This window comes from Actinia tenebrosa, unplaced genomic scaffold (genome assembly GCF_029948245.1).
Source record: "Actinia tenebrosa isolate PJP-AT-01 unplaced genomic scaffold, QUT_ActTen_1.0 PGA_scaffold11__36_contigs__length_13525064, whole genome shotgun sequence".
In the NCBI taxonomy this organism is placed as follows: Eukaryota; Metazoa; Cnidaria; class Anthozoa; order Actiniaria; family Actiniidae; genus Actinia; species Actinia tenebrosa.
In genome coordinates this window covers 11892171-11954798 of record NW_028292571.1, presented here as the reverse complement: position 1 = coordinate 11954798, position 62628 = coordinate 11892171, and the positions used below count along the sequence as shown (strand labels likewise).

The following is a 62628-nucleotide window of genomic DNA, read 5'->3' as shown; positions in this document are numbered from 1 at the left end:
TCCTTACAATGAGAATTCTCAATAACCTGTTTTTTGAAGAGTTTATCAATTTCTGTGGCAATAATTTGTTCTTCACCCTTGGAAGTAGTATAGGGGATGGGGGTTCCAGCGCAACGACCAACGGAGGATTACCCGTCTAAAGTGAATTCCTCGATTCGTACCGCGATTACCCGCATCCCGTGTTTATGTAGTTAAATATGTTAGTCTATATATGGAGTGCGAAGATTGTAAAGAGTTTGCTTATGATTTCTGTGTAAAGTGCTTGAAACCCAAGTTTGTACCTACTAAGCCAAATAAGTATATTTGTTGTGGTAAGAAAATGCAAATAGAAGACGACACGTCAGCACAGTGTTACGAATGGGGTAAGAATATTCGTAATGCCGTACCAAATGCTACCAGAGAGCAATATTACGCTAATGGAGGTCGTAAGAAAACACCTTATAAGAGAATAAAATACTTTAGGGACTGGATGAGTCATATCCAAGGTTTACATCCGGTATATTTAAGCGACGAAGTAAGGAAGAAAATCATAGACCATTTAGAAGAACCAACCCCACAAAGTCTACGGAAAACGCTGAAAAAATTAAAGCTAGGGAAATATTACAAAGCTATTCCCTATCTTTTGTCTGGAATTACCGGTAAGTCTATTCCTGAGGTTTCTGATATGACAAGAGCCGAGTGGATGTTTTGTCGGCTGGATAAGGATATTCCTTATTACCCTGACGTAATTTACGAAATATTTTACAAAATAGACCCCAACCACCCCCTGTTAGGATGGATTCCGAGAAAATAAAAATGCAAAACTGGCGTTTATTTTGCCAGAAACCCCACTGGGGAATGCATCGCGCAGAACACCAAGCTATCCCCAGTGGGGTTTTTTGCATTTTGGGCTTACGGGGCTTATTTCATCCCGCGCCAGAGGCCCTCTAGTACATACACATATATCTTTCTTACGACCCACCAGAGGGTGAACTCCGGACAGCGTCCCGAGACACCCCCTGACTTTTCCAACTTTTCCTCGCGAAACCCCCCATCGCGGGGTTGAATCGCACTTTCTACCCCTCCCCCCACGGTTGCTGTGAGTGGGGGAGGCTTTTTTTTCACTCACAGCAACCGGTCCAAATGCGTCTACAGCGAGGCTCGAACTCGGGACTTTAGGCCTCCCCAGCTCCAAAGTCCACGATCACAAGCGAACGCCAGACACATCTGGACGCTTATGTATGTGAAAATTATTATATTTAATTTGCATATGAACCAGACAGCCGGCGTTCGATATGTAAATAGAACCCTGTCACAATATTTACTGAGCAAGCTTTCTTTGAAGCTCTTCTTTTGCCTCCTGGTAGATCTTTTTGCGAGATTCCTCGGAAAGATCTTTTACGACTGTTTTTTTATTCCTTATGTCCGACTTTAATTTCTCGTATTTGTCTTCTTCGGCCAGAATAAGCGAAAATTCTACATCATCTATCTTTCTGTCACGCAAAGCCTTTGAAACAAGGTCGGTAATAGTATTTACTTTAGCCCTTGACAGAGCTATTGTCGTGTCATGCTTGGATATTTTGCTTGACAACTGTTTCATAATGCCCGTAGCAACAGCCGAAATAATACCACAGGCTGCCCCAACGCCGGCCAAAAGAACTCCAACGATTATTCCTGGCCCAGTAAGCGAAGTAGCAACGCCGGAGCCCGTTAACACAACGGATATGGATCCTGAAGTTATCGCAATCTTATGTAGCGTACTCCGGGCTCTGACGTATTTCTTCCTAACTTTTTCGTAGTGTTTTGCTTGTCCTTCCAAGTAAGCCAGGATTAAATTTGCTTTGTTAAGTCTGAAGTTTTCGGCATTCATTTCGTTAGGTCCCTCCCTAGGTAAATCAGGATAAAGTGGAGGTGCTGATGGTATAACATCCATTATATATACTAATGTACGACGCTTTTGGGAATGATATTGAGGAGCAGCCACATCACGACAACCGGGATTACTGGAATTGGAGAGCATTTAGGAAGATGTTTCCACATGCAGACCCCAGTAAGTTCGAAAGGAGACCTGATGGGATTTACTTTAAAGGCTCCAGAATGTACAGCAATGCGGACTTACAGCCAACGCTGGTGGGGCAAATAGACAATCAGCTGCAGCATCCCACGCCAGCACCTGTGCAGCATCCCACACCTAAGCCTACGCATGTTGAGCCCGGTTGGTCAAAGGAATTATTGCTGGGTACCAGTACTTATCCGATACCCGCGGTTCCATTTGATGAGCATCCAAGCTTGGACCTAACGTTGAACATGCGGATCTCTAACAAGCATTCCTTTCCGTTAAAGGTGCGGGATATCTTCAAAGACGTACCCATCGTTCATACCACTGCAAAAGAATCTCATGAATGGTTAAGTGGTCCTAACATGCGTTATTGGCCGCAGCAACTAAACTTTGCGGTTTGGTGCGCCAACAGCGGCTGTGGTGTAAGTGCGAACTTGATGAAGAATTCGATATTCATGTTTCATTTTCACTTCACGGTTAGAAGAATACTGCATGAGATGGGTGTTATTGCGCTGCCGGGAGATGCCACGTTTTATCCAAGAGATAATAAATACAACGTTCCCGCGTATGATAGGCTTTGTAAGGAGTTTGGTGTTGTAGGGAAGGATTTCAGGTGTACCGCGGGTGCTAACAATGGTTTGGGGCACATTTGGGCTTATTGGGGGATTGGCGGGCATGTGCTAAGTGATAAGGAAGTCCACGCGTTGAATTTACAATGGACCATGGCTTCCCACCCAGAAACCCACTATCATTTGAAGAATGAGTGGTGGTGGTTGGAGGGTCCAGTTAAAGATACCAAGCAAGTTCGCGATGGACCTTTGTTCAAAGACGAGGGTGGTAAGCATGCCGGGGCTAATCCACTGATTATCAAGATTACCAACGACGAGCAAACGAAGCAATACTTTAATTTCATACCCCCAGAAGGTAAAGGACTAACTAAGGCCGGCCTTGCCCGTTTGAACCGCAGCATAGAAGCTTACGTGTATTCCAGTCTTGGGGCTCAGGTAAACACCCGATCTAGCATAGTGGGGAATACCGGCGCCGCAGAAGAGACGCGAGCCGAAGCCTTGATCTTATTCGAAAGTTCAATCTTGGAGGGTGACATTAGCAAGGGCGTACAGCGTTACCAACTAGCCATACAAAATTCCAAAGCAAGGTTGGACTATGCAGTAGCCCCGGGTTGTTGGTTAATGCCCAGTAATTTATCTATAAATACTGGTTCTGTAGTAGGATACAACAACAAACTTCAACGAGCTACTAAGGATATGAAGTTTGGGGTAAATGACGTGAACTCTGACACCATCAGGAGGCACTTAGTTGAACAGCCTAAAAAAGTGCACCAACCACCTAAAAAAGAACCATACCGAGCGCCTAAAAAAGAACCATACCGAGCGCCTATAAAGGAGGAGGAATATGACCATAACCTACTAAAGGCCGGCTTAGCAGCTGCAAGCATTGGTCTGAGCTATTATATATGGCGATGAATAACCCCTACGTAGCTGGAGTAGATTGCGTTTATACGACTTACACAGGCGAGAAAAAATACACCCAGGCATCTTGGGTCGACGTTGAGGGCATGTCCGTGGATCTGAACTACTCAGGAAAGAAGTTAATCCTTTGCAGTATTTGCATTGGCACGACCGGCCATGCCAACGTGGGCTTTAGGTTCCTGGATGAGAATGGCATACTGCAGCCTATGCGCGCGAAGACGAACAACAGGGAGCCTGCGCATTTCTCCGTAGAGCCGCCACCGAATAGCCCTGAGAATCTTACGACTTGGACTTTTCATATGGTCACTAACTGTCATGGGAAGGTAAAGCTACAAATAAGAGTAGACGACTCAGGGAGCGTTTGCGTGAATAGCATAGAAAATCAAAGAGATACGGCTTATAACCATTTAACCATTAGCACTTTGACAGTGCTTAGTCTTTAAATATATGAATCCACATCAGAGGGAAACCCACCATGTTTATTACTTAACAGATAAGACTCTTGAGCATCGCGGCTGGCGTGATATTGGAATGTGGGTTGAAGTTGGAGGTCTTGCACTGATCATTTGTAGCATTAACTTTTCCCCAGCGTATCAATCTAATATAGGACTTAGATTAATAGATGAGAATAATGAGCCTTTGGCGCCCTTTAGGATATCGGCTAATAATCGAGAGCCTTCTCATTTCTCGGCGCAACCATATCGATATAGTTCCGAGGCGTTTTACGTGTTGACGTTTCAAATGGTGGTTAATTGTGGGTACGCTAAGCTACAACTTTTCCCAGATAGTAGGCTTAGCACCCGCACGGTTTTCATAAATAGTTTACCTAACGACCCCAATGAAACTTGGCATCATAAAACCATTTCTACTATAAAAGCCATACCACTAGTTCCGCATTATAAAGGCGGTGCGAATACTATCTTTACTTATCCCCAGTCGAGGACGCCTCGGACACCCGACGACGATAAGCCCGACATAACATACAAGGATAAGATTAACCCTTCATCTTCTTCAGGAGTACCACTCCAATAGCTACGACTAATATCCAAATGTTATTCCCCACAAACTTTAGCAGTTCTCCGCCGGCCCTAAGTGCCAAGGAAACAACCGAACCCAGCAGCCCAGGAAGACCGGCTGCCATCTTTTTTCCCAAGTCCGTTAGTCCATTGCCTAATTTCTTTACGCCCGCGCCTGTAGCCTTAAGCGTGGATAGGATAACTCCTACTACGCTCGAAATAGCAACCGCAAATGCCAGCGGAATACCATACTTCACCAGAGCTCTTTTTATTTTTTCCTTGGTGGTAAGCCCCAGCTCTTTTTCCAGGTTGTCCTTTTGCGCCTGTAATTCCGCAAGGCGTACCTCGAGGGCCTCTACTTCCCTTTGGGCTGCCTCCCTTTCTTCTTCGGGGCGCGCCTGGTCATTGATTACTTCTTGCTGCCGCTCTATTTGCCCCTCCAGGTCTTCGATGGCCTGATCTCTTTGCCGGATTTGTTCCTCCTTAGTATTGATTTCAGCCATTAACCGCCGCCTTTCCACCAAAGAGCCAGCTATGGTAGTTTGTAGGTCCTTAGCGTCGTCTCTTGTTAAGTCCAACTCCTGCAGGGCAAGGTTAAGAGCCCTTTGGGTTTGGTTTCTTTCGCGACGAATTTTGGTTCTTTGTTCTACCAGCTCCCTTATTTCTTGATCTTTGAATTCGACCTCCCTCCTATGCGCGTCGGCGAGCCGCTGGTTTTGCTTCATGTATTCTTCCTCCCTTTCTTCCAGCGTTTCCCGCAGCGCTTCCGTTGAGGTGCCAGAGCTTTGAGCTTCTTCTAAGTCCCTTTGTGCTTTATCTCTTTCGCGCAGGGTTTTATCCAACTGGTTTCTCATTTCTTTCATTCTTTCATCTTGATGGGCGGACTTCTTCTCAGCATCAGCGAGTAGTTGACCTTGCTTTGCGTACTCTGCGTCTCTTTTTTCTAATTCCCTTTGCAGCTCCTCGGCACGCTTTTCAATTTCAACCCTTTCGGTTAGGGCTCTCAACCTTTCTAGCATGCTTCTAGTAGCCTGCTGAAAGCCTTTTAATCTTAAGACGTCGCCCCTAACGTCACCATTCTCATCAAAGAGGGGTTGCGGTTTCGTCCAGCGGTCTTTGTCGGGAAATCTCAGGTCTTGGACGCTTATTAGGACTTTGTTTCCGCGTTCTGTGAGCCTTACCTCGTCAGCATCAAGGTGGGTGTAGCGCAGCTCTAGCTCCTGCTTTGCTCACTCTACGGTTTCCCGCGCGGCTGCTTCCGGCTCGTCTATGTTTTGAAGCTCCAAGTACTCGGGGATGGGTTCGTTAGGCTTTTTAGATGACCGCATGTCTCTTAAGGTGGCTTTGGCGCGTTCCCATCTGCTACCATACTTGTTTTCTAAGGCTGCGTCGTAGACTAGGGGGTCGGTTTCCGCGCCTTTAGTCCATGCGTCGAATTCGTCGTCGTTAATGTCGACTTGACCTTCTTCGGTAAGGGGGTCAAAATCCGTTCCTTCTACTTCCATTATATATGATAAGCTCAAAACTAAATCCCAACGCATTACCTAAGCAGGTTGGCGGGTTGAAAGCAGAACGCACCTTTCACCGGGTCACCTTTACGCCTTCTAGCGCTAAACCTGGAGAAACGCTGTACGTAGGCGTGCCCCGCCTAACGGATAACCTAGTGTTGGTTCCTGGCACCCTGGCGCTAAGGTTTGACCTAGCGGTGCAGCCAAGCACCAAGGACAAGCGCTATACCGTCAATAATGTGGGTAGGAACCTCGTCTCTAAGATGAGAATCAAGTTCGCAGGGGAATCCCTCTTGGATTTGAATAGGTACGATTTGTACACCACGTATAAGGATCTGTGGCTAACAGCCTTTGACCGTGCACAAAAGATAGAGCAGGGAATTGGAAGCGTTATTCTTCGTAAGCTTCGCAGCGATACTAACCCCGCGCCTACGGACTCCAGTGGAGCAACCGCAGTAGCAGACGCAACAAGGGTAAAGACCGCCTATGGTAGCAAGTACGTTATCCCTTCGGATTTCGAAGTAATTACGAGTCATGGTGTGTACTACCCCAGGCAGTTATCCGAGTTACAGTTTGAAGTAACCTTGGCGGACACTACGAACGTCATAGGAGGAATGGACAGCGCAATTAGCGGGGCTGTTGATCCTTATTCTATCACCAACTTAGAGCTGCAGTATGAGACCGTGTACAGCGAAGAGCTGGCCCGTAGCGCTGGCATGGAATATAGCGCCGGAAAGGCATTCCTTTACGACCACGTAGTGATGTATAAGACGTTCAGCTTCCTGGATAAGACGGATGAGGTTATTAACCAAAGTATTAACCTCCCCCGAAGAAGTCTCACGGGGTTGATGTTGGTGTTTGCCAAACCCTACGAGGCTGGTAAGCGCGACTCCGAAGCCTTTCACAACCCTAACATTACTAACGTAGGGGTCAACATAAACGGCGTTCCAAACAAGGTCTACTCGCAGGGAATAAAGCCCGCAGACGTGTACAGGGAGGCAATGCGCAAGTTTGGCGACCAAATTAGCCCCGAGGAATTCTTTAAGGATAAGTATGCGCTGTGGATTGACATGCGCACCATTAACGACGAAGACCTACATGGTCAGGGTTTACGTCTAGTAAATACGCAGGATGGCATAACATTGGAGATCGAACGCACCAAAAACACCAGTGCGAGCGACGGTGATAAGATAAACTGCTACGTCTTCGTCGTGTCTGACGCGCAACTGAGCGTAGAAATGAATCAGCTAAAGAGCGTTGCGTATTAAAATATCCCTTACGTATAATATGCTTCGCGTATTTCAAAACAACGACACCAAACTGCAATGCATAGTGCAAGGCGACAAACTGTACTTCAAAGCAAAGGAAGTGGCTTTAGCGTTGGGCTATGAGCGCCCCAGAGATGCAATTAAGGATCACGTCTCTGATAAATACAAGAAAAGGTTGGATGAGCTAAGGGGGGCTCCAAATCACCGCTCCCTTGCTAACGCACAGCCACATTCCGTGTTCATTTCCGAACCTGGTTTGTATCAGCTAATATTTAGCTCCAGGCTGCCAAAAGCCGTGGAGTTTCGGGATTGGGTCTTTGAGGAAGTTCTTCCGACTTTAAGAAAGACGGGTAAGTATGAAATAGAAAGGCGGTTTGACGGTCCAAACAAGTTGGTATTCAAAATAGAAAATGAATTCGACCTACATAAAAAGGTGGTGGACTACATCCGCAGGTTTTACCCCCAAATGCTCGTGACCCCTGGTCTAGGCGAACTGCAGGATTCGGGCGGCAAACGTATAAAGTGCTGGCAGAAAGGATATCAACGCGGTCAACCCGACCTGCTCATCCTGAATGCACACCTACGTTACCGTGGATTCTGCGTGGAGCTGAAGACCCCTAAAGGCAACGGGGTATTATCTGAGGACCAACGCCGCCTCTTACAAAGGTACGAAGAAAACGGTTATAAGGTAATGATTAGCAGCGACTACGACGTCATTTGCAGGGAGATCGCGGAGTATGCACGAGGAATTCGCCTACCCTGCCGCGGGTGTTGCAAGCGCTTTAAAAGCGCGCAGACTCTGGGAACGCATTTGAGAATATTCCATAGGTATAATGGATAAGGATAAATTTAACGAGTTAAAGTTCATACAAACGCACTGGCGCGATTTAACCGTGGGGGAGATTTACGAGATAAAGAATTACGTGGTCTTCGAAGACATCGACCGCCTGCGCTTGGTCTTAAAGAATAAAAAAAGAACATACACCCTTTGGGCGCCCGATAGGATAAGGTACGCCATCGAAGGGCAGGACGTTACCCATGTTATGAGTCATGGTAAAAAGGATGGCAGGTGGGTATTTGACGTAGTCAAGTATGAGCCTGAGAGTCCTCTGCATAATTGAACTTCATACCTCAGTTCACTAGTACGTCTGCTAAAGTCCGCTGCGCCTTTGGGTCGGCCGAGCACCAATGCCCCACAAAGGATTCTTCAAGGAATGCACTGCCACAATGAAGGCAGGCGTATTTTTTACGCGGTTTAGGTTTGGGTGTCGCAATGCAATCTGCAGGTGGTTCGCACGTAATACAGTCCATATATTGAAAGGGCGATCAGGAATCCTCCCAGAAATGCCACGAAGTAGGCCAGCATATACTTAGGGCTCTGCAGGGCGCTTTAAAAGGGGTCCTTATTTTTATTGTTGATTTGTTGAGGTATTGTTGATCCCTAACAAACGGCAAGAAAAATAAGATCAGGATTTGAGACTCTTTGCACAAACCCTGCTTTACTATTAAAGGCCCCAAGAAATGCTATTGCGTATCATATATTTCAAAGAGTGTCTCAGAATGTTGACGTTTAGGTTAAATCTTTGTTAAGACACCCCGGAAACTATTTCAAAGAGTGTCTCAGAATGTTGACGTTTAGGTTAAATCTTTGTTAAGGCAGTTGAAGATATGTTCCTCTTCTCTAACACAACCACAACGATCGCACTCCTGCCTCCAATACTCCCTTTTAGTCCACGGAACGCCTTCGGCGCGTTCAAAAGAGGGGAAAGTACGGACTATCTTCTTATGGTAATCTATGCGATTCCTTAAGTAATCCTCTTTATGCGGGCAGCGACTCATCAAATCCGCACATTGGTAGCAATCCACGCCTTCCAAGTCGTAAGCGCGGGAGAGAAACCTATAATTCACTTCATGCGTTCTCCGGTGCGTCTGTAAACGTTGACGACTACTAAGTATCTTATTACAGAAACTACACTGTCTGGTTCGATTACAGACGCCCCTTTTCAGATGCTGCTGCATTTCGAAGGGGTTGCGGAATTCCTTATTACAGTCCTTACAAAGCCCACGAATGCGTTTATCCTGATGTTGTTGCATCTTTTGAACGGTGCTGAATTCCTTACCGCAATCCTTACAAGCGCGGCTAAGGGGTTTCTTCGTACAAACGCCGCGACGAACGTGGTATTGAAGTCTTTGTTTGGTGCTGAACACCTTCTTACACAACAAGCAGTCCATATATACTTAACAATATCTTAGCCTCCATTTAACATCCTTAACAAAGATTTAACCTAAACGTCAACATTCTGAGACACTCTTTGAAATAGTTTCCAGGCATCCTTAACAAAGATTTAACCTTATTGTCAACATTCTACAGGGGATATCGCATGAAGTCCTTAACGGACTCCTTAGCCCACGTTGCCATCGTTATAAGCGCACCAAACCTTTCTGCGCGCTTCAGACCACACATTTCATCGTACAACTCCTGCACGCGCTCTTTTAACCGGTCTATCTCTTCCCTTTGCATTTCTATGGTGTCTCTTTTATCTTTTGCGTCGGCGACAATTCTTTGCACTGCTTCCACTGGCTCCATATATATCAGGGAACAAGTTCCCTTCGAGAAAAGGCAACTAGTGAAAATCCCTGTGATTTTCTAAAATATAATGAACCCAGATCACATGCCCTGTAACGCTCTAATAGTAGGACCCACCGGCTGCGGAAAGACCCAATTCGTGGTAGAGCAGCTATTAGGACCCTTTAGATACCGTTTCGACTACATAGTGCTGCTCTGCCCCACCTACGTGAATAACCGCACCTGGACGGGCATAGGAGTGAACGATGACGACTTCTTCGTAGATATCTTAGACCCTAACGAGTTATCCAGCCATCTTAAGTTTTGGCACAAGCAATTCCCTAAGGATACGCAGACACTCCTCATATTGGATGACATCGCTTGCGGGGACGACGTAAAAAGACGCACCTCCGAATTAGTGAAGCTCGCCTTTAGCGGCAGACATGACAATATCAGCGTTTGGTTGCTCTCCCAGCAGCTTACCAGCGTCTCTAAGCCTTTTAGGGAAAACATAGGTTCACTTGTCGTATTTTATACTCCGAGCAAGTCTGATCTGGAAACCATCTTAAGCGACTATGGAGGCGAGATAAGCAAGGAACAGTTACACGAATACATGCGGCACCTAAAAACGCACCAACATTCCAAGATGATCTTCTCTTTGAGGTTTCCGTATTCCATAAAGATATATGGATATTGAGCAGCTCTTAGATGAAGTCCCCACACAGTTAGATGAAAGTAACCTCAAGGAACAACTCAACATCCTTGTGTCTTCGGGGAAGTGCAAGGAAATGATTGGTAAGGAACTTACCCATGAGCAAGTTAATAAGTTGTCAGAAGAGGAGGTTAAGAAGTTCCATAAGAGGTACGAGGCCGCCCTTGCAAGTAAGACCACCGACGCCGTCGCAGACTCCGCCATCCGACTTGCCACCAAACTCCTTGGACTTGCGCTGCCCATAGACGACGTGGAGCAACTACGGAAGGACATTAGCGAGGACTATGTCATCGCCCAAGAACTTAAGATAACCTGCGGGTGGTTGTCTTTGAAGTGCGGTAAGTTAATGGCAGTCGCCTCTGCGGCTTTGCACGTAGCTCAGCACGTTGACTTGAAGGAACTTACGATGTCTTGGAAGGACTTCAAAAAGGACAGAGAAGTCGAAAAGGTCTTCCAGGCAGCACTTGCTGAGGTACCTGATCAAGTCGCCTCAAGTACTTAGTTAAGTCATTCGCGGGAATTGCCCAGGTCGCCTCAAGTACTTAGTCAAGTCGTCCTTAAGTCATTCTCAAGTACTTATCAAGTCCTTCAAGTCCTTAGATATAAATGAGTGAACCAGAGTCGAAGGTAGAGCAGCCCCAAGAGGAGCAGAAGATTACCAAGGCTAAATCTCCAGGCAGAGTTGCTGCCGGAAAGAAGCTCGCGGAGATGAATAAAAAGAACAAAGCCAAAAAAGAAGAAAAGGTGGAGGAAAAAGAAGAGGAATCCTTCATTAATCCTGGGTACGTCATTGGCGCGTTAGGAGTTGCTATAGCAGCAGGCAGCCTTTACTTACAATGGCGGGCTACGAAGCCAAAAGTAGAACCCGTGCATGTACCGCCAACATATCACGCGCCCGTGCACGCACCTGTGGAACCAGCTGTTAGAAAAAGTAAGATCCCTGAAATGGAGTAATAACCTTCTCGCTCTGTAATATAATGTCAACCGCGTTATTGAAAACTGTTGAAGAAGCAGCTATTATTACTTCCATCGTTGCGGGTATTGGTTGGGTAGGTAAGAAAGTGCTCAAAGAAGACTTTACTGAAGACCCAAGCAAGAGCTTCGCTAACTTTGCCAAGATGACCGCTGCCGTAGGCGGAGCTATCATGGTAAAGGATTACCTACGGAAGGAAAAGTACCTGCCGACGACGTAAGCTTTGCTTGCGTCTAATATAAATGGCTAGCGTGGTCGCAGGTGGAGTTATTGCAGCTTTAGCATTCACTGGAGCTAATTATGGTGGTCAGTATTTGGATAGATTAGTTAGAGGTGATCGCAGCGGAGATTTAGCCGCCGAAAGGAAGAGACACGACTTAGCGCTGGAGAAATATCAGCGAGACGTGGCGGCTTGGAATGAAAAAAGACAAGCTTACAGGGATTGGTTGGATAAGAACTACCAAGACAAAATGCAGGCGGATAAAAACTTCGAAAACACAGACTACGCCTTTAAACTTTATGCGCAAGCACACCCCGCGGCATCGACGGGGTTGAGAAAGCCTCAGTTTAAGGATTACTATCAGCCTTCTAAGAAACAAAAAGACAATGAGTTGGTCTTTGTAGGAATCGCAGGGCTGGCAGGAGGCGTAGCTTTGGCGTATCTGCTCTAACGAAGGAAACTGTGTTTCCTGAAATATATGATCGTCTTTTTGGAAAGCGACAAGAATAACTTTACCACTTATCTGAATCCCCCCATCAAAGCCCATAACGTTCGGTTGGTTAGTTGCTCTTTGTACAATTCTTGGTATAATTTAGTCAATGCCTTGGTCACTGAGCATAAAGGCGGCGGCAATTATCAAGGCGTAATGCTACCCGATGGACATTATACGCCAATCACCCTTGCTAAGGAGCTCGCCAAGCGCGGTTATACTCTCACCACGGGATTGCCGCACGAAATGACCCTCAAACATAATATGCCAAACTATTCAGTAACTTTTGGAAAGTCTGACCCATTGGGGTCGTTATTATGTGCCTCAGGCAAAACAATTACCGACACAGCCATACCCGTGAAATGGAAAGTCGCATCCTCTTATGAAGTCTATTGCGACTTGGTCCATAGCTACAACAATGGAGAAAAGTCTTCTCTTATGTCCAAGTTTCTGCCCAAAGGTAATCCATTTGACCCAGTAGAATACACTCCCATTTCTTTGAGCTATGATTTGTCTAATTTGGTAGAAAGCATAAACATCACCATTAAAGTGGACGGAGAGACGGTGGATTTCAACGGGCGAAAGATCAATCTTGTCTTGGAATTCATATAATGGGTCGAACAGAGGACAAACTCAAGAGGATTTACTATGGGCCTGAAGGCTATTGGAAAGGAGCGTCGGCCATCAAGAAACTCGCGACCGCGGCCAGGGTATCAGAAGAAACGGCTAAGAACTGGCTAAGAAAACAAACCCTCTGGCAGGTTTATCTTTCCGTGCCCAAGTACATTCCCAGGCCCAGCTTCACCGTAAATGCCCCCAACGAGGTTCATCAGACGGATTTGCTTTTCTTACCGCACGAGAAGGTGAGAAAAAAGACCTATAGGTACGCTTTGACCGTAGTCGATATCGCAAGCAGATACAAGGACGCCGAACCCATAACCAGCAAGGATTCTGGGGAAGTCGCAGAAGCCCTAGGTAGGATTTATAAGCGCGTTTTGAAATGGCCTAAGCTGCTGCAAGTGGATGCGGGGACAGAGTTCATGGGCGTGGTTACTAAGACCCTGAAAGACCACGACACTAAGATTAGGAGACCTGAAGCTGAGTACCACAGGGGTCAGAGCATCGTCGAAAGATTCAATAAGACCTTGGCCGAGCGTCTCTTTGGGTACCAGTATTGGAAAGAGCTGGAAGATCCCTCCAAACGCAACAGGGAATGGACTCAGAGGCTTCCCCAGGTCGTCGCGGCTTTGAACAACGAGGCGGCCAGGGCTACGGGAATAAAACCCAGGGATGCCATAAAAAAGAAACACGTGGAACACAAGTCCTTCGTCAGAAGTTCGAGGGCGGTCTTCCCCCAGGAAAAAAGATTAGGCGATGTCACGGTTCGATATCTCTATGAGCCGGGTGAATTAGAAGGAGGATCCAAAAGAGCTACGGATCCTAATTGGTCTTTGGAAACTTACCAGATCCGAAGTGCGATAGCTAAGAAGGGTCAGCCCATCTTGTATTATCTTCATGATGGTCCCACTCGTGGGTTCGTCAAAGAAGAACTGCTTATCGTGTGATGTCCGAATGCTATCGTATGGATACCATCATCACACATCCATCGCTTACCATCAAATGCAGACAGTGACACCTTCTCCTGTGTAACGTTGTGTATTTGATGTCCGTAGCTGCGCAGGCTGTTCATTTTATGTCGCTGTTCCTTACGCGTACGCAGGACCTTTAAGTAGGAATCGTGGGTTATGTCCTTCTTAACCACGTATTTTTTTACGCCTTTAGCTTTCTTTTCTACACCGTCCAGCTTTAGCACGCTGTACATCTTTGGTTTCCGCCCCACGTATTCCACGATGGGTTTTCCTTTCATCTCATCTTTCATTTTACCGATTACTTTCTTGTTTTTAGGGGAGTAAAGAAAGTGGTCGCGTGGGTAATCGCTGGTGTCGTATTCATCGATGTCGGGAACACAGTCTTCGTAAATGTCTTCCGTCTGCACCTCTAGTATCAAGGAATCGGTGTCGGTGTATAACAGGCGGCACTTATCACCGTATTTCGGTTTTAGCTTGTCGTAGTAAAACTCATACATGAGCAGCTTTGATAGGTCTAACACTGTAAACCCCGTGTATACGGGTTTATTCAGGAATAGATTCGCTTTCTTCATGTGAATCACGTAGAAGTTTAACATTTCTACGTATCTAACGAATCCAGGCTGTGACACGTATGCTTCTGCTTCCTCTCTGGTGCTGGCTATCTTTATGCTTACGCGCTTGCGGATGTTCTCCATTGTCTTACCAAATACGCTATTGTTCATTAGTTTAAACAGGTTCTTTTCGAAGTCATTCTTTGCCTGCGTACGCTTTTGTGTGTTAAAGTCAATGTAGGAGCGCATCCATGGTTCCTGCGTGAACTTCAAAACGCGATGGATCTTCTTCACGCGTAAGCCGTGGCGCACATAGAACTGCAGGTTGCGGTAATGCACCACGTACTTTCGCTTGTCCATCAGGTTCATCGTTAGCTTCCTGTACGGTTTGTAGCCAGGGCACATTTCCCTCTGCAGCGGACTCAGCTGCTTAAATGGTATTTCTATTGCTTCTGGTGCTAATGGGAACTCATCGTGCGCGTCGTGCAAGTGCTCTGGGTATTCCAAATCAACCTCCAGCACGTAACCTTTGTCGTCTTCTTTACCTACGTTTAGGTAAAACTCTATGGGCTTTATGTTGTCCCATTCGAAGTCGCGTACAGGTAAGTACTGCGACATTGCCCAACCGTAGAGGTTGTTTGCGTCTAAGTAGAAGATGTATGTGGTTGGTTTCTCCGGGTTGTACTCCACCGTGGGATTGTTCGCTTTTGCGTATCGTCTGCTGGGTCCGCAAACACCGCCGCGGATACCGTCTTCCATAAAGCGGTACATGTCGTATTCCGTTAGGAGATCCAGTTGCGCGTTTGTCTTCTTTAGCAGCGCACTCCAACTAAGCCCAGGAGCCGTGTAGAAGTTCGCTGGATCCAACCCGTAGTATTCCATTGCCATCTTTCGAAAGCTTTGGAAAACATCTGCGAGCAGCACTACGTCTGAACGTAGGTAGATGTCGTGGTATTCTCCCATATTCTCACAGGAGTACTTTTCCCACACATCTAACGCATGCTGGTACTCCTCGTCCTTTATACCGGACTCGTTTAGGGTGCTGTAGAATCTCTCTTTGGGTGGTAGGGGTTCTTCGAATCGCTCCCAGGAATCCATGTATTCGTATGGGTAGACTCCTTTCCTTTCCGCGCCGCATTGACTGGAAATGGGGAACTCCGTGTTGTATTTAACCAAGTTTGCTAAGGAGTCCGCCATGAACTGCTGCGAGTCTAAGAACTTCAGCTTGCCCACAGTTACGGACATGTACCTTTCTTTGTTGTTGGGTATGCACTTTACTTCGGAGCCGTCTGTTCCTTGTAAAAGTAAGTGACTGTCGTAACCCCTTAAATTGTGAAAGAATACGGGTATTTCCATTTCTGGGTCTACTTTGAAGTTTATATTGCATTTCCAATGAGCCGCTCCTCTGTATTTACCCGTGATGTGGCAGTGATCTCTAACCTTATCCACATAGAAATCCTCAATGAATGCTTTATGACAATGAATGCAGTGGGTGGAAGGCTTGTTGGGCTTTTCCCCCTTCCTTGCATACCTGCCACATTTGAAATGAGCTTCTCCTAGATACTTTCCATCTTCGTCCCACGCTTTCTTGGCCCGTCTTCCAAACTGGAGAAGCGTATGTTGGCAAATGTGGCATTTCTTTGCCTTGGTAAAAGCCTCCTGGTTCTCTTTGGTAAATACCATCTTCTTTGGGCGTCTTAATTGTTCTCTTATCTCTTCCTCCTCTTCTCGCAATGCTTCTAGAAACTCATTAGCTGCGTTCTTACCTCGGTAAATTACAGGAGGGTCGGCCTTACCATCTGATCTGACTACTATGTAACCAAAGGAGCAGATCTCGTGTAATCCCACCTTATTCGTGGCACCACTTTTCTGCTCTTCCTTAGTTATCAACGCTTCAAAGTCTGCATATATCACGTAAGGCACCTGCATCTGCTTTTGATGGTCTGAGTACGCTAGGTTCTTATCTGTGGGCATCTGGATCCGTTGCGCCACTTCTTCGACTCCGCGACATATTTCGTCGTGATCCTTTAGAGCTTTAACGCTGGTAAACGATAATAAGCAGCAATCGCAGAAGTATTTCTTACCTTTGTGCTTGGTGTGTCTGTAAAACAGTCTGCTAATATGTTTAACCCACGAATAATGTCCGCCGTGGTAGAAAAGGTGTATTCGTTCTCCTTTACTCTTTGACAACACTAGTGGTACTATCGTTTGGTCTCTGACTCCATAAACGTTAATGGCTAGGTCATTTTCCTGCTCGAATATCGGTATGTCTGTCAGCTGCATTGGGAACTCCACGCCGTCCCACTCCAAATCGTCTGTTGGGTACTTGCTTGGCCTACATGGATCCTTATCTACTGGATACAGTGCGGATCGTATTGCCCACATAAAGCAGCGGTTGTCGTCATTCTTTACGTTAACGATTGCCTTCTTCCTTTCTACCCACACCGGCAGGGGCACGTAACTTCCTCCTCGTATTGGCACGTACCTTGCCATGCTAACCTCCATACCTTCTACCTCCTCCACTGTCCAACCTGATCCTTCTTTCGTGTAGTTAGACAGCGACTCCATTATTGCTTCTAAGGCTTCGCTGAGTGACCTATCCAGATTCGTGGACTCTAATATAACCAGTGACTTTGATCGCAACATTGCTGTCGTCGTTACCTCATCTTTTGATAAACTTACTTCTACCATTATACTCGCTTTCAGGGCTCCTAATTCTTCTATACCTTTTCGAAGCGTTCTCTTGACCTTCCTTTCTGACTGACGCCAAAACTGTCTAACGTCAATCTCACCGTTGCCGGGTATTGACACCGTTTCGAAATTGCTTTGGGATTCCATCTATATAATAGGAAATATCTTATACCTAATTCCAGACCCTTTTCAGATCGTCGTAGTCATACTCACAATCCTGACAATGCCAAAACAATTTAACCTTAGTCTCAAACTTCTTACCACATCCACAATCATAGCTGCTCATACATTTCGTCTTCATCTTCAAATGCTTCTTCAAGTCCACTTCTTTCTTAAAAGTCCTCTTACAATCTTCGCACTCCATATATAGACTAACATATTTAACTACATAAACACGGGATGCGGGTAATCGCGGTACGAATCGAGGAATTCACTTTAGACGGGTAATCCTCCGTTGGTCGTTGCGCTGGAACCCCCATCCCCTATACTACTCTTGGAAAACTGAACAAAAGGTGTTGCAGTTTGACAGGGAATAGTGTCAAAGGCTATATGATAGCCAGTAATGATCTCAAGGATGTTAATATCAGAGGTGATTTGCCTCCAATTATCAACAAATTTAGTTATGTTGCCTGCCTTAAAATTTGTGGCACTTACCAGCTCATCAGAGCTAATTGGGTGTGATTTCAGGTTTATTTGGATTATTGTTGTGGTGTTTTGGAGCCCTTCTGAGCTTCTTTCCTCCTCCAAGGTCTGTAACCTTGGCCTCTGAAGTTTTTTGAACCCCTCTGAGAGTATTTGTAGGATCCACCACTGTTGTTGTTCTGTTGCCCTTTGGTCTGGAATTTAGCTCCAATTTTATTTTCATCTCCTATATCTTTGAGCTGTTTCTGGAGATCATCACCAAAGAGCATATCTGAGAAAGGGACCTGAGGAGAGCATAGGACTGCATAGTCTTTTCCTATGTCTGTTTTCATTAGTTGTTTTCGCTGCATGTTTATTTCATAATTGACATGAGTTAATAGTGATAAAGCCTCAAGGCCCATTTTCTTCATGTCCTGCAGCTGTTCTTTGTCCACACGTCCTGTCATGGACAGGTTAGTCATGCGTGCGACTGGTATTATCCCCTTTACTAAGGCCTGTTGTATCTTATACATCTGAAGATCTCTCTTCTTGGTATACTCACCAAGTTTACGCCAGATGCCTTGGTTCACCCGTGTAGGTTTAACATTCTGGCAGTTTTCCGGCCTCTCTTGACGGTCAATTTTGTCTTTCAGGCCCTTGTCAGGTATACGATGCCTGAACATTTTATCGACTAGTTTGGCTAGCTGTTTGTTTTGAAGCTTAGCCCCGACAAGGTCGTCCGACTCATACTCTTTTTGTAGCTCTGAGAGCGTGTCGTCGAGTGAGTCATCTGAATCGTTTTCGCCATCTGACAACCCTGGCTTCAAGAGCTCATTAAGGAGCTCATTTGTGTCGCTGTCATCCCCTGTAATTTCTGAGGATGATTTGCCTTCGCTCGTGGAGCGATGGCCGTCATGGCGAGATTTTTTGGCGGGAAGATTCTCGGCATCTGTAGATTGTCGTTTAGCCGGACCTTTCCCTTTTCCCTTCACGGAAGGGGCCTCTTCTTTCTGTGTAAGATGTTTAGTTAAGTTTAGAATGGCTGATGTTAGTAGTTTTATCTCAGAACTACTGCCCTCTGTGGTATTTTGGTGGCTGGACTTCGAGGAGGTCCTTTCTTGTATACTCGTGTGGGCCACAGGATTCTTAGGCTCGTTCAGGTCGTCCCCTTCCACGTCAGATTCTAGATCCACATCTTCTGGAGGTTTCGGAAGTGTTGATTTGGCCGTATTGTCCATCTTTGTAGAGTAAAATTCCAATAATTGGTATTAAACTCAACGTGAGTTCTCATTTACCGACTGTTCGCTCGGACGTCAAACTCGCACTGAGCTCGGATACTCAATGCTTGCTATCTCACGTGACCTTCGATTGTATGCAAATGCGAGGTAGAATTGGCATTTGCACTATGATGTTTTTAAATATTTTTCAGCTTTTTAAAGTGAAATTCTAGGCCTTTATAAAATAACATCTCTCAACAACACAAATTTAAGTTCATTTGTATAATCATACTAGCTCGAACAGCTTATAAACAGTTAGAAAACTCATTAATAATTCATGAAGAAAACACAATAGAAATCATGACCATGAAGGTGATTTTATATCGGATAAAGATTCGTCTTCATTTGCATAAACTTTAACTTGGATTTTCTCTATCCAACTTGGTTCAATTCGTAAAGAATTCGGTACAATATGAGAACATACATCTGGAGTTTTCTAAGCCGTTTAATAAACTCGCAGATCGTGTTTTATCGGGTCTAAAACCACTCGGCTACGCCTCGTGTTTTATACCCGATAAAACACTCCTGCTCGTTTATTAAACAGTACTTAAAACACTCAATATATTAATAATTCATAAGCTTATGGTCAAATTGCAGCCACCATACACGTCACGTGCATGAACCTTTATACCCGATAAAGTCCTCTTCATTAGTATTCAAGTGATTTTATATAAAGACACATGTGTCTTCATATAAAGACGCATGTGATCTTTATATAAAGACCACTCGAATACTATGAGGATGACTTCATCAGGGATGAAGTATACATCCAAGTTTAGATGAAGAGATAGAGCTTCATCAAGGTCATAGTCAACCCTAATGATCTTTGACTAACGTGCCTGTCTTTGCCTTGGCATGCAATATCCAACGTGTGGGAGCTTCTATTGAATCTGGTAGCGCATGCCCGTGACGTCAAATCTCTATCGAAGTATAAAAATCCATGTTCGTGACGTGTATGGTGGCTCCAGTTGAACCAAAATCTTATAAATTGTTCATGAGTGTTTTAAGCAGTTCAAAAAACTCGTAGATCGTGTTGTATCAGGTATAAAAAGCGGAGCTCCCAATACGGAAGTCACAGGGAGCCCAATTTAAATGAAACTGAAAGATAAAAATAAAATCGGGTGAAAAAATCTTCAATTATTTTTTATTCGAGATCAAGATAATTTCTCCCATTTTTCTCTCACACTTAGGAATTTTTTATACAACTCCTTCCCCCCCAGGGTCTAGTTTTGTTCTTGGAATATTCTTCGACGAAGTTCCATTGCCGACATTTTTATACTTTGAATTTCTGTTTAATATTACTTAAGGTAGTATCGGATCTTCAAAATTCTTCTATGAATTTCTTTTTTAAATTCTGTCATTTGAAGTTCATTGTTAGGGTATTCGAATATTGAAAAAAGAGAAGGGGGTTACCGCATTGGTTATCGAGACAAGGCTTCAAAAAGGAGGGATTTTTCAGTTTTCCGCGCGTTTTTGGCGCTCACTGCTTAAATACAAAAAGAATTTTTTCTAACGCAACAAAAAAATATTTTTTTGTAAAACAAATTTGGTTCGTCTGTATGATACTCTTTTAGAGCACTGAGAGGAATACTCTGTTTCATACTCTGATCAAAACACGCGGGATGTTGAGAGAACACGAGAGGAGCGTAGGAAACCAGCTTCTCGATCTTTCAGCCTCTCAATCATAGCGCGCGTAGTATCCCAATTATTTTATAAATGGAAATCAATGTATTTCCTTGTCTTTTTGTCAAAAATATACATGTGATATTGTAGAATAATTTACTAGGCTGCATTTGGGCAATCATGGAGTCTACAGGCCGATTATCTCGGAAACAATACCTATTTTCCTTTTCTTACTTATCAGCATTACTTTTCACTTTAAGAAATCTTAAAAATAGTTCAAATTTCTTATTAAAAAAGTGTCACAAAAAAATGGCTTTCTTAATATAATAAAAGCAAAGGAGAACGAATTAAAAACAAGAAAAAGTACTAGACATGCTAATAGGGCAAGGGAGAAAAACTCACCCGACATCTTTGAGCTTTTATGCGTAATGATATCCATCTCGAGGTATTCCTTCGTAGAATTTTGTCTTGCACGTCTCTTTCTTAACTTCTTCTTTTCTTTCTGTGTTAAGCTGAAATTTTGCCTCAAATTCCTTTGTCTTTCACGTTAATTTTCTCTATGTTCTTCCGTGAAGTTTTGCCTCAAATTCCTTGGTCTTTCACGTTCATTTTCGCTATGTTCATGCGTCAAGTTTTGCCTCAAATTCCTTTGTCTTTCACTCTCATTTTCTCTTTGTTCGTACGTGAAGTTTTGCCTCAAATTCCTTTGTCTTTCACGCTCATTTTCTCTTTGTTCATACGTGAAGTTTTACCTCAAATGCCTTTGTCTTTCACGTTCATTTTCTCTTTGTTCATCCGTCAAGTTTTGCCTTATATTTCTTTTTCTTTCACGATCATGTTCTCCTTGTTCGTAATCGAAGTCCCACCTGGATTGGCGTTTTCTCTCTCTCTGCTTGCCGCTTTTCTTCGGTGAGATTCCTTCGTCTTTGCCTTTCTTTTTCACGCCTCCAGAGCTTTTCCTCTTCCGAAAAAACTCTTTTACTTCTGGCCTTTCTTTTGGCTTCATTCTCCTCTGAGCTTTCTTTCTACATATCGATTTCGGAAAGGAGTTCCATCGTAAATAGAGTAAATATAAATATAAATATAAGCTTGAATAAAAAATTGTGTTGTTATAATTCGGTATTTCTATACGCAATAACAGGTGCACATCGTAAAAAAAAATTTTAACAGAAGTTTAATAGCCGGATTGTATGTACAAAGACATGTCATGTACAAATATATTTACGTGTGTACCTTTATGTGTACCCGGATGTTGCAACGCGTCGACATTCCCGCCAAAATAAAAAGATAACCTAACCAGCCAATCGGGATTCTTGTGAACACGCCGTATGTATGTATGTATAAAAAATCAACTCGATGGTTAACCGTTTTTTCTTAAGTATGGTGCTCCGCTATTATTATCAGGAGAACAAGCAAATTAACGCAAAAAGAATGAATTAAAGCAGCCAATCGGCTGTTTCAACTCAATAAAAAATGGACATTAGGTTTCAGGCTTCGGAATGTGCAGAAAAACGCGGCCAAACTATTTTAAATCGAGGCTGTAGTTTCTGTCATCGAGGGTTTGAGAGTCGGAAGTTCGTAGATCCTTAAAATTAAAAAATGATTTTCCCCCTCAAGATCTTTAAATACGACAAAGTCATTTAGCAGGATTGGTAGGATGCTTGTAAAATTGAGTGCTCCCAAGTTTGGAAGTAGATTTTTCCCCAAATAAAACTTGACTTCGTTGAGTTCTTAATCTGGACAACGTACGAGCAAAATGGCGGTTATGGTCCACATGGTTCAGAAGGTTGAGATGTTCAGCGTAATTGCTTCAGGAATGGAAGTTTTCCAAGTCTCAGGTGAGTCCAAAACGCAAAGATATGCTGTCAATGTAATTAAATATGAGAAATATTATTTATGTCCATTTTTTTATCGAGACATTTTCGATTTTTTTAAATAAGCGTATTGAATTCGAAGCTAATAATAAGCTTAAGCTTAATTTTAATATGGTCAGTGAAACTGAACTTATTTAGCTAACGATCAATCCTGAATCACCTTTTAATAGCTTCGAATACAGTAAACGATTGAGGTCTTGATTTTTAACGCAGTTTAGTGCTGTTCATACAGCTGTAAATTGTAGATAATATTATGCCAAGCTTGTGATCTACAGATGATGTATTACATCATGTATGTAAAATAAGATAAACAAAGTAGTTCATTGCACATTTCCCAAATTATGTTTTCGGACACAAAAACGATTATTTGGGATTTTTTGGATTGGTGGCAATATGATTTTCTAATTAAATTTTCATGACTCTATTTATAAAAAAAGTCATCTACAGTAGTGTCTACTAGTGTCTATGTGCGTGCCACTTAATTGATAAGCTTACTCACATTTCCAAAGTGAAGCATTGCCAAGTTTCATTCTTCTTTTTTCTTTCTTCTTTTGATTTCTGGAATTAGATCTCCATTAACAGGGTTGCATCTTCTGTTATGCTCTTCTATCATACATTTCAGCTTTTCTTCTTTGTTCCTAATGCATGAATATGTTCTGGAAAGTTCTTTAAATTCGTGATGAATGGATTCTGCACCTTGTTCCCCAAGTAGTCTAAGACCTGTGTTGAATCTTCTTACCCATTCAAGGGCATGATCTTCGAAAAAATGCATTTTGGATAGGACTGATGCATGCGGAAAAAATGCTCTATACAGCTTCATGAACAATTACACATTTTGTTCTGTAAAAACATAAATTAAATTTAAGAATGAATTTTTTACATCTTATTTTTATTCCAACATATAAGTTCAAGTTTAAGATATAATTGCCTAACTCAGCTATTTCATTTTCTTCAAGCTTTCGTGAGCTATTTAGAGTTCTGTGTACTTTGCCAAAGGTTTGAAGAACTTGTCCGAACTTGTCAGAAATTAGATCAGCTTCTGTCACATCTTTTTTCAGCAATTGACTGCATACCAGGATAGGTATTTATTTCAGTTGATCTATACTAGTAACCTGAAATTAAGAGTTTGAGTTAGTGTATTTTCTTAATACTGTCATTCTGAATTTAGTTTCAATTTTACTGGTTCAGATTTTAGCTGGTTTTTTTTCTAAACTAACAATGAACTACACAATTTGATAGGGCCACTAGATTTACACAGAGTAATTTTCATCCAGGCCATTTCTAGATCAAATCATAATTTTTTATGAGTTGATTTTTATTACTTTTTATTACTGTTAATTACCTTCAGACATTTATTTGTGTGATTTCCATTGAAACTACCTCCATGGTAGGCTTGTCTTTCAGCCCCTATTTTCTTGAGTACTCTTGCTAGTTCTTGCGCACAGGGACCATCCTCATTGGGTATTACTGGAACAGAGACCAAGGCCATACGTAGTGTCTGAAATGTGTTTCACAATATACTTTATGCAAATTGACCTCTAATTAAAAGAATATCAGTAGTATACTATGGATTGAAATAATAAGAGTTTTGTTTTACATTGAAGTTTTCAAAGTATGAGAGAATACCATTTTGGCCTCATATTACAGATAATTTTATCTACTCACTAAGTCATTAGCTTGACTGCGTAGGCTATCTGCCCTGTCTAACAGAAATTCCACCTCTTCTTCATTGTTGAATCGCATTGCATTATAGGATGCCATTGATTCCAACTCTTGTGCTTCTTCCAAAAGGTTGGACTCTTGGTTTTTTAAATTTTGATGGACTTTGATTCCTTCAATATAGTTTTGGAATTCATGATTTCCAATCTGTGTTGTTTTGGATGAGTGGATGAGTGTTTTACCATGAAATTAATTTTGTACCCTGCGAGCAGAGTCTCCTTTTAACTCCTCTACGGGCGGAGAAGGAAAGGAGACTCTGCAGAAATCGTGTACAATTTTTTTTGAGCATGCGCAGCGGTTGCTAAGAAACTAACTCGTTCACAAGCTCACTCGTTTTATAAATGGTTTCCGGTTCCTGTCCGAACACGATTACTGCTTAAAACATGTTTTTAGAGTCATGACCTCAGTGAAAGATGATCTCATGTTCTTCTTTCACTGCTTCAATTTCATCAAGCTTAGCAGTTTGAAGAACTATTTTTTCACAAGCGGAAATTTGGTCGCTCATCAGTGCCTGGAGCGGAGTAATTGCCACCAAAAGAGGATTTTTAGGGTATCGACTAGTGTTTGGATCGATTTCTTGAAGATGTTTGATCATCGGAGTTACAAGCTGGAAAATAAGTGACTTTGCATGACCTGTCGGCAGCGAAACAAACGGGTCTTTGGCATCCATAAAACTTTCTAGCGATTTCCTTTGATGAGTAATTGGTTGAAATTGATTTTTGTTTTGATAAAACGTGATATAGATCGCTTTCGAAATTACGAAACGGGCTCAATTTTGGTCATCGGCCATATTATTTAATACAGACTCGCTCATCAAAACCAGTTTAAACCAGTATGAAACCTGAAATTATGCATCTCATTATCCAGATTCTTGGATAACGGCACTACAAAAGAAATACACGATTTCTGCAGAGTCTCCTTTCCTTCTCTCGCCCGTATAGGAGTTAAAAGGAGACTCTGCTCGCAGGGTATTAATTTTGATGAATGATTGTTGAATCTCACCTCTCCATCTCTAATTTCATTTGCAATGTGGATGTCTAAAGTATGAAGTTCTTGCACAAGTAGGTCATAGAGTCTATTAAAAATTCCAATGCTGATATGAAGTCCAGGCAAGGAAACCTTAAAAAGACATTCATCAAATCCCATTGATTAAAATTAATTGTTTTTCGAGTGCTCATATGGATTGGTTGTTCTTTATCTCTGCTGGTGCAGTATTTAAACCTTAGCATTAGTTTTTCTCCTCATCTATTTAGGTTAAATACCTATTTTCATTACAAACAACAGTGTTCAAAACTTCATATAATTTTATATTTGAATTTTTGCTATTAGTTGCTATGGAAACTGTTTTAAAATTAGTCTGCCTACCTGTTCGATTGGGATATCAAATAGAGGTGGTCGGATTGCATTGTTAAACATTTTAGCCTTCTTGATATTTGACCCTGCCTCTATGAACCTTTTGTTGTCCTCTTTCAGAGTTTCTATAGTTCTGCTTGGTTTCTTTCCTCTCTCATCAAGTGACTCTTGCATTTCAGTTTGAGTTATCAAACACCACAAACAACAGTATTTGCTTACAATATTATAATGCATGTGTTTTACATTGTTAACAATAATCAAATGCTAATTATTTATACTTTTATATATAGATTGCCTATTCATGTAACTACTGGAAATTCTTCATTGGTTTCCTTTTTTGGCACTTGCATTATGGTAAGTAATGTACAACTGGTAATAATTGATTTTCCCTAATTTTATACTCACCACTGGCACCAGATATTCCAAAGACTGTGCATAGGAAAGCGTAATCTCCATAAAAAAAACAATTTAAAGGACAAGTCTCTGTAAAGCCAAAAAATTGATTTTCATTGTAAAATTATAAATTGGTCAAAGATACGCACAACATTTTCTTAATTTATTTACTAGCAGAAAAGAAAACTTATTAACGGGGGAGGGGGGAGGGTTGGTACATGGACTGGGTCATGATAGGGGATCAGAGCCCCAATAACCCTCACCCTATCTAAGACGCAGTGATATCTTAGAACTCCATACCCTATTCAAGACAGATTGAGACTCAAGCAGAAATTCTATACCTTTAGGTAAAAATTTATTACCCTATCTAAGACACACTAAAGTGAAAAATTATGATCCTTGCCAGGACAATAGTCCCTATTCAAGACAATTTAAAATTAAACATATAAATGTATATATAAAGTTAAATGTATATCAAAGACAAGAAGCTCAATTACCATATCCATATAGCAAATACATAGGGCTTATTTACCTCCATGTCTCTTGCTGTAAACTGGTCACATCATCCTGGTACTGTTTCAAAGAAATTTTCAAGATTGTGAATAGAGTCTGGAGCTTCAAACATTGAAAAAACCACTGTATTTTTGATGGAATTTGGGCTAGCAACATTAGCCAGTTCAAAGGCCATCTTAACACTTCCTCCTCCTTTGTCACCTCCTACTTTTACCCAGATTTCATCACTTGGCACTAGCCCATCATGCCAGGTCAGGCTGTTGTGTCTAGGTTGCAAAAAATGTTTTGAAGAGGTACATTAACTATATTTACAAAATGTGTTTTACCTTGTGGCTGGTACGTTGACTTTTTGGTGTTAAAATTAGTTGCCATAGTCAATGTGTTTATTTTCCTTTTGACTACCTATCAATAATATTATAGTACAACTACTTACTTGCTGTGCTCTTCAAGATAACCAAGAACAAGGCCATGTAAATTTTGAATCATAGCACACTCAGTCATCCGTATCTCCGTCCCCCCACCTGATTTGGTAAAAAGAAATGGCATTCCCTCACAGTAAACATCCTTAATTTTTTGTTTTTTCGATAACACTCTTTGCTCCTTCTCACTAGCCATTTGTACACCCCAGCTGTCTAATCACCTAAAAGAGTTTCAAGAATAGTCAGGATTAATTGAAAAGTTTTAGCCAACATGTTATACCTAAGAAAAATTAGTTTCATACATGTAGGATATTCAAACCTTCTAATGTGCCGCATTTTATTCCAGGGAATCCCAAGCTCAGTTTTAATGGCCAACCCCTGTCCTGGTGGCACTGACAGCTTCACTCCAGACAACTTGATTAACTCTTCTCTATAAGATCTTTTCATTATTTGAATATCACAGATATGTTGAGCCTTCATGTCCTCGTCAGACCCACCACTGATGTTTTTTCGAACATTGTAAAGCACCAGTGCTCTCCGTTGTAAAGTTTTTTTTGCTGGCAGTAGAACTGCCAACACGGGCTTGCTTGGCAACTGAGAGTTGAAGGGGCTGTTAACAGGATTGAGTTATATATTATTTGTGGTATGTTGATGGTGGATATATTTTCATATGAGCATTAATTTGGATTTTGTCATCCAAGTTAGACATCATTGCACAATATTGAATATTGAATCATAACTATCATGAATATTGAACATGTATATAGGATGTAAATAGTTATTTTTCTAGGGTGTGATATTAGTGAAACAAAACCAAAGGCGTATTGTCTAATTGCTAGTGGATATTACTGGAGTAGGACATTGAGAACTGAAGCAAATACCTCTTAAGTGCCTTTCTTTGGTTCATGCATGAGTGAATCCTTAGTTATTAAGTAGCAGATAACTAATATTTTTAAGCGCTACGTAGCTAGTTATTCTTTTACGCATATATGGCCTGCCCTCTATTGAACTGGGCTTTCTAATTTGGCCTCGATTATTTTTAAAAATCATATTCTGATGCCATATTTTTTCAGTAATTATTAATAAAATAAGTAGCAAAGAACTTTGTAATGGGAACAACATTATGCCCAAATGAGGAAGATGTAAGCTGGGGGTACTCCCATGTAAAAAGGGCGGGATGATCATTGAAAAAATAAATTTAAACCCTAAAAGATACTTTACAGTTAGGGCGTGGTCCTGGTTTAATTTTAGCCCTAAAAATACCACTTTGAAACAGGAGATAAATCATATACAACAAAAATCATGAGCCCTAAAATAGGGAATGACTTATGATCTCAATTTCAATCCTCTCAGCCCTTTGTTATGTGGGAGTAATTACCCCCGGAGATTTAAGGTACTTACAGTGCCCCCTGTTTTTAAAATTATCTGTGATGAAGTAGAGTTGTTCATTTTTCTTTTCATCAAGTGAGTTGCCAGAATTTCCTCGGAAGATGATAGAGGAACACTACAAGGGGTTTTCAATACTTCTGATACCGTGGTACTACATGGTTGAGCCAGGTACTTTTTTACAGCTTTCCTCGTGTTTTTCAAGACAGTCAAGACGTACAGGGGTTTTACAAGAAGAACAAGACACCAGAAGGGAGCACAAAAGGTTTAAAACTAAACGGGGAACTTTAGAAAGGGTCTCAACACTGACAGGGTTTTTACAAAGGGGGCAACTTGAGGAGTTTCCAGTGTTATATATCCATTCGGCTGTACATTCATAGCAGAAGTGATGTTCACAAGGGCATTCTAAAGGCCTGTCAAGAACTTCTTTACAGACGGAACAGACAAGTTCTTCTGGTGGTAAGACAAATCGCTCAAGAGCTGGCATTTTACTAGTAGTGGCAACGGGAATTATTTCCTTCGGTATAGCGTTTGTTATTTCTTCTAAAGAGTCGAAAGAGGTTTTAGTAATTTGTTTTTTCTTGGCCGGGCGTCCCCTTGATTTCATATTTTTTCTTTTTCTTCCTCCATTCTGAAATGTCTTAAATACTTTGCAGATATCACATGAGTTATCTTGATGAGGAAACCACTTAAATATAAATACATCTTTGGAGACTTTCAAGTTGTGATGTACTTCCCGTTTGAAACACTTAATGTAACATTTATTGCACATTTTAGTCGGATAAATGTCTGAAATATCATTTTCGACGTCCACACCGAACGTAACTAAAACTTTCTCTGCGAACTTATGGCATTCTCTGAAATATTGTTTTACTTTGCTTCCGCAGGTTTTCGTGATGGTACTTCTGCGAACCTGTGAATCCACATATTTACGATACCAAATATAAGATGAAAAAAAATGGACATTAAATAATTTGAAAAGAAACACAAAGTAAAAGAAGTATAGGTAAGAATTGTTGCTTACCTGGTCCTGTAAAAACTTCCATTAAGCTCCCATTAGACTTCAAAAATCACTTAATTTATTGTCTTTAAAAGGACGACTACGATCGTACTTCGTAGTTACAAAGATTTGAAAATGATATTTTTTCGTGAAAACAAAATTTCAAAATACAAAATCGAGAAAGAAGGCTTGCAGGTACCTCTGAAATATATTTGCTTTCAAAAATAGTTTGTGTTTAGTGAAAAAATAAAGGTTTTTTTCTCATGGCGAACAATTTTAAATTCGGCGCCATTTTGGTTGCTAGCGAAAGACGTGCATAGCAACATGGATTGGTCGAGTAGTGGCCTGAAACCTAATGTCCACAACGAAACAGCCGTGCGCGCGAATGAGAATCAAAACAAAGGGTTGAAAAGAAAGGAGAGGAAAAGCTATAAAGAATTGAATCTGCGTTCCTTAAGCCTTGTGCGAACACAAAATGAAAATAAATTATTATTATTGTTATTATTCCTTTATTGCACAGCAAAATAAGAATATTACAACTCTATTGCTGGTATACATTAACCTTCAGCTCGAGATTCTACCCAGCTCCTGAGAGCTGAAGTACTCTTCTTAAGATGTGTGCCGTGCCTAAAAGTACAGATTTCTGTAGGTCTAACAAGCTTATACTATCAAGTTCTAGTCTCTAAACATGATCCTTAATAAAAACAGCGAAATGTGATTCAGAACAAAGGGTTGAAAATAAAGGAAAGAAAAAATATAAAGAATTGAAACTGCGTTCTTTAAGCATGTGCAACCGCGAAAGTAATTTTATCAGACTTACATATTACATTTTTTTTTTTATTTTTTATTTTTTTTTAGCAAATAGACATCAGTTTCTTATGTGTCTGTCCTCTTATTGACGATAAATTGCGTCATCACTTTGACAATGCGATAAAATTATAAAGACATCTTATTTTTTAGCAATCAAAACGACCAACGGAAAGAGCGCGCGCATGTTGAGGTCAGCTTTATCTGTCTGTCCTTTTAATGTTGATAAAAAATAACCAATCAGCGCGCGAGAAATGTGTAAGTTATTGTAAAATAAAACATTTATTGACTGCAGACGGGTCATATTACCTTAGGGTAGGCCTGTGCAGAATATTAACCACTAGTCTTATCCGACTGACTTTAATTCTACGAACATTTCAAGACTTCTTGAACATCTTCGATTCTGGAATACAATGGGCGTCTCTTTGGCACTGAAGAGTTCTCTACTGGCCACTAGGGCCTGGACACGAGTTAGATACCGCTGACCGGCTCAGTAGGAGCGGCCATCTTGTTTACGTTAAGATTACGTTTTAGGACAGAACTATAATACAAGACTATTCAGCACCAGTATATCTTTATTTATGTAAGTTTTCCATTTATTATATGTGTAATCGTTTACTTCACATTTATCTATACATGATTTACTTTAAGTGCTATTATTTAGCTTAGATTTTATATATTTGTATCTTAGGACTCTATCATCGTTGTAGAATAAAATACTATCAGACATCGAGAAGCATCTCTTTCTTCATGATAGAGTCATGGTTGTAGTTGAATGTTCTGTTCCTAGCTGCACCTTTAAGACACAGGATGTCACAGACGCCGTCGCCGTTGCACTACTAAATAACCATGGGCTAGCACACAGAGACACTGCCACAACGCTCCAGGCCCCAGCGTCAAGAGGACCGAAACTAGATCGGCCGAAAGTAGACATCGGCATTTCAATAGAGGAATGGAACGTATTCGTCCGCCGTTGGGAAGTATTTCGCTCTGGCTCTGGCATAGACGATGCTTCAGCCCCATCTCAGCTCTTTCAGTGTGCTGGACCTGCATTGGGAGATAGCATCCTAAAGGCCAACCACAAGGCAACATCGGAATCCCTCGGAAATCTTCTCTCTGCTATGCGCTCACTGGCCGTCATCCCGGTTGCCACGTGCGTTATACGCACCGAGTTGCTGCAATTACATCAGGAACGCGACGAGGCATTCCGTGCCTTCACAGCTCGGGCGCGAGGAAAGGCCGAAACCTGTGCCTACAGCACACGGTGCGAGTGCGGCAAAACCGTTAACTATACAGACCACATCCTCCGAGACGTCTTACTCAACGGCATTTACGACCCCGACATACGTCGCGAGGTACTCGGGACCAAAGACATCCTGCAGAAAGCGGTGAACGACGTTATTGCCTTGGTGGAAAACAAAGAAATGGCCCGAAATGCACTCCCACCATCAACCCTCTCTGGCATGTCATCATTCCAGCAACAACGAAGAACACAACCCTCTGCGGCCCCATCACATCCAGATCAAGCCAAAGAGGCAACTTGCCCCGACTGTAAGAGTCCCTTCAAAACCTTTACAGAAGGAGCGCGAGGATGGAACACCAAGCCCCATCAAGTGTGCATAAACTGCTACAGGGCCCGAAGACGAAAGCAACGCCAAAAACCCGCCAACATCCAGGCACTAGAATCTGAGCCTATCGCCCAAATCACAACAGTCAGCGTACACAGCACCCACAACAGTCATCGGCGCCGAAGAAGACAGCACTCTCAACGCTATAAACGGGACCTGACCATAACACATAGTACAATCCATAGGCCCCCATCAACGAGACTAGAGCATCACATATTCTCCAAGGGCGAATGGAGAAGAGCTCGTTTCAGAGAACACCCCAGAGTGTCCGTCACCATCACCGTTGACGGACCAAACAACCGATCTCACAACCACTGCTTTAACAAGGAGGCAAAAATATCTGCAATCGCAGATACTGGCGCACAATCAGACCTCTGGTCCCTAGAGGAGTTCACTGCCTGTGGATTTTCCCGTGATGACTTGCGACCAGTCAGTCTTGGCCTCTCAGCCGCCAACCGCTCCCCTATCGCCATTGAGGGTGCGTTCTTTGCCACACTAACAGCAGCCTCACGAGACGGTGCCAAAACAACCTGCCGCTCGATGGTGTATGTAAGCAGCTCCGTGCGAGACATGTACCTGTCCTACGAGTCACTGCTCAACCTCGACCTACTGGGCGAGCACTTCCCTACCAGAGAGAACACAAAGACACCCCTCAACGGCACACACGTCCACGACAGCGTCCATAAACAACAACAACCCTCATCCATCAACGCCAGTAGGTTTATCAACGATGGCTGTACTACGCCACCCAATGCCAACGACACAACGTGTTCATGCCCTCTGCGCACAGCCCCACCACAACGCCCCAACGAGCTACCATTTCCGTGCACCCCGGAAAACAATGAAAGAATGAAAGCCTGGCTCCTCGAACAATACGCATCTTCAACCTTCAACACTTGCCCTCATCGAGCATTGCCCTGCATGGCAGGACCTCCAGTTGAGATACATGTGGATCCAGAGGCCACACCAAAGGCATGTCACAAACCAGCCAGCATACCTGTCCATTGGCAGCAGAAAGTCTACGAGGACCTCCTCCGCGACGAGGCACTCGGTGTTGTCGAGCGAGTGCCGTATGGGGAACCGGTGACCTGGTGCCACCGCATGGTGGTCACTCGGAAGCACGACGGTTCACCCCGCAGGACTGTGGACCTATCACCCCTTAACAAGTTCTGCCAACGCGAAACCTTCGCCACTGAGTCACCCTTCCACCTGGCGCGACGCATCCCCAAGAACACGTGGAAGACGGTCACGGATGCCTGGAACGGTTATCACAGCGTCCCACTGCGAGAATCAGATCGCCATCTCACCACGTTTATCACACCATTTGGACGCTGGCGATACACCAGGGCGCCGCAAGGCTTCCTGTCCTCAGGAGACGGATACAATCGCCGTTTCAGTGCCATCCTCTCGGAGTTTGAACGAAAGGAACGTTGCGTAGATGACACCATACACCACGACACCGATCTGGAACAACATTGGTGGAGAACGATTGACTTCCTGACCAGAGTCGGCCAGTCCGGCATCGTCCTCAACCCAGATAAGTTTCAATTTGCAGGGAAAAGTGTCAGCTTTGCGGGATTCCAGATATCGGACGCAACAATCGAACCGCTCCCCAAGTACCTGGATGCCATCCGCGACTTCCCCTCCCCAGAATCAACGACAGACATCAGGAGCTGGTTTGGCCTCGTCAACCAGGTGGCGAACTACGCACAGTTGCGAGACACAATGGCCGTATTCAAACCTTTTCTCAGCCCTCGATGTAAGTTCACATGGTCCCAAGACCTGGAGGCAGCATTCCAACAGTCCAAAGAAGTCATCGTAGAAGCCATCCGGGAAGGTGTTGAAAACTTTGACATGCAACGGCGCACCTGCCTACGGCCTGATTGGTCCAACCGCGGGATCGGTTACTTCCTGCTTCAGCAACATTGCAACTGCCCCTCCGGTATACCAGACTGCTGCCCAGGGGGATGGAAAATCACGCTAGCAGGTTCAAGATTCCTTTCATCAGCAGAGCAGCGTTACGCAGCCGTCGAAGGTGAGGCACTTGCTGTCGCTTGGGGCCTCGAACAAACACGATATTTTACGCAAGGATGTGACAACCTTGTGATAGTAACCGACCATAAGCCACTAGTAAAAATCTTCGGTGACCGCACACTAGACGAAATATCGAACTCCCGCCTGTTCCGACTAAAGCAGCGCGCCCTACCGTGGCGCTTCGAGATTGTCCACAGACCCGGGAAAACCAACCACGCCGCTGACGCCACTTCAAGACACCCCTCACCATCGAGCTCCGAGAACCACTACTCACTCGGTAAACCAAGCGAACCTGACCTAGCAGAATCAGCGCTGATGTCTACAATCCGCGAAGACGCTCAAGGCCTCAGTGCAATATCGTGGTCCCTCCTAGCACAGGAAACAGCTAAAGATGAATCCCTCTGCCACGCTCTCCGTCTCCTCGAGCAAAACGGCAATATAGACAGCAAAGACCCTACCTTAACCAATCTCTCCCCAATCAGCGAATCCATCTATATCCAAGAAGGTGTCCTGCTGTACAACGACCGCGTCATTGTTCCCTCCTCCCTACGCCAAGAAAACCCGTTGACCCAGGCACCTCCATACATACGCCCTACACGTGACAGAAGGACACCACGGCGCTATGAACCCGAGACAGGCACCTGGGTTAGAAACTGAGTCCAGTAATTCTGACTGCCCAGTCAGGGATTCCAGGACTGGGGGGGATGAAGAGTTCTCTACTGGCCACTAGGGCCTGGACACGAGTTAGATACCGCTGACCGGCTCAGTAGGAGCGGCCATCTTGTTTACGTTAAGATTACGTTTTAGGACAGAACTATAATACAAGACTATTCAGCACCAGTATATCTTTATTTATGTAAGTTTTCCATTTATTATATGTGTAATCGTTTACTTCACATTTATCTATACATGATTTACTTTAAGTGCTATTATTTAGCTTAGATTTTATATATTTGTATCTTAGGACTCTATCATCGTTGTAGAATAAAATACTATCAGACATCGAGAAGCATCTCTTTCTTCAGGCACGTTCAAGAATGTTGTCTTTGACTAGGATTTTGTGTTTTGTCTGCGTTGCATTGCAGTGTAACGCGGTTTCATTTGACATAAATAATATCGTGACAACAACAGCTGGACCGATCCGCGGAAAATTCGAATCCCTTTCAACTGGAAAACAAGCCTGGAAATTCCTTGGTATACCTTTCGCTAAAGCAAAACGATTTGAAAATCCAACGGACCCAGATAAATGGACTGCAGCCAGAGATGCTACCAAGTTTGGCAAGCGCTGTCCGCAGCCATATTATAAACCTGGACCTCCACTTTCAGGCCTTTCAAAAGCGAGTGAAGAATGTCTTTTTATTAACATCTTTGTGCCTGGACAGAAAACAAAAAATTCAAGTGAAGGTTTAGCAGTGATGGTGTGGATTCATGGAGGTGCTTATGTGTTCGGCACTGGCTCTAGTTCTCTATATGATGGAGGTGTTTTAGCCACCGAGGAAGGCGTGCTTGTTGTGACCTTTAACTATCGCCTAGGGGCACTTGGATTTCTTAGTACCGGAAGTGAGAGCGACTTGAAAGGAAATTATGCCATGTTGGACCAGGTGCACGCTTTAAAATGGGTCAAGAAAAATATTAGAAGGTAAAAAAAGCCACACACAACCCTCTCTCCTTTTCATCCCCGGCCGATGGTGTTTTGAAAAGAGGACGTTAAAAAATCAATGCAATAAAATATTTTTTTATTTGTATAGGAAATCGCACAATCTCGAGTACAATTTGGAAATTAATAGACACGAGTAATGTTTTGAAAGTTCTTGTAATTGCACGAGCCTTTAGGCGAGTACAATTAAAGAACTTTCAAAACATTACGAGTGTCTATTAATTCCAAATTGTACGAGAAGATCGTGCGATTTTTTGTTTATAGTTCACTCAACAAAATTTCAGTAAAAGATGCGAAGCGACGCCATTCATCTTTGTCTATTTGGCGGCCGATTTTCAGTCCATCGCGCAACTGAAATGCATAAAAAAGATTTGTTCTTACGGCTTTGAAATTTTATTTATATGTTTTTTAAGTACAAAATGATAAAAAATAATTGTTTTGACATTGTTTTGGCCGTGTTGCCATAGCAACTTAATTCGGTACTCCTACGGAGTACAATTAACGCTATAATTGTACTCCTCTCGACCAATCAGAGTCGAGTAATTTTGTTGAGTGTACTATAAGGCACTTTATACTATAAAAAGTACATTGCGTGATGATCCAAATAAATTTGGTATTTGGGGAGGGAACAAAATAGTCGGAGACGCATCAGTAGGACTTTACAAATAAACATTGAAATAAACAGAACAGAATAGAATGGTGGCCATTGTTTTTGCCACAACAGCCACAGGAGAGCTGAGAGGAGGTAGCAATCTTCCCTCAACGCGACAAATAATGACCGGTCCCTAACAAAGAAATAAGCTAAGTTATCGAAGAAATATGAATTTCTTTATTTTCAAAAGAAAAGAAAAAAATACAAAAGAATAAAAAGAAAAAAGGAAAAAAAACAACAACAACAAAAAAACAACAAAAAAAACAAACAAAAAATAAAACAAAACAACAACAACAACAACAAAATGCAAAAACAACAACAACAACAGCAACAACAAAAAGCTTAAAGAAACATAATTCACGTCTTTAATATTTAGCAGGCAAAAAAATCCCTTTACTTTTAATTCGTTGTTTTCCAGCCTATCTGTGATTGCCCTAACCCCTATTACGAATAGCAAGCGGGTTCTGATTAGAGAAGGTTATTACACTCCTAAATGTGTATTACAGCCGGATTACGAGTGAAAGCGGCCGTATTTTTTTCGAGCCCCGTAGTATAGCTTCAGGAGTAGCATTATACGGCTGTAATACACAAATATAACAGTGTCAGTGATAAAGTGTTTATTATACAAGCGGAAAAACTGAAAAGATCCAATGAAAAACAACCATTTGTATTGCAAACATGCAAGCTTGAAAGCCACGGACTCAAACCACTGACGTAATCCGCACAAACGAAAAGGAAAAAAAAAATTCCTCACGCTGACATCGGCAAAAAAAAAAGAAGTTCAAAACCGGTTCACAGACCGTGTATTATCGCTCGGTTATTGTACCCGGAAAATGGCCGTAATAACAACTAATATTTTACTTCTCGCAGTTTTGGTGGTGATCCTAATAAAGTTACACTGTTTGGCGTATCGGCTGGTGGCATGAGCGTGTCCCTCCTGATGTTGTCCCCCTTGACAAAGGGACTTTATAGGAACGTTATTTTGCAGAGTGGCGCAGCACCGGCTATTGCTACAGCGCTATTAGTTAATGAATCCAAGGAACATGCCAAGTGAGTGAACTAAGTACAGTTTGTTTGCTTGTTTGATTGATTGATGGACTTGTTGGCTTGTTGGCTTGTTGGCTTGTTGGCTTGTTGGCTTGTTGGCTTGTTGGCTTGTTGGCTTGTTGGCTTGTTGGCTTGTTGGCCTTGATTATTGATTATTCATTATTCATTATTGATTATTGATTATTGATTATTGATTATTGATTATTGATTATTGATTATTGATTATTGATTATTGATTATTGTTCTTTCCTTTCTTTCCCAGGATGTTTGCCGATGCCCTTAGATGTCCAACCCTATCAGACCTCAAAAATTGTGCCATGAAGAAAAACATTTCTGAAATCATCACAGCACAGTTGAAAGTGAATCCAACCCTGATGCTCGCCCCATTTGCGCCTGTTGTCGATGGACATTTTTTAGAAGGTAATTAAAAACTTGTTTGTTTTCGTCCAGCGATCATTCCGATCATGATCAGCTATTATGATCCGCACTTTCCGATCAAATTTTCGTTCGATTTTTTTTTTGCATATTACTGACTAGCATCGAGAACGATGTTTTCGAAACGGTTTATCATGCACCCGCCGCCATCCTTTCACGTTGTTTTCTCTAGAAAAATCAACTGGTGTTTCTTTAGTTAGTGTCGATGGTCCTTATTACTTTACGCGTTTTTTTTTTTTGTTTTTTTTTTTTTGGTGACACAATACTACAAAAAGACATTGAATTATTATTTTTTTGCTAGATACCCCGCTAATGGTTCTCACGAAAGGTAGCTATCAAGACGAAGGCAGTGTGATGATTGGCGTCACACGAGATGAAGGCTCGTTAGCACTTATCTATTTACCTGGTAAGTATCACATTGACTTATCTTTATCATACATATATGTACATAGTATATAGAGGGGAATGGTCATGAAACCTACTGTTATATGTCTTTGTTCACTTTTTTCAAGCGTGACCCTGCACAATCCTTTGTTTTACCATTGTTGGCAATGGTTGAGTGAACAGACAAAAATCTTTCTTTTGGCTGCTAGTTCAAAATGCTTAAAGATTTATAAGAGATATTTGAATATTTCTTACAACAATCCCATAGACAAAGTTTATGTTTACTTATTTTGCAATTTCGGATGAGCATAACTCAAGCATTGTGCACGGTCAAGACCGGTTCAACATCGAAAGTGAACAAAGACCTGATAACAATACGTTTCCTAACCATTCCCCTCCCATTAACTATGACATGTACAAGTACCTGAGAATAATATTCTTTGTTTGAGTTGAGCGACTGTCAAACAAAGAAATGATACTATAGAGCGTTTTCACGTGACGTCACAGGAGCCATTATGGGGTACCAAAACAATACATTTTCTATCCTCCGAGAACTGAAGTCTGTTTTTATGCAAATACTGTGCAGAAAGTTTCTGTTGTTTGTGGCTGCCTTCTCACGTGAGTGAAAACGCTCCATAGACCGCTTGCACTTAGTTAAGAATATTACAACACATTATAACCTTAGGAGCTCCTCTACTTCCATGCTGTCACCGCTACCTAAAACCGAGTATCTGAAGAAAAGTTTCTCCTATAGTGGAGCAAAATTGTGGAATTCGCTTCCTGAAGCACTTCATAAATGTGATACTCTATCGACTTTTACTAACAGAATTAATGCTCACACTTTTTCATGATATTTAATATATATTGATTAGTTGAAATTTTTTTTTAATGATTTGTAATTAACTAAAGTAGTTAATTGCCTTCCTGCCTCCCTGCCTCCCTCCCTAGAGGAATTGTTCTGGGGGAGATATAATAGATGTTTTTTTGCATAAGAAAAGACGGCCTATTGTTTTGTCCCCCAGAACAATTCTTCTAGGAAACCAAAGCAGGTGGTCTATAGAAAATAACACTTGGTCTGAAATGGGAAAACATTACACCTTAGGTGAATAGCAGTTTGGTGCATAAATATGGTTTATCTTAGCTCGTTTGAGAACCCTGTAGTCAATTTCCGGCGCGTGCTAAGGCACTTGATACGCTAGAAGAAAACCACACTCGCTAACTATTCATTCGGTAATCAATTTTGGTGTGGCGGTATTGACTCGGATCTGACCTTTAAGGTCCGTAATGAAGAGTTTGTTACGTCTCGCCGTTGATTCGATAGTTTTTCTCACTTTTCTCCGTCTTTTTTCTTCTCTCCCTCGCAGAGGCCAACACGCTAAATTCCAGTGATATTCTAATCTTTGAGTTTACCATGACAAAACTTAGATCAGCCCAGGTTGTTTCAGGTTTTGAAAAACTGATGGTTTTGATGACTAATGTTTCAGGATTACAAGAAGGCATTCCTGATAGTGACAAAGGTCTAAACTACTCGGTTTTTGTGGAGAAAGTCAATTCAACTACGTGGGTGCGAGGTCAAAACGAGGAGATCTTAAACAGCATCTTTCAAGAGTATACTAACTGGGCCGACACCAATGACGTTAACGCCACAAGACAGGGTTTTATGGACGCGAACGCCGATGCTATATTTAAGGCGCCCGCCATTTTGTCTGCACAGCTCTATGACAAAATGGGCATGCGCACTTATTTCTATCAGGTAAGAAGATATATAATAGCCTGTTTAGCTGTAGTCGAAAAGCGACGAAAAAGTGACATACACTTTTCTCAAGCACTCTCATTAAAAGACATACCTAAAAATTCTAGAAAATTGTTCAGAAGTAGAAACATTTTTCCTCATTGCATACGAATAGATAATTCGACGAAAGATGCATTTATTCACATACATTGTTCCTATATACGAACAACTTATTTGGAAGAATTTTGACAAACAAACTTTTTTCCACTTATCGAAACAAAACTTACAGCAGAATGAAGCTAAATCATATTTTCATATCCTGAATGGGCACTTTTGAAAAACTGCTGACTACTCTCCCCATTTATATGACAAAATACCGTACCGTGCATGTGTACGTGCTGTAAGGTTAACCATGATTTGTAAAGAAAACATGGATTGACGCACATTATCTTATAGATGGACTACAGCGCGGAACTAGACTTCGAAAACAAAACCGTCCCTGAGTGGAGAAGGGTTCCTCACGCTGCTGATATTCCCTATGTGTTTGGACATCCCTTGTTGAAGTATCCCAAAGACCTCAACAATACTGACGTAAAGTTTGGCAAGTTGGTTATGAAGTACTGGGCTACCTTTGCCAAGACTGGGTAAGAAATAGAGTGGGTCAAATCGACCTCTTTGCCTTGGCATATGTTTTACATTTGAGAGAATGTGTCATTCCCTAGAGCATGATATCTTTGTTTAGTGGTTGCGCATGATAAGATACACGAATATGAATACGACTCAAACCAAACAAAGAATTTTATTCTTAAGGGTGCTGACACACGGTGCAAGATTGCACGCAACAGGACTGTTGCAGCGTGTGTACCCCTGAAACTTGTTGCATGCAACAAATCTAAAATTGAATCACGCTCTACTCTTGCAACATTGCGCGCAACAAATTTCATCATGTGAACATGGACGGCATTGCCCGCAACAGTTTGAAATTTCCAGCCAATCAGCTTGCACTAAATTCATTAATGCTGACCAAATTTCTTAACATAGCAGGCTGACACAAGCGATATGTTGTGTGATTTTGTCGCAAAGTGTGTCACCCCGATTCAAATTTGTTGCTTGCAATGTTGCGTGCAATGTTGCACCGTTTTTCAGCACCTTAAGAGAATGATAATATGTAGTCGTCTGAAGTGGGAAAAGATTTCACCCAAACCCACACCATCCGCATAACCCATACCTCTTTTTACCTTATTTTTTTTCCTCATTCTCCTACCCCCTTCTTACCGTCTTCTCCATTTCTCCTTCTTCTCCTCATGATCAATCATCAGTCAGCCCTCATTCTCATTTTTAAACAGAAACCCCAACCCATCTTCAGGTCAGAATGCAGTGCAATGGCCTCTTTACACGACAGCGAATAAGCAGTATCTGTCTCTGAAGCCTACACCGGAAGTCAAGTCAAACCTACTGGCCGCAAGAATGAATTTCTGGAACAGCTATTTAGGTACCTTGAAATCTGAGAAAAAGAAGCCTTGTCCAGAGGACTTGACCCAAGAACCGCCGAACGAGAAAGGTACCCAACAAAATCTCTAAAAAATCATGTTTTGCATCGAATAAGAGAATTGTTGCACGATTCATAATTTTTTAAAGGGACTCTGAGGTGCCAGACACATCATTCCTCGTTCGACACTTCTTCTAGCTCACTTTCCTCGCTCACACTTTCATCGGGTGTATTACATTCTTCTCCTCAAGCAATTTCCGGCTCAAATTGATAAAGAACAGCCATACTTCAATAGCGAAATTTGGCTGATTCAACTCCAGCTATCCAACATGTTCAACTATCTGACGTCATCACACCACATTCATCCCAAGCCATCAAATCCGTAATATTCCACAGGGAGCCCAGCTTAAGTCATTTCGCAACTTTGACGGACGATATCACCCCAAAAAACGCATTTCATGGAATTTTCATTTCGATTTTCAAAATCAACAAGGTTTGATGTACATTTTAAGCTATGATGTGTCTGGCACCTCAGAGTCCCTTTAAGAGTCCTTAAATAATGTATTAAAATTAGAGTAAAAAAAGAGCAAAAAAGAGAGAAAAGGCGGGAGCTAGGCAGGGAGGGAGGGAGAGAGGAAAGTAAAGAGGATAAGGAAGAAGGGAACGAACGAACTAACAAACGAGCAAATGAAGGAAGGAAGGAAGGAAGGAAGGAAGGAATGAAGGAAGGCCGAAGGAAGGAATAGACGGAGAAATGCATGCATGAATGACCATGTTTTTTCCTTTCTCTCTTTTCGCTCTTTTTAAATTTTCTTTTCCTTCTTTCCTTCTTCTCTTTCCACAGAAAAGGCCCTTCTTGGTCTGGCGATTGCTGTAGGAGTGCTGGGACTGTTGGTGATAATACTGATCATCGTCATCATCTGCTTAAAAAGAAAACTAAAATGTTTGACTTTGTATAGTACTAACCTCCAATAGTTGTGTTTGATCAAGGGCACTAGGACACCGAATGTGGCTGGATTTCTATAGGGTTTTTTTTCCTTTCGATTATTTGAATTAAATCAACGTTATACTTGTTTACTTATCTTGCGTCCGTATTCCTTCGTTCGCTGTTGTAATGCAGACGTTTTCATTCCAAAGGTCAAACGGTTTGAATAGCCTATGAGCGTTACTTCTTTAACGGCCGTTCCGTACTTGACTCTGTTTGTACTATACCAACAACAACGCGACCGCGCGATGCTCCTTACGTCGGTAATTTTCAACCGTCCAGAGTTAATATGGTTAATTAACCAACAACAACGCGACCGCGCGATGCTCCTTACGTCAGTAATATTCAACCGTCCAGAGTTAATATGGTTAATTAATTAACCAATAGAAATTGATAAATGCATGCCTTAAAGTAATCTTTACATGATTACGCGATCTAAATAACCTCTCTAAAGTCTAAAGTCTCTATGGTTTTGACAGTGGGTCGAGTTGGAGCGCAAAAAAATGCCAAAGCTCTTTTCAAAAAAAAGATGTTGCATTGTTGCATGGCTTGCTTGTATCAGTATGAAATAGTCTCCTTGGGCTTCATGTGACGAGGACAAAAAGACAAAGGGGGAAGGGGGAGGGGAGGGAGAAAGAACAAGAGTATAAAAACGACAGCACATATTCTACATCTTTCACATTTATCTAAGAATTTATCTGCAAAAAAGGCGTGTTTTTCATTGGCATAATGAAAACATAACAAGCGCAAGCGCATCATTTAGTTTCTCACTCTTTTCTATATGGGCTTTTTTAGGGCTACAAGTTTGTTAGTATTTTATACTATTTAGTGCTTACCCTTTTGAAATGAAGTTTCTGTCTATCCATCTATCTATGATTTAACTGAGACAACTATAGCCTTGTTATTGTGAGGTTAATTTACCTTTACCAATTTTTTTTTTTTTTTTTTTTTTTTTTTTTTTTTTGTATATAAGGAAAGTCATTACACTTGTGAAATAGATATTAGACGAATACACATTAGCATACACCTACTAGCATACTATCTAGATTCCTTCACAGTCTCTCGCTCTTCCGTTCCGTCTCCACGCTTAGAGACTATAACGGTACAATGACCGAAATGACTTATTGGTCCCGAAAACTTGGGCCCGGCGTGCTTTGGGAACCAAAATACTCGTCCAAAGTCTCTCTCGTTTTCGCCGCCATCTTGAAAATATTGAGAGACTGTGGACGAGTGTTTTGGTTCCCAAAGCACGCCGGGTCCAAGTTTTTGGGACCCATAAGTCCTTTCGGTCATTGTACCGTTACAGCCTTTAAGCGTGGAGACGGAACGGACGAATATACTACCACGAATCCTGCAATCTGATTGGCTAACGTACTCACTATCTACCCCGTGATAGATATCGAGTAACGAAAAACGAATAAATGTATGCTACGTTCAAGTTTCGTCGAAATCTCTGCTTGTTCTCTAAAAAATCTTTAAAAATCGATTATAAAATACAACACTGTATCAAATAAAGGAATGGAGGTTTTGGACAGTACAGATAAAAAAAACCTTGAATAATTGTGACAATTTACAAACGCGGCCATCAGATTTCATTGAGATTTTCATGAACAAACTGACTAATGAGATAAAAAAGTCATTTTAAAATGATTTCCTCAAAAAAACAGAAGAAATCCAAAAGACAACTTATTCTCATGTATTCAAGAAGAATTTTAAACAGTAAGAACAGACGAAACAATAAAGAAAGTGCAAGTTAACTGACAAGAATCTTATATTAAGCAAATTGTAAACATGGCACGGTTTTGAATGATTTCTAAATATTTGTGAATATATCCGTTCAGCTTATATCACTCATTCAATTAGAAAATTTCCCAAGTTAAGAACAGATAAAAAGGTTGAAAATATTGGAAAGACAGTTTTGACCGTAAAAATAGAGACAAAAGGCTATACAAATAAAGCACTATTTGAAGTTTAAGCTTATACACCTAATTCAAAAATCGTTGTCATCGCCAAAGGCGATAGGCCGAATATGCGATAGGCGAAAAGCTATAGGATAGATATCATTCCAAGATCCAAGAATAGCTGGAATGACTTGTGTTTCTGCTTCTTATTCTCGTCAAGAGTATGGACCTTAGTGCTGAGAATGATTTGATGTTCTTTGTATTCAACGAAACCATTTCCATATCGGAATGACCTATCGCCTATCGCCTTTGGCGATGACAGCGTTATTTGAATTAGTTGTATGTTCAGATAGTCGAGTTCACAAAGGTGAATGAAAACAGTGTCGCCGGTTGACCGTCGATTTGTTCAGTAAAGTTTTCAGTGTCATTCTTTGTTTTCAATACTATATTATTAGCTAGTAGGTTTATGCTAAAACAATTAGACTACTCGTTCTCGTTTTCTATGAGTCAAATGGTCGATTCGGCGCTACGCGCCTCATTGACTATCTATTGACTCATAGAAAACTCGACCTCGTAGTCTATTGTTAATTAGAAGACAATAATTCCATTGTTTTCTTTTGTGTCTATTTAACTATTACACGCTGACTACCGTCTTCTGTTCTCAAGATATGTTAACGGATTTGGATTTCCTTTTCATGCAGATGATGACGATGATCAGTATTATCGCCAACAGTCCCAGCACTCCTACAGCAATCGCCAGACCAAGTACGTACTTTTCTGGGGGAAAAAACAAGAATGGCAAAAAAATTATAACAACGTGATCTCAAAACAAATACATTCCTGTTATTTCTATATATATTCGCCTTTCCGAGGTTGCGCCGAAAACGTACGGACACTAAATCCAGATGTCGTTTTAGGAGATGCCGGTTTATCTTTTCCAATATGGCGGAAAGCTTAGAAAACTCTTTTGAAAAACAAACTTTTCACTAAAATAAATGTGTCTCGATTCAAATACTAAAACCTTTAAAAAGGGTTTCCGCTAAAACAGTCCCATGTTTCAGCGTGCTGCCATGAAAGGATGAAAGTTCATGCCAATGCCGAATAACTTTTTATTCCAGCAAAGGGTATCTTGTATGAACAAGTTAATTCGGAGAACCTGAATGTCATGACATCCACCTCATTTGATAACATCACTCTATATATATAGGCTTTACAAGATCACGCGATGGCAGCCATGACAGTCATAATCTGATTTACATGAGAAAGAACTCGTTTTTCCAGTAGAACGAAACTCTATTGTTGTGCTTCCTGGTCATAGTTGCCATCACGTGATGGTGTAAAACCTTTATGGCTTGCATGTATCACATCATCATCGTACTATAGTCATCATCTTTCTATTAAATGGTATCTACTTCATACCTTTCTCGTCCAGTTCTTGACTCAAATCCTCTGGACAAGGCTTCTTTTCCTCAAATTTCAAGGTACCCAAGTAGCTGTTCCAGAAATTCATTCTAGCGGCCAGCAGATTTGATTTGGCTTCCGGTGTAGGCTTCAGGGACAGATACTGCTGATTGGCTGTCGTGTAAAGAGGCCATTGGACAGCATTCTGACCCGAGGATGGGTTGGGGTTTCTGTTCGAAGGAATGTGAACAAGAATGAGAGTGACAATGAGGAGGAGAGTGAGGATAATGATGTTGGGGAAGGCGGTAAGGATCGACGAGCACGAGGTTGATCATGGCGATGCAAGTTGGCATGGGGACGGGGACGGGGACGCGGACGGGGACGGGTTCTAATTAATGCGACTCTTTTGTTCTCTTACCCAGTCTTGGCAAAGGTAGCCCAATACTTCATAACAGACTTGCTAAACTGAACGTCAGTATTGTTGAGTTCGTTGGGATGTTTCAGTAAAGGGTCTCCAAACACATACTTAATATCGGCTCCATGGAACACTCTTCTCCACTCTGGGATGGTCTTGTTCTCATCAGTACTGTAGTCGAACTGAACGGTCATAAAACAAATTTAAGAAAGCTAATGGAGACCTAACCTAGAAGTGTTATCTTACATTTTAGTTCAATAACAAACGATTATAAGGTGACAAAATATGACTTCACGCTTCTCAGTGGCTATAATCAAGAGCTAATGCCGCGGCCCTAGTGCACTCGCCTATAAGGGGTCTTGGGTCCGATTCCTGTACTCGCCATCACAACTGAGTAGCCAGACCTAATCAGGTCTCTCCTTTCATTCAAAGGTCCCCCATAAAAAATTGTCGCGCTAAATTTCAATTTCATCTTTGAGCTACCAGTGCCCTGACTTGGATCAGCCAAGATGTTGTTTGATAAGGATCGATCCGTAAGTTAGCCATGCCCTAACTTAAAAAAAAGATATAACTAGCTAAAAACTAGTGTGAGCTGCGTCGGTGTTTCTAATGAAACAGTAATGATGAAAAGGTAAATTATACACCGTGAAAAGATGAAAAAACTTACTGACGTTTCGGACGCTAGTCCTTCGTCGGAGTAAAAGAGAAAGAAGTGGTAGAAAGGAGTGTATATATGATAGAATAAGACAAAAGAAACCAATGAGAGCAAGGTAGGCAAGGAAACAAAAACAAACAATCAAAAGACAAAAGAAAAGGTTAGTTGAAAATAAAGCGTTCATTAATCCCGTTGGGACTAAGAGTGCCCAATAGGTGAATAAGCCGCATTTCTTTGGTCTTGCGACAATCATTGTTGCCGTTAAGCAAAGAAAGACCGAAAACAATGAAGTCAGAAAGAGAATATATACACTCCTTTCTACCACTTCTTTCTCTTTTACTCCGACGAAGGACTAGCGTCCGAAACGTCAGTAAGTTTTTTCATGCCCTAACTTAGATCAGCTCAGATGTTGTTTCAGGGTTCGATCTGTGAGTTAGCCATGCCCTGACTTTGATCAACCCAGAGATTGTTTGAGGATTCGATCTGTGAGTTAGCCATGCAACCCAAAGGTTGTTTCAGGGTTAGACAAAAAATGACCTAAAACGGTGCCGAACATTTAGCCGAGTTGTTTAATAACGATGATATTGCATGAATGATATGCATAAATGCAAACTATTCCAAAGGTTATCCACTCCACTCACCTGATAGAAAAACGTGCGTATGCCCTTTTTATCAAACACCTTTGCAGATAAAATCGCGGGCGCCTTGTATGCAGCATCTGCATTTGCATCTAGAAACCCCTGTCGATTGGCATTCAAATCACTTGTGTTGGGCCAGTTCGTGTACTGTTGTATAATACTCTTGGATATTTCTTCATTTTGGTCTCGCACCCAGTTAATTGACTTGACTCTTCTCACAAATTCCGAGTACTGCAGACCTTCGTTAATATTTGGAATGGCGACTTGCACTCCTGAAAGAAAGAGAAAATGAATTACTTATTGACTTGAAACCGAAAGAAAGAAAAGAAAAGAATAAAAAAGAAAAGAAGAGAAGAGAAGAGAAGAGACGAGAAGAGAAGAGAAGAGAAGAGAAGAGAAGAGAAGAGAAGAGAAGAGAAGAGAAGAGAAGAGAAGAGAAGAGAAGAGAAGAGAAGAGAAGAGAAGAGAAGAGAAGAGAAGAAATTGCGTCGAATATTCACATTTTATTGAAAAAAATTCATTCTTTACTTTTATCCTTTATGTGCTACTAAACAATAAAAGCTAACAATTCAATACAAGTTCTGAATTTCATAAAATACTGTAATTGCATAAGAAAAGGAAGGTTTCATATTGATACTGACCCGGTAAGTAGCCTGTTGCTCTTGTGCCCTCATCTCGCATCACACCAATCATCACGCTGCCTTCCTTGTGGTACGAAAAGGTACCGTTTTGAAGAATATCGATGGGAGATTCTACAAGAATGAATATTATAGGATTCAACTGATTGCATCATTTAAACAATATTAGTTAAATCCAACAAGTGATCCATCATCAATGCTCCGTTCTGATTACATAAGCTTTGTACTACTAGGCTATAAGATATATAGCCTGCGAAAAGTACCGGCTTTGAAAACCAAAACATTGAGTTTACCTTTAATTCAAAATTTTTTGCATCTATACATTTATAAGGCTCTAGCTTATTCGCTGCATACGGGCCCGAAGACTAATTGCTAATTAACCGACCGCGCGAACAAATGCAACAGATTATTTTGTTTGTACACAATAAGTCATAATACATTTTTAATCAATTAATCATAACCAACAAATCCAACCCATCAACCAACACACCAACTAAATTAACTATCGGACAGAACGACCAACCAGCTAACCTGCAATCTGACTAGTCACTTCTCAAATAGCTTACCAACCATTTTGACTGACTGATTTGTAAATGACCCATGCATCCATCCAACCATGCACTAATCAATAAACAGACCAACCGACTGACGGAGCGCCCAGGGAGCGTATTTTAATATTGTCTAAAGTAAATCTTTGTCTTTACCTTTTAAAAAGTTCCCATCGACAACCGGGGCAAATGGGGCGAGCAGCATGGTAGAATTAACTTTCAACTGTGCTGTGATGATTTCAGAGATGTTTTTCTTTGTGGCGCAGTTTTTGAGGTCTGAAAGTTCTGGACATCCGAGGGCATCAGCAAACATCCTGGAGGAAAAAATAGAGCCAATGGAAAAAAACCACCAGCCCACCAACCCACCATCCCCACCAACCCACCATCCCACCATCCCACCAACCCACCAACCCACCAACCCACCAACCCACCAACCCACCAACCCACCAACCCACCAACCCACCAACCCACCAACCCACCACCCCAACCCACCAACCCACCAACCCACCAACCACCACCCACCAACCCACCTAACCTCACCAACCCACCAACCCACCAACCCACCACCCACCAACCCACCAACCCACCAACCCACCAACCCACCAACCCACCAACCCACCAACCCACCAACCCACCAACCCACCAACCCACCAACCCACCAACCCACCAACCCACCAACCCACCAACCCACCAACCCAACCACAACCCACCAACCCACCAACCCACCAACCCACCAACCCACCAACCCAGCCAACCCACCAACCCACCCTACCCACCAACCCACCAAGCCCACCAAACCCACAACACACCACCACCCCACCAACCCACCACCCACCACCACCAACCCACCAACCCACCAACCCACCAACCCCAACCCACCAACCCACCAACCACCGCCCCCACCCACCAACCCACCACTCCCCCACCCCACCAACCCACCAACACCCACCACCCACCAACCCACCAACCCACCAACCCACCAAACCCACCAACCCACCAACCCACCACCCCACCAACCCCACCAACCCACCACCCACCAACCCACCCCCCAACCCACCAACCCACCAACCCACCAACCCACCAACCACCCACCACCCACCAACCCACCAACCCACCAACCCCGCCAACCCACCGAACCCACCAACCCACCAACCACCACCCAACCAACCCACCAACCCACCAACCCACCACCCATCCAACCCACCAACCCACCAACCCACCAACCCACCAACCCACCAACCCACCAACCCACCAACCCACCACCACACCAACCCCCACCCCACACCCACCAACCCACCAACCCACCAACCCACCCAACCCACCAACCCACCAACACCCCACCATCCCACCCATCCCAATCCCCCAACCCACCAACCCCCAACCACCAACCCACCAAACCCACCAACCACCAACCACCAACCCACCAACCCACCCCACAATCCCACCAACCCACCAACCCACCAACCCACCATCCCACCATCCCACCATCCCCACCATCCCACCATCCCACCATCCCACCAACCCACCAACCCACCAACCACTAATATTATTATTCATATTAATATTTATTAATATATGAAATGAAATGAAACAAAAAAACAACTTTAAAAATAAATAAAATAAGTTAAAATAAAATAAAATAATTTAGGTGTCAATCTTCTTTTCTTTTCTTTGAATTTTATGTATTCAATTGTATTGTCTAATGTTAGTTTTCTTTGTTCTTTACAATTTTTTTGCATTAAAAAAAAGAAAGAAAAGGAAAAAAATATACAAGAAAAAACAAAACAATATATTCTGTGTTGCAAAGTGACGCTCACTGACTTGTGTCTAAGAGGTGCTCAAGTCATGAATTATAAATCATACACACTCAGTACTTGTCTCAATAAATAATCCAGTGCTTTTGATAATACCATTCACCCATATCAATGCGACAACCTGATCCAACATCCCATTTTCCCTTCAAGTTACTGTCTCTTCCAGTGCTCAAAAGTCCTAGTACCCCCAGACGATAGTTAAACGTCACAACAACCCACCAACCAGCTATGTACCACAATAGAGAAATGTGCGTAGTTTTTAGAGGTCAATTAATGATCCCTTACAGCTTCCATTGACCGTTGTGGTTACTTACTTAGCCCTTTCCTTCGGTTCATTATCCAGTAGTGCTGTATAAAGAGCCGGTGCTGCGCCGCTCTGCAGAATTACGTTCTTATAAAGTCCCTTTGCCAGAGGGGACAACATCAGAAGGGACACGCTCATGCCACCAGCAGACTCCCCAAATATCGTGATCTTACTCGGATCGCCACCAAAACTACAAGAAAATAGACATACAAGTTCTTGGTCGTATTATCCTTCGATATATGGCTTTGATAATAGAGGCTTGATAAACTCTTTGACGGCAGCCATGTTACATAAACTGATATTTACTATACACTATTTCGTATGCAGTAACTATTTTTTTATTCAGAGCTGTATATGATGTCTATCAAGAAGCGATTTGTATAATCAGTTACGCGGTTTATTTAAATTAAGTGAGTAACAAGAAATAAATCAGAATGATTGGAAATCAAGTGATTGACAAATCAACTGAAGAAACCCCTTAAAACAGTACTTAAAACAACAAAAAACAAAACAAAACAAAATATACGAAATGAACTGAAACAAAAAAATAAAAAATAAACTTTCAAAGAATATAAAATAAATTAATTTTTTTCTTACAGACGATTTAGGTGTCAATCTGTTCTTTTTTTCTTTTCTTTGAAGTTTAAGTTTGCAGTTGTATTGTGTAATGTCAGTTTTCTTTGTTCTTTACAAATTTTTTTTGTTCAAATGAAAAAGAAAAAAAAAACAAAACAATAAAAACAATATATACTGTGTTGCAAAGTGACGCTCACTGACTTGTGTCTAATAGGTGCTCAAGTCATGAATTATAAATCATATACACTCAGTACATGTGGCGTTAAATAATTCAGTCGCTACATACCTTCTCATATTATTATTCACCCATCTCAATGCGAAAACCTGATCCAACATCCCATAGTTTCCCTTTAAGTTACGGTCTCTTCCAGTGCTCAATAGTCCTAGTGCCCCAAGACGATAGTTAAACGTCACAACAATCACGTCTTCCTCGCTGGCTAAAACACTGCCATCGTACATTGCTGAACCCGCGGTACCAAATACGTACGCTCCTCCATGAACCCAGACCATTACTGACAAACCCATACTCGAATTTTCAGTTTTTTTGCCTGGTGCAAAAATGTTAATAAAGAGACATTCTTCACTCATTTCTGGCAGGTACGATAGCGGTGCAGAGATGTTTAATGATGGCTGTGGACATCGCTTTCCAAATTCTGTAGCATTTCTTGTCATATTCCAGCTATCCGGGTCGGTGGGGTCCTCAAATCTCGCAGCTTTAGCGTAAGGGATACCAAGGTATTTCAAGACTGATTTTCCAGTGGCAAGGGTCTCATTTTTTCCAACTATTGGTCCCGCTGTTGTATTTACTATAGGTGTAGGAATGACAGCCACGGCCCCAGAAGCTTGAAGCATAACACACAGGAGACAAATCAATCCGAAAACCAAGCTCAAAGCCTGGAAGCGAAGGATATACATCTTGAACCAACGGCTAATGTTGATGACTTAAGATACTTGACTAACTAATATTGCCAAAAAGTTTCTAAAACTCTATTCAACCCACTTCACGCCCTTATTTCTGAAAAAAACTCTGACTCCGTGTTTATTCTCCAGTTACTGTCACGATAGCTGAAGTAAAACAAACTAGATATCGAAACTGTGAGTCATAGAATTATAATAGCTTGAAAACCCTGAGAAAATTGGCATACAATTAGTACACAAAGAGCCCTGCACGGTCCGCCTATCTGTTGACGTACGGACGTATATTGATTCAGTATTTACTGTTTGGTAGTGAATTGGAAATTTATTTTCTATTTGGGAGAATTATTGACTGATTCAATTTAATACTATGAAGTTTGTGTCAAGACATGACTGATACAAAGAAACCTTCAGCAATATTCTCGATAAATAATCCATCGATATATTCGTGACAGTGGTCGGTAAACATTCCTATCACAGGTGCCTTTCGTGACTACTTGCCATAATGAAAATTCATGCAGAATTATTGAATTTAATGAATCCAAATTTTAATAAATGTGCGGCAATCGGAGAATTATAAAGTGTTCTCTATTTAGGGGTTGAAGTTATCGCAAAAGCGTTTGACTAAAAACTACCGCGGCTCCCACTAAGAGGAGGTCATTGGCTCAAATGCTTTCGTAGTATTTTATCTGACACTCTTTTGCATATTTTATCACCTTGGTAATCCTGAAAGTGATTTGAAGTTTAATCTTTTAAAAAAGTTAAGTTTTCATGTAAAAAAAAATTTGATTTTATGGTCATTATTATTTTAATTTTTATCAAGTTTTAAACTTTAAAAGAACTGATAGAAATCTAAGAGTGAAAATCCTCATCTTTTTTTCGATATAAGATGTATATCCACAGTCAATCTGTTCGATGAACAAGTGTTAGTTTAGTCTTAACTTGGCTTAGTTCTTAATGGGGGGTCCTATAGAGAGATCAGGAATCCCAAAATCTTTCCACTAGCTTAAGAAGCAATTAAATTGAAAAAAAGAAGTAGATATGATGAATAGACAGTTAACTTCAAAGGTTTATTTGTGTGCTGTACAAGAGACTTTATTATATAAGTACTGAGATTGACATGCTCGCAAGTCATTTGATAAAAATCATATCATAACAAGCGAGAAGAGATTCTATTGCTTAATATCAATCACGTGACTTTTTGGAGTTGACTGGGGGGCAAACAAGCGATTGACTGTGGGGCAACTAGCGGATGCTAAGTCAAAATATATCAAAGTAAGTCCTCAAACTATTGTATTTGACTATTTTCACGACATCAAACCAGAAAGCAAGAGATCAAAACAACCTCCAGGATTCTACAAGCCATCAAAAAAGAGCTATTACCGGAAGTGACGTCTATTGATAGCAACCTATTGACCAGACGATTTCCTTCACTAGTGAAAAAAATCGTATCGGGTTTTCCCGCGCTTCATACTGAAAGTGTTAGCTTGCGTTTGAGTGTTAGTTGTCAAAAGTTCTTAAACATGGCAGGTTGTTGCTCAAGATTTGCTCAAATCGACTCAATCACTGAGTTTATCGAGAGCCAGGAAAACGAAAACACTAGAAAACTCCTAACTCGAATTTTCACAAACGAAAGGAGAAACGAGGGCTATAGAACAGATTGCTGCGAAAGAACTAAACAAATACCTCAAAGAATTCATCCTCGGTGTCCGTAAGAAAGAACCAGCCAACGAAAACTACGAACCAAGCTCTCTACGGGCTTTTATAGCTAGTTTTGAACGATATCTAAAGAAGAAAAATTATGGGGTGAGCATCATCAAAGACGCTAACTTTGAACAGACACGAAAAGCTTTGCAATCAAAGCAACGAGAACTCAAACAGAAAGGAAAAGAAAGTGAACCTAATACTTTTTTCTCTCAACTCCAAGTTGAAAAAAATCTTTACTTGCAATATCTCAGTACTCGAAGACCCGCTCGTTCGTATGATTCTTCACAGCTCGTGAATATAAAAACCGTACAAGGGAACTAACCATGTAGTAATCTCTATGCACGATTGCAATGCTAATCAAGAAGTCTAGTTATATCATCGATTTAATAAATCTATCTAAATAAAATCTATTAACCGAGTGACCGAGTGCATAACCGAGTGACCGAGTGCATAACCGAGTGACCGAGTGCATAACCGAGTGACCGAGTGACCGAGTGACCGAGTGACCGAGTGACCGAGTGACCGAGTGACCGAGTGACCGAGTGACCGAGTGACCGAGTGACCGAGTGACCGAGTGACCGAGTGACCGAGTGACCGAGTGACCGAGTGACCGAGTGACCGAGTGACCGAGTGACCGAGTGACCGAGTGACCGAGTGACCGAGTGACCGAGTGACCGAGTGACCGAGTGACCGAGTGACCGAGTGACCGAGTGACCGAGTGACCGAGTGACCGAGTGACCGAGTGACCGAGTGACCGAGTGACCGAGTGACCGAGTGACCGAGTGACCGAGTGACCGAGTGACCGAGTGACCGAGTGACCGAGTGACCGAGTGATCGAGTGACCGAGTGACCGAGTGATCGAGTGACCGAGTGACCGAGTGATCGAGTGACCGAGTGACCGAGTGACCGAGTGACCGAGTGACCGAGTGACCGAGTGACCGAGTGACCGAGTGACCGAGTGACCGAGTGACCGAGTGACCGAGTGACCGAGTGACCGAGTGACCGAGTGACCGAGTGACCGAGTGACCGAGTGACCGACAACAGTCACGCAAATCTTATGAATAACTGAACTTTTCCCTGAACTAAATTATGTGGAGGGTAAAAATAGATAGTATTGTTTGTCATTAGCATAAGCTCAAGGTGTTTGCTTCTTTCCTGCCTTGTTCTAATTCTTTGGCAAGCCCCATGTTAATGATCAGTTATTAAGTATCTGTTCTTATTAATATTGATTTTGTAACTGTGCTAGGATGCATGCCAAGACATCAAGTAATTACTGGCACGTCTGATATTAGTGTATCGACCCTGCAAAGATATTTGCAGGACAATTATATGGTATTTAAAATGGTGTAGTAAAATTAGTTTGGAGCAAAAATAGAGTGGACCAAAATTCAAAAGCCTTGTACGCGAAACCCAATCAATGGCTGAGGACTTTGTTTATTGATTTTGGTACCGAGTTTCCTATAAATCATGCTTTCTGGCTGGCTATTGCATCGGTATTTTCTCTGACCGTGGGCCGATATCCTCGTTACTTACGCCAGCCACGCGCAAGCAAAGGGGAAAACAGATTGCCAAGCAAAAAACAAAAACCAAAAACAAAAAACAAGACGAAAACAAAACAAAAAAAAAGATAAATTGCGAAACAAGTGGAAAAGTAACTGGGGGAAAATGAATAAGTTATTTACAGCCTTTAATTCGGTTCGGATATGGACAAACAGTGCCCTCCTGACCTCATAGCCGGTAAATAACCTCAGCTATTTACTATCATTACTTTTTATCAATAATATTACAAGCATTGATATTAATAACGTTATTATTGATGAAATTTTATTTGTAAGCTAGGAAACATGTATAGAATAATTTATCATTTTTCAGTAGCTAAAAGGAAACTCTGAAAATAATTGTTTTTTTCAGTTCCCTTTTCTAGCTAGTGATAAATGATAAATTATTTTATAAGCATTATTATTATTATTCTTATAATTATGCATAATGTTATTGTTACTATTATTACCATAGTCATCATAATAATATTATTATCATATTATTTTAGTATTACAAAAAATAACCTTATTATTGTATTAACCTTATTAATAACATTATTATTCCTTAAAATTATTTTAAAAGTAGAGCTGACATAAGCCTTGAAGCGGACCGCCCACTGTTCTCAAGATATATTAGCGGATTTGGATTTCCTTTTCATCCAGATGACGACGATGATCAGTATTATCACCAACAGTCCCAGCACTCCTACAGCAATCGCCAAACCAAGTACGTACTTTTCTATAAAAATCAAAAAGGGATGGAAGCACGTTATGTAAACCGCTTTCCGGTTAACTAGCCATTCTGGGGTTAAGGAAAACACTGGGTCGAGTTGGCATTGAAGTGCATTGTGGGACTGTTTTAGGGGACATATGTCCAAGATGGCGTCCACTTCGTCCCTTGAAACAATCGCAAATTGCACCGCAATGCCAGTCTTTTTCCTTTATTCTTATTCTCGTTCCCAGATTCCTCCTCGTTTGTCATTCCTCCCCGTCAGAGGCTCGCTCTGGGAAACCCTACAAATTCTCGCCATTTGATTGGCTTTTAAGAAGAACAATAGATCTACTTTTTGATTGGATAATCGAAGGTAGCGGGAAGACAAATAAATGTTTTTGTTCGCCATTCGTAGATATCGCCAAGCCAAAGTTTTGTCTTGGCTTGTCTTGGAAAGAGTTCGAGCATGCGACGTGAGGACGTGGTCGCGATATTCCTTGCTTCCGGTTGTAGGGTTTCCCAGAGCCTCTGACAGGGAGGAACGACAACCGAGAAACATCTGGGAACGAGAATTCTTTATCCTTGGAATTAGAATAGCTAACTTTATAGACCACGTGTCAACCTTGAAAAAATTACTAGTTTATAACTGTTTTTAGTTAGCATTTGAGAAGGTGTAATTCATAGATAGTCACAATTTAATTAAGCCATGTTTCTTTTAAGGACACTGGTCGTCAACTAAATCGGCCCCTTTACCTTGGGTGTAATGCTTTCGGTCATTTCAGACCACGTGTGATTACTCAGTTTAATGTTTGTGCATGAAACAGGCAAATAAATATGGATACAGCTTTAACAAAGAATCATATTCTCAAGAGAATGACACGTGGTCTGAAATGGGGTATCGTGTATGCTCGTCGGAAAATGTCAAAAATAACCTTAAAAATGCCGGAAAAACGCCTTTTAAAAGGTGTGGTTGGACGATTTGTACCCCTAAGAAATAAAAGATACCCTAAAAGAGATACACTAAAAGATACCAAGAAATGCCGAAATTTTAAAATTCTTTAATTTTCATACCCTAAAAGATATTAAATCGCTGATTTTTACCCCTAAGAGATACGACGAGCCTACCCGATACTTTCAAACCGCAATCTCCCCTCTCCCCACCCACCCCCATGTCCTATAGAGTTATTTCTACTTCATACCTTTCTCGTCCAGTTCTTGAGTCAAGTCTTTTGGACAAGGCTTCTTTTCCTCAGATTTCAAGGTACCCAAATAGCTGTTCCAGAAATTCATTTTAGCGGCTAGCAGGTTTGACTTGGCTTCCGGTGTAGGCTTCAGGGATAGATACTGCTGATTGGCCATCGTGTAAAGAGGCCATTTGACTGCATTCTGACCCGAGGATGGGTCGGGCATTCTGTTCAAAAGAAGAGCGCAATCTAAGACATAAAACTTATATAAAACTTAGATGGAGCAGTAAAGAAAAGAGAGAAAAAAATGGAGATAAAAGACATTTTTTTCCCGGCAACAGCAACAAAGCGGCTGGCCGTCATTTTGGATTATCGCTCGATTTGATTATCGTGTGATAGTGTGAGTTTCTCGACCAATCAACGCGCGATATTTTCTATAATCACCTGTGTATTTTTTACTAATGACCATACTGGGGCGTCTTTGTTTATCTATAGACCAACAAATCTTTATACTTTTATTGTTATTCCTTACCCAGTTTTAGCAAAGGCAGCCCAATACCCCATTATTGTCCTGCTAAACTTCACATCAGTGTCGTTTTTATTCCTTAGCTTCGATACGTTCAATAATGGATGACCAAAGACGTAAGGAACATCGGCTCCATGATAAGCTCTTCTCCACTCTGGGATGGGTATGCCATCCGCGCCTACATCCGAGCCGTATTCTATCTAAAAAAAAAGATTATTACAAAGCATCAACCTTCATTTCCTTTTTTTTTTTTTGGTTGTTGTTGTTGTTGTTGTTTAATAATGTTGCATACGATTATAACATTAGAGTCATTTAAAACGACATTAGAGACCTTTAGCATCGTGTTTAGCACTAACCGCTAACCTGTACCCACTAGGAATTAGGCCACGAAAAACGCCCGCAAACAAGGAGAAACACTCGGCATCGATGAAATTTAATACGGCCACTCTTCCAACGACAACTTCGTTATGACGCCTTGATAAATGTCGAAAATTTGAAGGAAAACGCCTGACGTCGAACTGTAGTTTGAGGTTAACGGGCTAGCAAGAACGTCTTGCCAAAGGTCTCTACGCGTCAAACGTTCGACATTTAACAAAGCGTAATAACGCCGTTGTTGCTGGACGAGCCGCCATATTGAATTTAATTATGAGTGGTTGTTTCTTCGTGTTTGCTGGCGTTTTCCTTGGCCTGATCCCTAGAGGTTAGCGGTAAACATGATGGCATAAGGTCTCTATTAGCTAGAAAGTGGTACGACGCCGACAGGACGTGATCATTACATCCGGTGACGTCAATGATCGCGCGATATCTGCTCTGCTTTCATAATGCAGTTGGGCCCGCCGGTTGTACGAAGGGTGGATTGCGCTATCCGAAGGATAAATCTTATCCAGTAGACAAATTTATTGGATAACAGCATCTAATAAGGAGTTATCTGTCGTATAGCGCTATTCACCCTATTCACCCTATACAACCTGGCACACCTTGCTTTGGTGTGTACCATGCCATTAGATTAACATCCAAATATCTGAGTATCCACGTACCTGGTAAAAATATGTTTTCATGCCCTTTTTGCTAAATATCTGTGCAGATGAAATGGCAGGCGCCTTAAACAAAGCATCAGCAAACGCATCCACATAGCCCTGTCTGTTGGCCTCTTTGTCATCGGTGTTTGCCCAGTTAGTATACTCTTGAAAGATGCTCTTTAATACCTCCTCGTTTTGACCGCGCACCCACGTGGTTGTATTGACTTTCTCCACAAAATCTGAGTGGTTTAGACCTTTGTCAATACCAGGAATGGCATCTAACACCCCTGAAATATTAGTCAGGAAAACATTATATATATTTTTCAAATCCTGGGGGGAAAACGGTAATAACCCGGCTCTGACTGATCAATGTCAGCGCACTGGTAACTCACATGTTTTCATAAGCAGATCTGGTTAATGATAGGACAAACAACCTCTGGGCTGATGTAAATCAGTGCATGACTAACTCAGCTCACAGATCGTACCCTCAAGCAACCTATGGGCTGATCAAAATCAAAGCACAACTAAAACACAGATCGAATTAACCCTTCCAATGGAGGAAATTGTACAGTCAGAGAAAACCATAAATTTTACAACAGACCCAGATATTTTTACTCATATGTGATCTGTGATCGAACTGATAGTGCGTTACACAAACACTGCCCTTCATTATAGCAGTTTTTGCAAGCTCTGTGCACTGCCGTGACATTAGCGTGATCGTGTCTACGCCGTGCTCATGCCATGTTTTGGGGATTTACTTGCATGGAGAATTAAATTAAATTTTTGTGCAATGTGATTGGACTTGAATTTACATTGCCATGTCACGACCGCGTTCCTGCCGTGAGTTTTGCATGAAAAAGAGTTCTATCAAATCATGAAAAAGGTACATATACACAAGGCTAAGCAGAACACGAAGGAAGTTTAAGAGAAGCACGACGAGTAACGGAGTGCTTCTTGACACTTCTTGAGTGATCTGCCAATCCCCAAGTGCTTTATAACTCCACACGGCACAGCAAGCAAGTTTTTTTTTATTTTTTTCATAAAATACCAATTACATGAATGACGAAACTGAAAGTGCGCGAGCGTGCTGTGTGCTCTCATAAAGCACGCGCTCCCAACCAATCAGAACACGATATTTAGAACAGTTATCTTATAACACTAATTAATAACGTTAACCAACAGCCAAAGCCACTGCTGCTAACACTGAATGTCAATCCAACGTACCACATAATGTGTGTGTGAAAGATGAGACTGAATCATACTAACCTGGTATGTACAATACTCCTAGTGAGCCTTCGTCTCGTGTAACGCCAATCATCACACTGCCTTGGTCTTCATAGCTACCTTTGCTGAGAATCTTCAGCGGAGAATCTTAGAAAAACGGTTTAATTATAATGAATAAAAAAACGAACGAAAGAACGAACGAAAAAACAGACACTCAAACTGAACAAATGGAAGCTTAGTCGACGTACGAATCGAGTTAACAAGCAAACGAACGCTTGAAGCGAAAAACTAACTACTTTTTCCTTACCTTTCAAAAAATTTTCCATCGACAACAGGGGCAAATGGAGCGAGCAGCATGGTGGAATTAACTTTCAATTGTGCTGTGATAATTTCAGAGATGTTTTTTTTCGTGGCGCAGTTTTTAAGGTCTGACAGGGTTGGACATCCAAGGGCATTGGCAAACCTCCTGCAGAATGTTTATACAAGATAAATATCCCGTGCGAATCTCACTCATGCTGATTGTTTTTCTTGTGTGATATCGGGAAAAATTATAAACAATATATATATATATATATATTAGTGATGGTAATCAAGTACGGTGTATCAATAGCGCACTCACGCCTCTCATCCTGGCGTCTCGGGTTTGATTCCTAGACACGGTAACACAATTTAATAGTTAGTGCGGTGAAACGGCTGGTCGTCGTCTTGTTCGAATTGTGATGCGGAGGGAGACTGGAAACTAGTGTCATTATTACGCTCCTCTCCGCTCTTCTAGCTCCACTCGGCTGCTACCATGCTAATGTCCAGCCTTCTAACAAAGCTTTAGGTCCTGTGGCGGATTTAGGGGGGGTTCATTGGGTGCAAATGACCCCCCCCCCCACCCCCACTCACCCAGCGGCTGGTACCTTGGATTTTTTATATTTTTTTAAATAAATAAATAAAAGTATGGTACTAACTCATGAGATTTAATATGAAATCACTGGTGGATAGGTTATCCTTATGAGGAGCGCCCCTAGGCCAGTGATGTGCTTCATGGGAAGAATGATGATGCAAGAGAACGTTATTGTTGTGCCGAGATTTGCAAAAATGAATCCCCCCTCTTAAAATCCTGGATCCGCCACTGAGGTCATTTTCAAGAGATCTATTTTGAGGCTACTTACTCGGCCTTTTCATTAGGCTCTTTATCCAGCAATACTGTATAAAGAGCAGGTGCCGCGCCGCTCTGTAGAATAACGTTCTTAAAAAGTCCCTTTGCCAGAGGGGACAACATCAGAAGGGACACGCTCATGCCACCAGCAGATTCCCCAAATATCGTGACGTTATTGGGATTGCCACCAAACCTACGAGAGATATATGGTACTCGTTTTAATAAAGTTAGTCGTCTGAAAAGCTACAAAGCTGAGACCAGGATTATAGGTAAATACATTTTACATGCTACAACCATCGACTTTAGATGTTTCACCAGTTACCATTTTGGCCTCCTGTGAGCTTTCTTGCGTTGCAGTTTGTATCAGAAGTTTTGCTTTTGCATATGAAATGTTTCTCATAACGCTTAGTGTTTTCAGCTTCGTAAGAACGAGTTAATTTAAAATTAACTGTCGTATGGGATTGGTCAGAACATTCTAGACATATTTTAGATGTTCGCGGTTTTCTTAGTTTGACTGTAATGCAAATTACCTTTTGATATTATTTTTCACCCACTCCAAAGCTTGCACCTGATCCTGCATCCCATAATTTCCTTTCAAGTCGCCTTCACTTCCGGTACTCAAGAAGCCAAGTGCCCCCAGGCGATAATTGAACGTGACGACAATCACACCCTCCTCGGTGGCTAGAACACTTCCATCATAGGATGATGTTCCCGCGGTTCCAACAACATAAGCACCTCCATGAATCCACACCATCACTGCCAGATTTTCTGTATTCTGTCCAGGCACAAAAACGTTGATAAAAAGACAATCTTCGCTCGTGTCGGACAGCCCTTGCAATGGCGAATTGACATCCATCGACGGCTGTGGACACATGTTTTGGAACTCTGTAGCATTTCTTGTCATATTCCAGCTATCCGGGTCGGTGGGGTCCTCAAATCTCGCAGCTTTAGCGTAAGGGATACCAAGGTATTTCAAGACTGATTTTCCAGTGGCAAGGGTCTCATTTTTTCCAACTATTGGTCCCGCTGTTGTATTTACTATAGGTGTAGGAATGACAGCCACGGCCCCAGAAGCTTGAAGCATAACACACAGGAAACAGATCAATCCGAAAACCAGGCCTGAGCCTTGGAAACGAAGGATGTTCATCTTCGAAAGACGTCTAGTCTTCAGCTGCCTTGATGCAAGCGAAATTTTGCTAAAACGCTACACACGCCTTTATCTGCAAGACTCTAGCGTCGGGATTTCGCTAGATAGTAGTACAATCACTGAAGTCAACAAGATATCTTAGCAATGAGTCATAGAATTAAAAAAGCGAAAAACACTTGAGTTAATTGGCGCATAAAAAGAGCTTTGCACGGTCTAATTGTCATTTGACGGAATCTTTTATTTGTTTGCGTCCAAACATGTCATGTTCAATATATCTGAAGCAAAGTGTTGACCCGTTGTGTGAGCTATTATGCTGCTCAAGCAAGTTAGTTGCACATGTTTTGTTAGTTCACGCGTTCTCAGTGTTTCTAAAGGCGTCCGAATGATATTGGCCATTCCGAGGTTGAGGAAAGACTGGGTCGAGTTGCTTCCCAGTGCATTCTGGGGCAGTTTTAGGAGACGAAATACACGCTATCTTT

At 41.9% G+C, this 62628-nt stretch overlaps 7 protein-coding genes and 1 long non-coding RNA gene across 9 annotated transcripts; 3 read left to right on the top strand and 5 right to left on the bottom strand.

Annotated features, from left to right (window-relative positions):
* Positions 1-17810: 17810 nt before the first annotated feature.
* Positions 17811-19084, bottom strand: LOC148912595 (uncharacterized). Its single transcript, XM_089027217.1, has one exon. The coding sequence runs from the start codon at positions 18969-18971 to the stop codon at positions 17811-17813; it is 1161 nt and encodes a 386-aa protein (XP_088883343.1). The 5' UTR covers positions 18972-19084.
* Positions 19085-22166: 3082 nt separating this feature from the next.
* Positions 22167-29344, top strand: LOC148912592 (uncharacterized). Its single transcript, XR_016119295.1, has 4 exons — positions 22167-22471; positions 25870-25933; positions 27251-28749; positions 29178-29344. It is a non-coding gene; the product is annotated as an uncharacterized LOC148912592 (long non-coding RNA).
* On the bottom strand, positions 23422-25788 carry LOC148912594 (uncharacterized). Its single transcript, XM_089027511.1, has 5 exons — positions 25592-25788; positions 25229-25345; positions 24173-24373; positions 23850-24005; positions 23422-23619 (listed from the first exon to the last, which is right to left on the bottom strand). Exons 1-5 carry the CDS (start codon positions 25751-25753, stop codon positions 23593-23595), a joined length of 663 nt encoding a protein of 220 aa, XP_088883637.1. The 5' UTR covers positions 25754-25788; the 3' UTR covers positions 23422-23592.
* LOC148912593 (uncharacterized) lies at positions 25931-27121 on the bottom strand. The gene is made up of 3 exons (XM_089027512.1): positions 26919-27121; positions 26505-26751; positions 25931-26062 (listed from the first exon to the last, which is right to left on the bottom strand). Exons 1-2 carry the CDS (start codon positions 27098-27100, stop codon positions 26535-26537), a joined length of 399 nt encoding a protein of 132 aa, XP_088883638.1. The 5' UTR covers positions 27101-27121; the 3' UTR covers positions 25931-26062; positions 26505-26534.
* A 983-nt stretch (positions 29345-30327) lies between the features above and the next one.
* On the top strand, positions 30328-34768 carry LOC148912591 (uncharacterized). The gene is made up of 2 exons (XM_089027443.1): positions 30328-30680; positions 30789-34768. The coding sequence occupies exon 2, from the start codon at positions 30859-30861 to the stop codon at positions 34414-34416; it is 3558 nt and encodes a 1185-aa protein (XP_088883569.1). The 5' UTR covers positions 30328-30680; positions 30789-30858; the 3' UTR covers positions 34417-34768.
* LOC116305866 (acetylcholinesterase) lies at positions 34503-42236 on the top strand. Its single transcript, XM_089027444.1, has 9 exons — positions 34503-34615; positions 34724-35398; positions 36939-37118; positions 37378-37535; positions 37852-37956; positions 39419-39687; positions 40123-40310; positions 41013-41227; positions 42000-42236. The coding sequence occupies exons 2-9, from the start codon at positions 34797-34799 to the stop codon at positions 42128-42130; spliced, it is 1848 nt and encodes a 615-aa protein (XP_088883570.1). The 5' UTR covers positions 34503-34615; positions 34724-34796; the 3' UTR covers positions 42131-42236.
* Positions 42237-43302: 1066 nt separating this feature from the next.
* On the bottom strand, positions 43303-52154 carry LOC116305864 (carboxylesterase 1C). Its single transcript, XM_031715843.2, has 8 exons — positions 51317-52154; positions 50465-50644; positions 48493-48650; positions 47792-47902; positions 47154-47422; positions 45861-46039; positions 45461-45672; positions 43303-44818 (listed from the first exon to the last, which is right to left on the bottom strand). The coding sequence occupies exons 1-8, from the start codon at positions 51943-51945 to the stop codon at positions 44703-44705; spliced, it is 1854 nt and encodes a 617-aa protein (XP_031571703.2). The 5' UTR covers positions 51946-52154; the 3' UTR covers positions 43303-44702.
* A 3466-nt stretch (positions 52155-55620) lies between these two features.
* Positions 55621-62149, bottom strand: LOC148912590 (acetylcholinesterase-like). 2 transcript variants are annotated; one of them, XM_089027759.1, is made up of 6 exons: positions 60163-60313; positions 59898-60002; positions 58650-58918; positions 57619-57812; positions 57102-57313; positions 55621-55929 (listed from the first exon to the last, which is right to left on the bottom strand). In XM_089027759.1, exons 1-6 carry the CDS (start codon positions 60179-60181, stop codon positions 55814-55816), a joined length of 915 nt encoding a protein of 304 aa, XP_088883885.1. In that variant the 5' UTR covers positions 60182-60313; the 3' UTR covers positions 55621-55813. The 2 variants fall into 2 exon arrangements, 1 of the variants encoding a protein (XP_088883885.1); XR_016119332.1 differs by lacking the exons at positions 55621-55929; positions 57102-57313; positions 57619-57812 and adding exons at positions 61016-61195; positions 61533-62149 and having other exon boundaries at positions 58780-58918; positions 60163-60321.
* Positions 62150-62628: the final 479 nt, after the last annotated feature.

Bases quoted from the DNA above. Each gene is read 5' to 3' on its own strand.
- LOC148912595 (XM_089027217.1), bottom strand. From the start codon at position 18,971: ATGGACAATACGGCCAAATCAACACTTCCGAAACCTCCAGAAGATGTG.
- LOC148912594 (XM_089027511.1), bottom strand. From the start codon at position 25,753: ATGCAAGAGTCACTTGATGAGAGAGGAAAGAAACCAAGCAGAACTATA. The intron at 25,346-25,591 runs GTAGGCAGACTA...TGTCTTTTTAAG, and splicing joins TTGATATCCCAATCGAACAG to GTTTCCTTGCCTGGACTTCA. The intron at 23,620-23,849 runs GTAATTAACAGT...TCTTAATTTCAG, and splicing joins ACACAAATAAATGTCTGAAG to GTTACTAGTATAGATCAACT.
- LOC148912593 (XM_089027512.1), bottom strand. From the start codon at position 27,100: ATGGCTAGTGAGAAGGAGCAAAGAGTGTTATCGAAAAAACAAAAAATT. The intron at 26,752-26,918 runs GTAAGTAGTTGT...TTTGCAACCTAG, and splicing joins TATCTTGAAGAGCACAGCAA to ACACAACAGCCTGACCTGGC.
- LOC148912591 (XM_089027443.1), top strand. From the start codon at position 30,859: ATGGTTGTAGTTGAATGTTCTGTTCCTAGCTGCACCTTTAAGACACAG.
- LOC116305866 (XM_089027444.1), top strand. From the start codon at position 34,797: ATGTTGTCTTTGACTAGGATTTTGTGTTTTGTCTGCGTTGCATTGCAG. The intron at 35,399-36,938 runs GTAAAAAAAGCC...TACTTCTCGCAG, and splicing joins GTCAAGAAAAATATTAGAAG to TTTTGGTGGTGATCCTAATA. The intron at 41,228-41,999 runs GTACCCAACAAA...CTCTTTCCACAG, and splicing joins AGAACCGCCGAACGAGAAAG to AAAAGGCCCTTCTTGGTCTG.
- LOC116305864 (XM_031715843.2), bottom strand. From the start codon at position 51,945: ATGTATATCCTTCGCTTCCAGGCTTTGAGCTTGGTTTTCGGATTGATT. The intron at 46,040-47,153 runs GTGAGTGGAGTG...ATGACCGTTCAG, and splicing joins TACGCACGTTTTTCTATCAG to TTCGACTACAGTACTGATGA. The intron at 44,819-45,460 runs GTATGAAGTAGA...TTTTTCCCCCAG, and splicing joins TCAAGAACTGGACGAGAAAG to AAAAGTACGTACTTGGTCTG.
- LOC148912590 (XM_089027759.1), bottom strand. The intron at 57,314-57,618 runs GTAAGGAATAAC...TCTTTTGAACAG, and splicing joins GCTGCCTTTGCTAAAACTGG to AATGCCCGACCCATCCTCGG. The intron at 55,930-57,101 runs GTATGAAGTAGA...TGATTTTTATAG, and splicing joins TCAAGAACTGGACGAGAAAG to AAAAGTACGTACTTGGTTTG.